The following is a 72,089-nucleotide window of genomic DNA, read 5'->3' as shown; positions in this document are numbered from 1 at the left end:
AGTGTTGGTAGCTTAGGTTCTGGATTTTTTTTTTTTATGCAGTGTCCTGCATATAGACCGTGACTGTTCCAGGATAATGAAGGCGAAGACAGTTTGATCTCTGTCCTGCAGTCATTTTTGAGACAGAGCTGCATTCTGGAAGCATCTGTTGAACCACTTTTATTCCAGGACTGGAGTATGTGAGCAATAAAACAAAATTACACTTGGAATATACTTGATTGCATTGCTGATTTTTCTTCCTCTGGGGCATCAGCCTAGCTGGCCTGAATATCTGCAACTAACAGCAAATGGGAAAACAGGACACACTTGTCAAGAAGAAGTGATCAACCCATCCAACAAACTAAAATATTTATCCCTTTACTCAAAATTAGTTTAAGAACCTTCATTAACTGAATCCAATCTGTTTGCAAAAACTCCTTTACAAAACCATTGTAAAAAAAATCATCCACTTCTAGGTATACCTGCCAGTTGCAGAGGATGCTACTATTTCAAATTAAATTTAAGGGGATCAAATTCTATGACAATAGGTCTGCAGACATTTGTATAACAGGAAGCAAGCTGAGCTCTCTTTCAGATGACATCTTACGAATTTGAAAGAGCAGCTACAAGACACTGTACAAAAATAAGCATGCTTCTAGACTCAGTATCTTTCTGAAGGTTATTCTTTTGCACTAAGGAGCCTGTAGGCTAATGTAGATTACACAGATTATGAGACAGATACTGTAACCAGACAAGGGAAGCTACTAACAATTTGCAAGAAGTATCAGGCAAATGGAGCAGGAGGTTGCAAGTACTGATTTATATGAATTTTCTTATTTCAAACTCTGGGTGTTATGGATAAATTTGCAAAAGTTTGTCATGGATCTGTTCACTGGAACAAATCTTACTCTGATTTTGTATTACGCTTCTGATACTTCTAAACAGCCTATACTGAGGCCATAATTGTCTGCACTTGACTATACTTCATGATATATGCTGAGGAATTACTGCAGAATAATATTTTAGCTTTAGCCCTTAAAATTACAAGTCAGTTGTTTCCAGTCAGGGGTCGTGTTGGCCTTTGGCACTAGCAGTGATTTTCCATTGTGCTATCCGACACTTCACAGTGGCAGGCATTAGGTACAATTGACTTTTGTCATAGGATCACTGTGATTCTTACAACACTAGAATAGATTCAAAATGTTTTTAGTGTATTGCTGCTGGTGTGGCAAGTTTGGGTGGACAGCACTAACAATCCTCACAGTGAAGAAAATTGGCTCCCGCTGACATTTCTCTTGGCAGACAGTGAGAAGAGTTTCTTATTGACTGTTTCTCCAGTCACACAGTTAGTCCATTCTTAAAGAAGAATGAAGTAAGAAAAGTCCTTTAAATTCAGCTTTTTGTTGCTTACAGAACCGCCCTGAGGTGCGATGCTGAGAACAAAGCGAGTTCCACATCTTCTGCAGGGTGCAATGCGGGGCTCAGCCTCCCCTGAGCTCACCCTGTGTAGCGGCTCACAGCAGGCAAGGGAGCACAGGGACAGCTGCCGCTCTCTGGACAGGAGTACATGACCATATGAGACATGGCGTGACCATGTTCATCAAGTCCAGATATTACTTTTAAGAGAAGAAAGTCCTGATATGTATCTTTAGCCAAGGGATAGCTATTGAGTAAGACAGTCTGCTTCACCCACTGAAAGTTGTAAAAGTCTTCTACTAAATGAAGGGGAGAGACTTTTGTCTTCTTTCATGCTACTGTTCCCTCCAACAGTGTCTCTGAGCTGCTCACAGGTATAGCTTGCTGCTCCAGCTGGTCTTCCCCGCTGTCTCCAGCTCTCCACATCTCCCACTGTCAAACAGTGACTTCCACCCAGGCACACTGGCCAAACTCACTGGAGTGACTCCTACTACTGGGCTCCTCCCAAGCTGCTACAGCTGGCACAAACATACTCACAGACAGCAGGCAGATGATCACTGAGTGATAGCTGTAGCTGATTAAGTTTTCATCACATCACCTCCCCATGTATTTCCTGCTGTTCCTCTGCTTGAGGTTAATGCTTCAGCAACAGAGCCACCTTACTCAGCGTGTGGCTCGGTGGGAGAGTTTACACCTGGCGTGTGTTTCTGCAGTGTAGATAAATACTCCCACATATCCCATAGCCTCACACCTGAGAAACCATTTTGTCTTCTCCCTATTGGGCTCGTGCTAGAGGAAGTGGGATTGGAAACTCCAGTCATCTGCTTTTGAGTTTACATCATTTTCTTTGAGGCCCTGGGGGCATTTAAGGAAGGGGGTTTCTATTTGTTGGCTTCCTCCAGAAGTGAATAATTACCCTATATAGTGCAGATTTGCTGCTGTCATACTCAGCTTTGGCAGGTTTGCCTCTGCAGCTGTTTTCCATTAAGGCAGAAAACACTGCTCAACTAAGCTCCCAACATGTAACTGACCTCCTAAGGCTCATCCGATGAGAAGCAGCAGTGTCATTTATCCGTAGGTGACAGAGAATTTTAGACTTCTTGTTCATAAGTTTACAAAGAAAACCCAGCCAATTCAGGCAGAGGAAAGATCGCAGAAGTGGATGCTTCTTGAACCCTTCTTTTATATGGGTCCACTGATTTCCATAAAATCCCATGACAAATTACAGTCTTGTTCCAAGTTTTGCTCCCATCACTGGTTTCCATGCCAATGGGGTTCTTATTAAAATTGAAGAGGAGAAGGTGGTTGTGAGGGGAAGGAGATAATATGGTGTATAAGAGCAGATTTTAGCCTGACTGGCTCCACTTGCAAACTTGCATACCTAATTTGTTCTGTTAATTGCATATTGGCAGTGTTGGCACACTGAAACGTCTTTCTCCGTGTGATCACACTGCACAAGCAATACCTGCAATCCAAATTACACGTGAAATCACATGCCCATAGCTTTAGATTTTTGTCATCAAGGATCTACATAGAATAGGGAAAATCTCTAATTATAGATGCTTCTTTGGCAGAAACTTTTCACTCTCTCTGCCTTGCACACAGGGAGCTCAATTGTCCACCAGGCCGCACAAATGAACCAGCAATTTGAAGCCAGTTAGACATGTAAATTGAGGTAGCCAGAGCCCTCCATATCTCAGAAATGAAGAAGAGGAGCCCCAGCATTTGACAAGGCCATTTCTGTACTTTGTGGTGAGCAGTGTCCCTGCATAAATTTACACTGACAGCAAGATATCTTGTGTCTTCTGACTAGGTCAAAGAAAATACTGTATATAAATGGAAATGTATTTCCTAAAGTAGAGGGGGAAAAAAACGAATAAATTCTCGTTCCTGGCATGATCCGACCATATAAATATGGCAGTAAATGATACAGCCATGTAGATATGGCATATAGATATAGCAGTAAGCCTTACAAAGCACTGCTTTATGCAGTGCTCCTTCAATGGAAACGCAGTTAAAATTTCTCCCGTCATCAGGCATGCCAGCAGCCCTGCCTCGCCTGTGCAAGCACCGGGCGCCACCTCCCCACTACCTTTCACAGTGTTCGCCAGTATCCAGCCACATCTACTCACTGTAATTAGGCTGGGTTAAATCAGAAGTCAATAACAGCTTCTGCCTTGAGCCTTTTCTTGACTACGTACGGCACTGTTTTCTTCAGACAGCTCCCCTCTAACAGCTGAATTTCGTGTTTCAAGCCCCCTGAAGGGGAGGGCTGTGAGGAGGGGGAAGGAGAGGCAGAGGCCAGTGGGCCTCGGCGCAGCAGCCATTTCCATGGTGACTGGGCATGCTGCCACTGCCTGGCCGGTGGGCTGGCAGGGTGGAAAGTGGGGTCCTGCCCACCCTCGGCAACTTTTTTCTGCAAATTGGTGTTGCAAGTGGAAAAAAAACCATCCTGGGGGGTTTCCCTGCTGCGTGCCAGGGAGGGCCTGGCCTGGCTGTGCAGCTTGCAGGCCCCCGGCAGCCGGGTGTAGCCTTTTTATCATTTGAGGGGGAAAAGGCAAACCAGAAGGAGGCCCGGAGTGACCAATTCCCTTTTTTTTTTCCTTCCCATAGTGACAGGGTAGGTCAAAGAGTCCACGTCAGCCCTTATTACAATGTAATACCAACGGAAAGCAGCTGCGTGAGCCTTTCAGTACCCTGCTGGCATGTGCCTTGCTGAAGCTGCCTTTGGGCGTCAGGAGCGACATGGAGGCAAATGGAGTATTTGCAGCCTCCTGGCACAGCGTGATCCCCTGCCCTGTACTCCCGAACAGCGCCTCACCTTGCAGCTGAAAACTGAGAGCGAGACAGGAACGATTTTAATTACATTTCAACACCGCGGGATAGCTATACGCTCCTGTGTTGTCTGGCTGTAGCCACCCAGATCCCTCTGGATTCGGAGTGTGTCTGATGTATGGTTTCCCCAGCAGCATATTAATAAAGTATCAAAGGCGGTGGTGATTGATCAACAAATGGAAACAACTCAAAACGAAGCACAAAATGCAAAGGACTGCTTAAGAAAACGTTGCCTGAGTAAAAAGCTAGCCAGTGACTCCTCAGACAGTGTTCTGTGTTTTATCTCCCATCAGAGGCCTTGCCAGGCCAGTCAGAAAAGTGGGAAGGAGTCAGCTAGTCCTTTTTTTGTAGAAGACCACACATCTGACATGCGTACCCATAATCAGGGGCTTTTCAAACCCTGAAAAGTTTGCCGCTACTTTCCTGAAGTGAACAAACGATGTTATATTTCTTTGCAGCGTGATCAAACAGCATATCCGAAATATGCATCTTCATTTGCATACGTTTCTAAGAAGGATGCTGGAGGCTTTTTGTAAAGATCTAAACTTAAAAATATTTCCTTTCAGTGTTTATGACAGGTAAATAAATCAACATGACAATATAAATGATCTCAAAGCTATTCCATCCTGCCAGATGTAATATTCTTAGGTGCCGTGGGATCCTCAAAGCTGTCGTTGGCACTTTTCCCTGCAGAGTTCACACAAGGTTCAGGATTCATTAAATCTGTGTAAACAGGAGGAAACTACTACTCTACTTAGAATAGAGGCGCCTCCGCTCCTGATTTTGGCGCTTCAGGTATCATCCTTATGAGTTTTCATGGCCTCGTAGCGAGACAAGCCCAGAAAGGTTCCGGTTCCTGGCACACCTACCCCAGCTATGCACGTCACGTAATTACTTAAGCTAATGCTTTCCAGCCAGAAAAGCGCAGAGGAAGCATTACGAAAATGTGGAACCCATTCCAAATTATACAGAATAAAATACCTACTTTGGCAGAGATTCTTTTTTTCTTTTAAGTGGCAAATGTGAAAATGCAACCAGTTCTTTTTTATCAAATGGTGAACACATACAGAGTTTGGCTGACATGTAGTACTTTGCTTCTTCTGCCCTCGCAGCTGTTTCCCAGATCCTTTTCTTTGCAGTAGTGTGATGCCACGGATGGAGTTAACCTCATGTACGTGGTGCCGGTATGCACAGCTCGTCAGCCTTGGCTCCCTTTAGTCTGTGGAAAGCAAAAGGTGCCTATTTCTCTCTGTTGATTGTTAAAGCAGACTAATATGACCATCTCAGATGCAGGCACCCATGCTTGCTAAAATCAAAAGCTGAGTTAGTTAGTCAATAGTCAAGTGAAGCACAGTGCAGCAGTTCCCAAGTTAGCGGTCCACACAGCCATAGCAAACTGCCTGCAAACCGACAGCAAGGCAATATGAAACAGTAAAATGTACAAACGAATACAACTACAGTGAAGTCACATGCAATGACAGTTGAGGGTCAGCAGTGACTACATGTTTTAAAAGTTTCTAGACTGCTATCCAGAAAGATTATATGGCAGTAATCATCAGTGTCATATTGCAATATTGAACATACTAGCAGGAAACTGTGAAAGAGAAAATGGCTTTGTGGGACAGTTGACTAGAATCCATTTCTGAGCATGTGTTTTTGCCTGTATTACACAGGGACCCAGAGCATTGCATCCTGCTACAACAGGCCATGCACCAGAGACTAATAAAGCTGTTTGATGGAAACCCAATGTCAAGAAAACCTGTAATCAGATATGACCTTAATACACTTTGGCTATTTAAGTTCTGTTTCCTGCACAGTGAATATTATAGAAGGCTATTCCCCTATTTCAAGCTCAGTTTCTTGACAGTGAGGACAGAGCTGGATATTGCACTGCAACACTGGACAATTACAAAATAACAGGAAGAAGTAGTTACTCAGCTGCATTATCTATGCTTTCATGCTTCTGTGATTTTTTACATAGTCAGAGGTAGATTAGACAAAGCTCCCAAAGATTACTGGTCTCATTTTGAGGTACTTAATGTTATTTTCTTGGAGGTGTGTAGTGATATTCAGCTATTCCCTGTTTTCTCTCTGACCCAGGTGTTGCCTAAACTTTTAAATTATATCCAATGTGTATGCTGCTTATCCTGATGTAGGCTGGAATGTCCAAGGGAATTTGCTAGACCCTGTCGAGTTCAGCCAGAGGGGTTCCTACTAATGTGAGTCCACCAGAAATCTGAAAGTGTAACTAACTCACGAGCTTATAAACACACCGTTTCTCCCTATGTCAGCCCTATGTCAAAGCACTCTACCTTTGACCCCTGTCCACTAAAGCAGGACATCACAGTAGCTCAGTTAAATGCAGCATAAACTCATTCCCTGTTCCCTCTCTGTCACTGGCTAATGCTGATTCCACTCTGTGCTTCTCTTCATGGGAGGAACATCTGCAGATATCAATAAAATATTGATTATAGTAGCTGTGAGAGTGAGGAAGGTATATTGCCTCCAGCCTTAAGTGACACAACTGAGACACAAGGTATGCAGGCACCAGGCATAAGTTCATTCCTTGAGGTGAGGAAAGAATCTAAATCTCTGGGCTTTTATTTCTATAACTTAGTACACCTATTGTTTTATTCACATTCTCACTGCAAGGTATCACCTAAAAATTGGAGTAGACTCATTGAGACTCTAAAGGAATGGTAGGTCCCCTCACCCTGTCAGTGCCATACATTGGGGTATCTGCTGTATCACACGAGGGAGAAGGTTGTGGGCAGCTCCTCTGCTCCTCCCTGCATCGCTGTTTCTGCACCCACATGTAGTCTGCAAGGCTGCTTTGGCTGTGAAGTGCAAAGTGCTGGCAGAATCAAAAGTTTGCCCTGTTTATAAGTAATGTGCCATTTACATAGAAAGTTCTGTGAGTAGGAATAAATTGAGTGGGATGGTATTTCTGTTTTCTGTTGCTGAGAGACTGAGAATTGCGGACATGTTCATCAGTAAGACAAAGGCCCTTAGTCATGCATCTGCTACTGAAGAGGCAACTCTGCTCTGCAGTTGTCATGACAACACTGGTTATATAAAGAGACATATCAGAAGAAAGATCATTTGCTCTGTGCCCTATATTTCAGTGTAGCAATACATCCTCTCTACAACAAATCTGTTTTGTTATAGACAAAGCTGATGTTTCTGGAAAGATAAGTAACGCTCCAGAAAGCTGCCTGCTGGAATGAAACAGTTTATGGTGCAAAAACACTTGCAAACAAATAAAACACCTCACATGAAGACTAATTCCATAATTTGGGGATCATTGGGACCAAGTTCCACTGAATGTGGAGGTGATTTAAAAGGTTCAAATAAATTTCCATTGCAAAGATACCATTTTTGTGAATAAAGACAACCCCTGGCTCAGTAACATCACAGGATTTAATGAAGTGCAGGGAAAGTGTTAGTCTCAAAATGCCTATAAAACTACACCACCTTAAAAGTTTCAGCACAATCATGCGTGGCCTGAAGTTGAGAAACACAGACCCTATCTACCGCTCAGCTAAAGACATAAAGAAAATCAGCCTGTGACTCTGCAACCTACTCACTTGGCTAAAAGCTAAAACGGGCAGGACACTTTCATGGCTGTGTCTGATCTTGTGTTATTATGTTAAATGGCATTTTTGAAGCAAAGAGGCCTGGGGAAAAAACAGTAAGCAACCCCACTGATTTGAGAAATCCCTCTTCTTCCTGGAATTATATTCTTCATTATTGAAGAAACCTTTGCCGTCCTTAGAGAGGCCAACAGCGATGCGATGTGAGGAACTGCAAATCTGTTAAGTCCCGCATGAACCAACAGAATTGCAAATGAATTTTGAGAATTACAGGTTCACGCAAAAAGGTGAAGCCTTACAGCTTTGAAAAATTCTTTTCAGGTGCGCACTGTTCTTCTGAAATTAATCTAGCCAAGTTGTGTAACAAAGAACATTTCACTAAATTTTCCATCAGAAACAATGCCTTTAACAATTGAATCTCTACAAGTTCTCTTGTCTCACTTGTAACTCAAAGGGAAGGTATCTGGGATTCCAGGGTGTTGTGAATGAAACTCTTATGCCCAGCTCCTACTACTGTTGATAGGAGTCATTTCACCCATCAGCAGAAATAGATTTCCCCTTCAAACCCCATTTTTTATGTAACAACTGAGTTGTTCTACCCAGGATCTTTGGCCGTATGAAGGACTCAGGCATCCTACTCCAGTCCTGAATTCTGAATTCCTGTCTCTTGCCCCATGTTACTACTCACTCCCTTGTGGTGCCTGCTGTCCCAGAAATCTCATGTCTGTGCCCTTTTCAGACCACAAGCACAGTGCCCTCTTAGTCCCTTTTTGTGGTTCTTTCCATGGTGACCACCTGGCATGCCCTTTCTCCACTATTTATTCCTGAAAGGCTGGCAGAACAGAAGGCAGAAGGCAGAGCAGGGTTCGATTCCTTGTGAAATGCTGAAATAGGATGGTAGTTGACAGAAAGAAAATGGAGGAGGAATAACTTGGTTTGGGACAGAAGTAAATACATGATTGCTTTTAACTTGATTGAATTAATTTAACTCTGAAAATGAGAAATCGCCAGCAGATTTCAGAAGGCAAATTATTAGAGACTCAGGAGAGCAAATTGCGTTTGAAGAGTGAACTTCATGAACTTACATCTCTGTCACGTATACTGTGCTCAGTAAACAAAGGGAGATTTTACTTCTAAAGCTTTAATGTACACAACAATAAGATCTCTGGGACATATTTAGAAGTTAATGGACTGAAGTGACTCCAGTGTTTTCTCTCTTTGTCTACCTGTAATAATTCTCCTTGTCATATCTAAGCACTTCACAGAAATGCAAGCCATTAACTGCACAACATTCCCGTGGAAGCAGGCAGGATTAGCTGCTCCCAATTTGATAGACCTAGAAAATTAAGCACAAAGAGTAAATGCCCCTTCCAAAGGCTCGTTTGCAATTCAAGTCCTCATAATGAATGAGAAATTAGGAAACTAAATACGGCCTGGACCTGAAAGTATCTTCCAGTGTTATACAAGAAGCCTTTAGCAGGCCCAGGAATCAATTTGGGGAATCTTAAGGACTGGCTGTGTTCTTAACCAAAATCTTTCCTTCCCTAAAGAAACCCCCACCTCCAAGGATTTCTTAGTAATTGCTCTTCTCCTTTTATAGTTTCTAACTCATATCACACCCTTCTCTGACAGCATTTCCCCCTTTCTGTCCCGCAGGCATGGAAATGGAGATAAAATAGCTTATGTTTCTGCTGCGGTGAGGGAGAAGGTTGTTGGAAGGAGATTTCCTGCCTATCACCTGTGTGAGGAGTCCTCTCTGCTTTGATAACCATGGGCTAAAATTTACAAAAGTCACGAAATCTTTAACCAAAGGTGAGGCTTGCCAGAAACATTTCACACAGCTCTCACCACAGGGTTTTTAACTGTTCTTCAGAGATAAACCCCAGACAAGTCTGTGGAGAGGTGTCAGTAACTAACTTCCCCTCTCATTTGCCTTCAGTATGACTCACTGTATTATCATAAATCGTGCCCTCAGCTTCACGTTATAAAGCATGCAGGAAAAGTATGTCTTAATCTAGCAAGAAATGTGGAGCTTAACAGCTTCATTCACCTATGTTTATCAATCTGGCATAGTTCTGCCGTTAGAATTAGTTAAAAATGGGAATGGAAGAATGGGATACAACAACTGTTTCATACTGAAGTTAATGTATTTTGTCTCTCTTGAACAAAAATAAGACCTAATTATAATACAGTTGAAAAATACTACAGCCATAAATGTGAACTTCATTTTCAAGATAGGCAAAGTTAGATATGGGGGGAAAAAAAAGCCCTTATCAGAATGTCCTAAAGACATGAAAAAAACCTCAGATCCTCTGGAAGGAAATTATATCCTGGATTCAAATGGGCTTTGTTCTCATTACCTTGAACCTTTCATCTTCCATTAGACTTCTGCAAAGTGAAAGAAGAGTTTGAATGAACCTTTTAAATCAAAGCGGTAACCTTTTACATCCACTTGGAATAGCTGTGAACACCTGCTAAATTACTGCAGACACTACTTTATTATTGCCACTAAGAAAATCAGAGCAGTTTGCTGCATACGCAAATCAATTCAGCAATTATATCAGGAAATGAAATCCTATTTTTTTCATAAATTTCCACACATATTAAAGCATCAATTTCATTGCTTTCTAGACATTTCCAGGAGACATAAAAATAAGAGAGAACTCAGGCAGGTAGCCCTTTTTCCATTGTTCTTGAAGTGAATTACAGCACAATTTAGTGAGTTAAACAATAAAAAAAAATCAGAAGTGCTGGAGTGCTGTGGAAGTCCTTGCAGGTCATATCTGAGCTAGTAGCCTTCATATGCACATCTCAGTTTGTGATTTACTTGCACACTGTACATTGCTAAATCTCTTTTAGATGACCAAGCCTTTACAGGGTGACCTTAAGTGCATATGCTGTCTCTAAGCCCCTTGCCTCGCAAATCCCCATGACTTTCCAGGATACAAGGGGCTATAGCAGCCATGACCATGTCAGCATCCAACCAGCTATACTGCCTACTGCCACTGCTACTGCTAGTGAGTGGATGAAACCTGCCTCAGGCTCTCCACACACGTGTGACAGCAGCACTACTCGTGCTCATGTGGTGACTCCTGAGATACAGAATAAAATTGCAGTCTGTCCTGCCCTTCCCTACGTACTATCCCTCACAGATGGGTGCCATCTGTAGATTTAATAAGCATATTATCTTTCATCATCCAGGCCATTAGTGAAAATATTAAATAGTACCAGATCCAAGACAGGCCAAGATAGGCCACTGCTGCTCTGCATTTAACACTGTACCACTGAGAATTACTCTGCAAGTAGAGTTTTGTACCTATGGAACAGAAGCTTCTTCCAAGCCATGGCTCCCTAGACTCCTTCTGAGAAGGTATATGATACCTGACACCTGCCTTCAGTCTACAGGTGCTACAGATGTCTCCAGATTTCATATCTGGCACACGGGATTTACTTGCCTTCTGTTGCTGTAGCAATGCATGTGTCCTGCCAGTGTCCTATCCCTGAATACAATTTACAAGCCCTGCCAGAGTGCCAGCCTGACCTTCCGTCCTCTTCCATGGATTGGCATTTCCTGAAATTCCAGAGTAGCTTTTTTTATATTTCTGAAATTTTCACTGTTTAATGTCCATTCAGTAATGGCCTTGGAAACTCACACTTTTCTAACTCCATATTCAGTGGATGTCTGTATTGCAGTCCCAGCTGTGTGTACATTAGGATTAGTCCACGGTGCAAAGACATGTCCAGGGCTCATCCGAATCCCATATCACGTGTCCATCCATCTTTGTTCTCCAACCCTCTCCTCCTTGCACCCACATTTCCGGGAAAAAGAAGTCCTGGCAAACAGGCCAGAAGAATGTTAAAATGAGCAATACCAGTTCCTTGACCTGGAAAATTAGAGGACTAGGATCCCATAGGGCTTCCTAGCAGATGAGTCTAGATGCAACCTAGGAGAATATACCATGGATTAAACCCTACTGTGCCAGTTATGCACAAACACAGAATAAAAAGACAATCTCTTCCCCAACTGTATCTGAAGAGTCTTCCATTGCTGTATTCTGTAACACACTGGTAGGAGAGAAAGCTTTACGTCTATAGCCTTCTTTTCTTGCTCTAATTAATTTACAGGTTTCGTGTCAATGTTTTTTTCAGCTATTGGAATTTTTTTCAACTCAGAGCTTGTAACTTGAGGCTTAGTGCCAAATATTTTTTGCTTTCTAAAAGCACATCATCTGTAAGAAAACTGACAGACATCCCTCAGGATGAAAACTGCCACAAGTGGTCCGATCTGTTCCAAACCTTTTCCTGCAAGTCATTTATTTCAGACAATTCACTTTTCATCTTTTATAAAGCAGAGGCAGGCTCTGCATTTAAGGGTCAGCCAAAATAGTGTTAAATGGGGTTTTCAGCATTTATTGCTGTGTAATGTAGCAGACAAATGACTCCACTAGTCTCTGTTGGAAGTGAATGCCCTTGAGATACTTATGCAGATGCGTGTAAGGACCCTAAAGACAATTGAACAGTGAAGCTGCATGGGCATCATGGGCCAACTACGGAAAGGAGGGCACTGAATAGATAAAAAGTATGGAAAGGGAATTAAACCTGAGCTTGAACAAGGAGAGTTTCTGTACTAATCAGAACAGATACTGAGCTAGCTGACAGAGAACTGGCTTTTTTTTTGTTGCTTGTTTGTTTGGTTTTTCCTGGAAGATTTGTGAATTGAAACTTCTTTGCTGTATGGAAGGAGGTTAGGTGCAGCTTCCACTAGGAAGGTCCCAGAGTCTGGGCTTGGGTCCCCACTCAGGTGGACAGGGCTGGACACACTGAGACCACCATGAGGGATCTCCAAGGTAGCACTGAATGATCCAGCTCTGCAGCTAGAAGCTGTATGAACCCATTAGATAGGGGCCACGGAAGTCCTCTTGCCATAGTATGCCTGGGAGCTGAGCTAGCACCTGTGTGTGGTGCTGTGCTGTGCGGATGTGCCCACTTAAACTAACTTGAATGTGGCACTCTGCTGCATGGCCAGGACTTTGTCTCATCCCAAAACAGGGAGGTCAAATGGATGTTTGAAAGCCCAGGTTCAAGGGCTTTTAAGTTATCTCTCAATTCCTCTGCCATATCTGCTCTAATTTTTAAAGATAATTTTGTGTACTCAGACCCAACAGAAGACTGGCCACAGCCTGAAGTTTAGGATGTTTATAAGAGACCTGGGACTCTCCCTAAACCCATGCCCCACTTGCTGTCACTATTATGGGCCTATATCCACATTTCTCACTAAAAATAAACATATTTGTTTTGCTCTGAGAAAACAGATGACATATTGAGAGGCAATTAGCAGATCTACACTTTTCAGTCAAATTACTTTCATTTCAGATATATGGAAAAAAGGCAATCAAAAATCATCTTCATGAAAAAGCTGTTTCTCTCTTGTCTGTCATATGATGCCATACTGAGATTATCCCCCAAGCAAAATGCCTCATGGCAGAATGGCAGAAAACTACTTGAAGATCTAAGCTGTTAACACGTATGCATGTGTTTTGCATTAAACTCGCCAGATATAGAGACAGCATCCAGCAGAGCAAAGTCCCAAACCTGAGTTATTAGTTTGATACTTGATACAAAATTAGTTCCATTGTTACAGTTTTCATATTTCCATATATTCATCTTACTAGCTGTCCAAAGAAAGATGATTCAAATGGTTCCCTAAAACTTGTTCTGTTTTTCTGAAACCCACATTCACACAGTGCAGCAGCACATAGTTTCTATACGCAGTCAAGTGCAGCACACTGATGCACAGCCATGAATGAAAACACCTGCTAAACCTGTATGATGGATAAAGCAATAAATACCTTTTTTGCAGTTCCCTGTACCTGAAGAGCTGGAGATGCACAACTTTCTAACAGGTTAGGCAGACTCAGTTTCAAGAATACTTTTTGTATCGATAACTACAAATGAATGCGAGCTTGTTAGCTTTCCTACGACAGAGGACTACTGCAGTAAGTCAGTAACAAGTTACCATAGTGACCCATTACACACAGGGAAAGTAAATTTCTCTGCACTTATTTTCGGACCTTTCTGTAAGGCTATATTGTCAACAAAACACCAGCCTTAAAACCAGCGTATGCTTCTCATTGTGCAATGGAGAAAGACTAGCATGTTTAGGACATACCACACCAAGACATCTCAGCGAGGCAATTGTATTTTGGTGTTTAACTGAGTGTGTTATTAGTACCAAGGAAGCTGTGGTCCACTTTCAGGGATTCAGCATCACAAATCCTGTACCTAAATGCTTGTAAAAACTTTGTTCTCGTCTCTCCTTCCTTCACCTCAGATCAAATAAAATCACAATATGTCACATTTTTCAAACACTGTTTTATTTGAGTAGGTTTTAGTATCAGTTAATAGGACTGCAGTCTTCCATCTCCCTTTACTGGGCTGAGTATTTCAGTCCATAGTGAGTTCCAGCATCCATGTAGCTTTCCTTCTCAATGCCAAAATCTTTCCCCTCCTTCACTGGGCTTTTTCTTTCTTCCCTCCACATTCATACCCAGGGCTGGCTGTGGCAAGAAAGTTAGGTAAGTGAGAACGAGAGGCACTTCTGGATGTCTTAACACTCGGCGTGCCTCTGTGCCCAGGCAGTCCCCACTCAGCACCGGCAGAGCAGACCCTTGTACTATCCCCTGAGAGACACTTGGTGTGCTGGGATGAAGCCAATGCTTCATCATTGCTAACACGCAGTGCGACTCAGTGATGTCCTCCCAGCTGCTCGCCCACATGCCCTTCTGCTCCCAGCATGGAGGGAGAGGCTGCATGGGCACCATGGCAGTCCTAGGGAAGGGGAGGGCTGGATCCTGGCTCGCTTCCCTCTTCTCTTTCCTGTGCAGCCTGGGGGGTCTCACATATGTTACTGGGGCTCCGTACCTACACTCCGCGCAAGCTGAGGGGACAAGGGCAAAGAGGAGCAGAGCTCAGCCGTGGATGCTCATCTCAAAGGTTCAAGTGCTCCCCGAACAGCTCAGGTGCATGATGTTTGGCACTGGGGCAAAATCAAACAGTTCATTTATCCCTCATCCCTGAGGCAGCAACATCCAGGTTTTCTGCTGGAAAAGTTTGAACCAGCCCCTTTTCAGTCTTCTTAATCCTTGCTGCTGCTCCCCAACAGGAGCTGCCAAATCCAGGCTGCTTTTATATCCTCCCCCTCATCTGGTTGCCGCTTAGATGCTGTCAGCCTGACACAACTGCAGTGTCATTCCCTTCATCGGGGAATATAAAAGAAATCAGGTAGTAGTGAGCCACTGCCCATGCTTCTTCCCATCTGCTTCTCAAAGAGCTAATTTACCTTGCAAAAAATAGTGAAGGAACTGAGAATCCAGCTCAAGGACTAACTGACTGACAAGAACATGTTTCCATTTAATGTTATGGAATTTCAGAAACATTTAAATTTCATGCTGTTTACATGTAAAGTGTACTCTAAGACTGAAACGACTTACAAATTCCACACAGTAGAAGCGAGAAGACAGTTATGGCATATTTCATACACACACAAAGATGTGGAGATTAAAGTAACCCGAGGGCAGTGATTATGCTCTTTCAAGCATATCTAACTGATCAGCTGAAATTCTTATCTGTAGCAAACACTGGTGCCAATCTGGATGTCTTGTTACAATGATATGTAATAACAGTGCCAGAGTAATGAAGGGCAGTTAACTTAGACACACCAAGCGAGTTGCTGATGTATGACTCATTATGTTGTGACTAGAGAAGCCTGTGAACATCTTGTATTAATTTTAGTAATTTAGAATTTGCCTTCATAAAAAAAAGAAATTTCTGAATACAGATACAGTCTAATGACCCTTTCACTAGTTTCTGGATTTGCTTAAAAGCCTTGTTCAGCTCCTCTATATTTCAAAGGCTACACATGTTCAATTGAATGTGAAGCTGACAGCAAGACCTTCAGAAGAAATGTTGGCTTTGATGTGTAAGTGAAACAAAATTCAACCCAGTGAAATTATTTCCCATTTACACCTGCTTTAATGTGCTCAGAATTAGGCCCGCTGTCCTTAAAAGTTAACATAAGAAAGTGAAAGAAGTCAGGGTCTGGAAAAAACCATTTTTCATTGGAAGGAATAAGGCTGTACGTTAAATTTAAGCTTCCCATCAATAACAGCTCCCTGATTGTGCATTTCTGTGTGCTTGCCTGGGTATGTGATGTATGTATAACCAGGCATCATTTGCCCTTAAATGAATGCAACAGGCTAAAATTAATAGTCATCAATAAGAATAATGTCTTACGTGCCACTCCTGGGGATTGAGTCGGGTTCAAGCTTGGTTTGATTTACACATCAGAAGACTGCACAGCACCTATGCTTCTGTTTATGTACCCTGTCACTCGATGAAACTCCCAGCTCCAAGTCAAATACTTACGAGTGGAACTTACCAAAACTGATGCCAAGGTTTGGGACAAGACTGTTTCCTTCCTCATCCTAATGAAGAACTTACGTCCATTCGTATTTATAACCTGAAAACTCTCATGTTATTAGACAACTACAACAGTCCAATCTCAGAAGACAGGAGGATATTCTTCAATTGCCTCAACACAGGCTCCAGTGCCATTTTATATGTCCAGTGATATCTCAGACATCCACATGGGACCAAATTTTACAAAGGAACTCTGGGACACCTGGACCTTCCTGGTGTACCACCTGGGAAGCATGTAGAATAACCCCAGGCATTTGATATAGCACCAGAAACTTATGTGGAGGCAACAGAATCTCATCCACAGAGTAATGATACAGTCATATTCCCTCTAGTTTTTCTTTCATAATGCAGCAGAAAGTTTATCCAGCATTTCTGAGCAATACAGGTAGAATTCCTCTTCTGCTAGAGGAGATTTAAACTCATTTCTCACATGCCTTAAGCATTAGGATACATCATGGTCTAAGCATGATGTATCTCTGAATTCCTCCAACCAAAGTTATTATATTTTATTTTATTGGGCCAAGGACAGATTGTTAGTGTATGCAATCATACATCCAGTGCAATATGTCTCAGTAGCACACACCTCATTGCAGTCAAGCCTTCCGTGTCTTCTTGTAGTCTGGCTTTCTGTTAGAGGAAGCTCTCTGTAACCTGCTCCTTCAAAAAAACACATTGGTTGAAGTGTGGCATTAGCGTATGGGACACCTGAAGAAGAAAAGAAATGTGAAGGCAATTTGCATTCTCTGATCTAACAGCAATTTAATATAAAATGCTTGAAATCCTCTGGAGAAGGAGAGTGGGGTAATGACGAATAGAATGGGTTGATAAAAGCCTCACTGCTGGGTTAACAAAATCAGATAGGTAGGTGACAGCACATGTTCAAACCCCTGAAGGAGAAGCTGGACAGGAACTCTTGTATATCAATGCAAGAGTGAATATCCTCATTTCTTGGCTGACAAATATCCTTTTGTGGAGTCTCACCATTTTGGTTTTGCCCTAAGACTGACTAGGAGCAAAAACACGTGTAAAACCATCAGTGAATGGTGATTTAGGAAGCTATTGCCTTATAGCCAAGATGGCAACAGTGAGAGTGATCTAAACATGTGCTAACATGTCATATGTGATGCACTACCAAGCACCCCGTGAATGCACTGAGCGATGTATCTGACCTGTCTTGGTTTCAGCTGGGACAGAGTTAATTTTCTTCTTAGTAGCTGGTACAGTGCTGGGTTTTGGATTTAGTGTGAGAATAATGTTGATAACACGCTGATGTTTTAGTTGTTGCTAAGTAGCACTTATCTTAAGTCAAGGATTTTTCAGTTTCCCACGCACTGCCAGCAAGCAGGTGTGCAAGAAGCTGGGAGGGAGCATAGCTGGGGCAGCTGACCCGAACTAGCCAAAGGGATATTCCATACCATGGAACATCAAACCCAGTATATAAACGGGGGGGAGTTGGCTGGGAGGGGCGAATCACTGCTCGGGCATCTGTCAGTGGGTGGTGAGCAATTGCATTGTGCATCACTTGTCTTTTCTTGGGTTTTGTTTCTCTTTTTTTTGTTATATTCCTTTTCATTACAGTTATTATTATTATTATGTTTTTATTATTATTAATTAGTATTATTTTTTTTTTTACTTTATTTATTAAACTGTTCTTATCTCAACCCACAAGTTCTGCCTTCTTTCCTGATTCTCCTCCCCATCCCACCGGGAGTGGGGAGGGGGAAGCGGCTGCAGTGCTTAATTGCTGGCTGGGATTAAACCACATCACCTCACATATGTTTACATGCTTATGGATTTGCGGTGATTTCAGCTTTCCAGGTCATGGCTGAATACAAGGCTGAGATTCTCAGTTTTGAGCTTAATAACTTGTCCTGGTTTCAGTCGGGACAGAGTTATCTCTCTTCTTAGTAGCTGGTACAGTGCTGGGTTTTGGATTTAGTGTGAGAATAATGTTGATAACATGCTGATGTTTTAGTTGTTGCTAAGTAGTGCTTATCTTAAGTTAAGGACTTTTCATTTTCCCATGCTCTGCCAGCAAGCAGGTGTGCAAGAAGCTGGGAGGGAGCAGAGCCGGGGCAGCTGACCTGAACTAGCCAAAGGGGTATTCCATACTGAACACAGAAGTGAGGCAGGTCTCTGCTACCTAAGTGATTTTACTTCTTGACCGGTGCAGAGATGTGTTTGTGCTTTGCCCCCATTTTCTGTCGTCTGATGCCACTGAACTACTGAAAAAAATGAAACCAAGCTCTAATTACCAGTAACCAGGTCTGATCAAATTATAAAGAGTCTTAGGGTTTATGTTCTATTCTGTTTTGCTACTTTTTGCGGATTATCTCCCTTTGCAATGTAAACATGTAAATTTTAAATTTCCTTTGGTTGATTTTTAAGGAAAACCATCACTTTAACAATGCGAAGACACAGCCATTTTACTGGGTTTACTCTGGTATATGACCATATGGAATAATGGGCTATGGATGCTGTCTACTGTTCCCAAATCCTAGGTAGCCTTCGCTTACACACAGACTGAAACAAGACCCTTTAGATGCTTAGGCAAAAGAAAATGTTAGAGAGTGAAGAATTCGGTCAGTCAGTGGGGTTATTTAGTGGGATATGTTCTTGGCCTTTGGTTTCAATTTAGTGAGAACTTTTTGTTCTGCATACATAGAGTCTCTTGATCAGTCAAAACCTGTTTCGTTACAAGAACTCTGAGGCAGTAATGTAACATAAATAAGTATGAGTTATAGAATAGCCTTTGGAAACCTAAATGTAATAAATCCCTTAAAGTACAATATGTATCTGAACATATGAAAAGTCTCCTTGAAATGCTTTGTTGGTCTGGGGCCAAGGGACTTGACCCAAAGGCCATTGAAGTCAACAAGACTCTTTCCAACAACCTCATTATAGCATTTTATCTCTAACTTTGTGTGAAAATAAAAAGTGTACTCTGGTCTTCAGTGATGGAACAACTGATCTGCAGTACCAGGAAAAAAATAGATATATATCTTACTTGTCTAAGCGGTTGCTGGCAAGCAGTCTTGGATAGGGCACTTGTCATCTTATTTTGCAATTAATTACTTACGGTCAGGGTTTATGTCACTGCGGTTTCAGCTCCATTCAAAGACATTTTTATGGACATCCAAGTAGTTGTTATACTTTTTCTTAGGAAAAGCAGCTGCATTTGCAGAGAATTCCTGAAGAGAGAGCTTTACAAAATATACCTGATGAATGTGAAAATAAATCTAAATCACCAGCTCATCTTCTGTTAGCAGAAGTGCTTGTACAGATCAGTATACTAAAAGCAAGTTCGAGCTTCCAGTATGACACCTGCTTTGAGAACTCAGATTGAAAGGAAAGATTATACTGTTTGTGTATACACATCACATCACATATAAATCACAAATCTATTCAAAGTAGCATGATTTAGACATATGTGAGGAGTATAATATGCATGTGGGTGTGGATAGAAGAGCATGTAATGAGAGGTTAGGAAGATCATCTTGCATTTTAGTAGTGTAAAACGTTTTGAAATTGTCACAGATGAATATTCCTTCTTAGATACTGTGCCGTATATACCCCAAAAGAGATCTCAAAACCTAAATGTGGTATGTTTATGTCAGCAGTTGTATGTATTCCTGTCATCTGTGCTACCACAGCACTTGCAAACCTCCCTCCAGTCTTGCACAGGATTTAAATAAGTTGTTAGGCACTGCTCAAACACACAACAGACTGGCCTCTTTCCCAAACTATGTATCTAATGTGTGGCCTATATTCATTCCATTTAAGTTAAGGCACAAAGGCCAATCTCCTTAGGCTTCCTCTATCCAGCTCAAAAAGATTAACACAATAGAAGACAAAGAATTGTAGTCACATACAAATACCCAAACTCCAGCCAGAGTTTCCAGCAAACCAACAACTCTATTATTATAGGATGAGCACCTAATGCTGTCAAGCAGGTACAGGCTTTTTCCTGAGCAAGTGGGCATGCTGCTAATAGGGCTACTGCCTGCCTAACGTGCCACTTCTGGGTTTTTTTCAGATGCACATCTTTTATTCATTTAAATGTGGAATGAAATGAATGCTGAAATTTCAATTTTTTTTTCATTAAATTAAGCTATTCCTTTTTGTCCAGGTCTAGAGAAAGGCAGGAAAAGGCTGATTTGAAAATCTAGTGCCCTTGAGAAAGGAGATGAATAGGCATTTTACTGGTTTGGACAGATAGGGAAAGGATGGATTTCAGGGGGTGGAAAGGAGGCGGGAGACGACAAATGACAGGGAAGTAAAAAACCTCTGCAGCATTTTTTTATGCCAACAAAGAGCAAAAGTAGCCAGTAGGGTTTTGCACAGCACAAATCTGCAAGAGATAAGGTCAGCAATAACACTGAGAGGCTCCAGAGGTTAAATATCAATACTTTTTTTTCCTCAGTTCTACCATAACTTGAGCACAGTCCTCAGAGAAAAATCCCTTTATTTGAGTTGTGAATGAGTTGGGTTTTTTTTTCTGAGGATTTGAGTACAGCATATGTGAAAGGTTTGAAACAATAGAAACCATGAGGTGAATTGCAAAAATGAAGAAACAAACAAAATCTTACTCTTCTCATGCCAAACAGCAAGACCTGTGGTTGTTACTGGTTTCCCAAGCAGTGGTGTGTTTGTGAGTGCACATCTTCTGCACTGTATGGAGTCTTATGGGTGTTAGTAACTCTTGCACAGGCATGAAGCCTGCCACCCATCTGCACAGCAGATGTAAAGCCCTGAAGTATTTTCTGGAAACCAAGTTTCTGATGGAGAGGCTATAACAACATCCAGAGTAAATTATAGCTGTAGTACTGAAACCGGTCTCCAAGCATCTTCCACTTTGAAACGTCAATGTAAAATGAACCTAAATTAAAAGCAAGATTTAGAAAAAGGATCCAAGAAAAGGATAAGTATTTAATGACACTTTGCATTTGGCGATGTAAACTGTTTCGCAGCTAAAGTACAGTGTCAAAGCACGGAGTAAATTACCACAGATGGCAATTTCCTAGATTAAAATATCATAATTACAGCAGTTTTGACCAAAATTTAGAGTCTTTTTCTTTAAAATGCAGCTTTAGATACCACTTAAGTAGACTAAAAGGCACCTGTTGCTCTCATTTCATTAGGTTAGGACAAGAGAGCCTGGAAGTGAAAACGAGAGGTAGCAAATCATACATTACAGATGAAATGGAGACAGCTAGAAGGGAAGAGGTAAGACATGAGGTCACTGATTTCTACATTCATAGTTTGGGCTTTGAAATGTTCTTTTACTGAATTTTCTGCCTACTCCACAGAACAGCACCTCACTTGCATGTGTCTTCTCCAAATATGTGTAACTGACAAAAAAAGAAACAAAGAAGTGCGAATCTCCAACACATGGAGGAGCATGACTTCATTGAACCACGGTGTGGCAGAGGAGGTTGCAGGGGAGCACTCTGCCCCTCAGAGCAAGGCTCTGCATCCATTCTGCCCCATGTACCTCTCTTGGGGGGCGACTCTTTTTAAATTCTTTTTAAAATTTTTTTCTTTCCATCCTAAGTCCCAGTTTCCATTTGAGTGGCTGGCAGCACAGTGACACTCATTATCCATGTGCTCAGTCGTGAGGCATTTGTGAGCAAACACCAGGCCTTTCCGCAGTTCCAGAGTGCATGTTTTTTCATCTGGCAGTTCATAGCAATTTATACCATAAATACACAAATTTGCTCTGCTCTCTATTCCCTCTTCTCTTTCCCAGAAGGTCTCCAGCCAGCTGGTGGGGAATAGAAAAAGCTACCTGTAACCAAGTGATATAAGAGAAGAGCCAAAGCAAAGATTTTGCAGATGCCCTGAAGGATGACACATGTTCATGCAAATATTACCTGTAGAGACACCAATAGCTGAAGAAGGATTACAGTAGAGAAAAAGAAAGATAATTTTCATTGTGCAACCAACTGTATGCTTGCCAATAGCACTCTCTCTGAGAGTAATACTGGGAGTCGGATCCAGTTATCTACACATGTGTTTGAGATGCCCTAGAATATTCCAGCTGAGCTACAGCTGCCCTTCTAGGGAAGCATGGATCTTCCATAGGTCCTGTGACAAACCTGCCAGCCTATGCAGGTGTCTCAGACACCTGAGGACATTTCATATGGCACCAGATCTTGCCTGGGAGCAGCTGGTTCACCCCTCTAGTCCTGCCAATCGGCACAACCCACCCTTAGGTAGACACCTGCACTGGCTCAGCTGAATGTCTCTCTTGACTCCTGTCACGGTCTGCACCAAGGAAGCAATCCAGCTGCTCAGTCATAGATATCCAATGCCACCAGAGATGGTCTAGGGTATCACAGGTAGGTAGGTATGATAGTAAGGGAGACTCATGTCCTTCTGGAGAGGCAGCAGGAGCTCAGGCAGAAATGGCCTACTGCGCAATCATCAGCTCTACACAACTATATTCGAATTGCTCTCAGTTTACTAAAATGGGAGCTTAGACGCAATACTCATGACCTACATTTAGCTGTCCTAAAGTCCAAGGCAAATTCTCCTACCCGCTGTGTCTTATAGCGCCTAGGTTTCTTTGTCACCTTCTTTTAGTAGCAGTCCTACTGTTTGACCAAGGAGGCTGAGTTACACAGAAAGGATTGATTGTCAATGGACCCTCTGTTCAGTCTGGCCTTTTGCCTTGCTCTGCCAAAGGGATACTGGGTCTGTGCCTTGTGGGGTGCAATTGGCCACCAGGACTACTAGTTTAGCCCCCAGTATCTTGGTTTTTGTTCCTGGCCTCAATTCAGAGAAAAATAATGGACTGTGGGCAGATAAAGTGTCCTGGTGGCAGCTCATATCTGTTCCCATTCTTCCTCCTGGCTTCCCCTTCCTCCATCCACCACTGTGTGTGACTAGTACAGTTGTCTTGTACAATCTGCAGAAACAAAGCGATTCACAGCTATGCCTTGGTGCAAATGTGAAGTGAATGTGTAGCTGCTTACACCCATCCATGTAAGCAGGACTCAGAGCTACCTGTCGAGGTTGCTGGGAGAGTGTATTTCTAGCTTTATTGCACTTCTGTAAGAGAGCACCCAGTATCAGATTTTATTTTTTTCCTGAAAGGTCACAGGATGCTTATTTCTAATTTGTCATAGAAAAGTGTGTTGAGGAAAAGGAACAGAAACTTGGGGACTGGAAAAAATTAAGATGTGGCCCATACATGTCTTACACTGTCTCATATAAAAAGGGGTCTTGTGGAAGGAGCTCAGGCTTTTCCCTTACGCACAAAAGAACAGATGAAATTAATCCGAAGAAGACATATTAGCAGTGAAGGAAAAAGTCCCTTTGCAAAACTGCAGCTGTGTATTTGTTTTTGCTTTTAGAAAACTATGACTTTATATTAAAATATTATTTTCTCTTCCCTAAAACAGTTTTACTAGAGGACACTTCGAGCAAATGATCAACCATGAGCACTGTAACATATATTTCACTAGATGTGGTGTGTTTGGCATAGTAGACTACCTCTCTTCTGGTAAATTAAGCAGAGCCCAGGAAGGTTCCTGGGATGTGTAACCCTCTACAGTAAAATTCTTGCACGGGTGCACTGCTGGCTCATGGTTGACCTGATCTCCACCAGGACCCCGGAGCCTTTTTCTGGAAAGCTGCACTGCAGCTTATCAGCCCCCAGCATGTACTGGTGCCTGGGGTATTTCTTGCCATTTGCCTTTGTTGAACTTCACGAAATTCCTCGCTGGCCAGTTCTCCAGCCTGTCGAGGTCCCTTTGAATGGCAGCACACCCATCTAGTGCAATGACCACTCTTCCTAATTTTGTATAATCTGCAGATTTTGTGAGATGCACTCTGTCCCTTCTTCCAGGTCATTAATGAAGTTGTTAAACAGTATTGGTCCCGGTGTTGACCCCTGGGAGGCACCAAGAGTGACTGGTCTTTGCTTGGACTTTGTGCTGCTGATCACAAACCTCTGAGCCCAGCAGTTCAGCCAGTTTTCAGTCCACCTCACTGTCGATGTCGCTAGGCTGTACTTCATTAGCTTGCATGCAAGGATGTTACGGGAAACAGTGTTGAAAGCCTCGCTAAAGTCAAGATAAACAACATCCACTGCTCTCCTCTCATCCACCAAGCTAGTCGATTTGTCATAGAATGCTATCATCAGGTTGCTCAGGAGTGATTTTGACTTCATAAATGCAAACTAGCTACTACCTTCTAGACCTTCATACTTTCAGAAATAGTTTCAAAATTTACCTACAGTCACAATTGTTGCAGCATGAAATGGTTCTGTATCTAGCAATGCTGCCTGAAAGAAGGGGATCAATCAAATAAGGGTCACAAACCCGTTTTGGTCAAGAGCACCACAACTACTATGGAGTTATGGGAGTTCAGGAACATGCCATTTATAGAGTCTTTGACTCAGCAAAGCCAATCCTCAACACTTGTGACAGCATTATATGTTTTCCGTTATAAAACAATCAAGTGGACCCTGAAAACTAGCTAGAAAACCTCACAGGAGTGGGTGCTTCTGTGTTTCCTTGTGCACCCTGGGATATACTAGCGATCAGAGTACTTTTAATCCAAAAGCTTGTCGAAGCCAATCCAAGCAGTGAGGTAGCAGTTAGCGCTCCGACAGCCAAGGCAACGCAGGAAGCAAACGCAAGAAATGCAGCAGCACTTGCTAGGCAGGCTTCTTGCTCCGCGTAGCAGTAGTCAAAGCATACCTGCCTCCCACGCCCTCCAGAGTGCTCTTTTATCTTCTGTAGTTGACTCTGAATAACTTTTAATTATATGGATACTCAGTTGCCTCATATAAAGTGTGGTGCAGACTGTAGGCAGGCAGACATGCCTTCAGCTTAAGAGGGTGTGATTTTCAATGTTTAAATGGGCATGAGTAAACAGTGTGAGCTGGGCCTTGAGTGATAACACAGAAACAAGGATGCACAGGCTTTCTTGCTATTGAGTTTATTTTTGATCAGAGGAACAGCACTGATGATTTAATCTATCATGTCAAAAGTCTTTAATGTCAATACAGAAAGAATAGTAATTTAAATCTGTCACCAACAACTGCCCATTTTCAGCTCTAGCCAATAGTGCAGCTCAGGAAAGAAGAATAAATGCAAGTTATATTGACATGAAAGGAGATGTCTTTTGCAAATTCGTGGTAACCACCTGTCTCTCACTAGAAATGACTAGTATTTGATTTCAGACACAAGTGTCCACCTTTCCAGTGACTAATGTAGATTTAATTTCATAACTTTCCTTAATAGCAAGTGGTTGTATTTTCCTTAGAGTGATAACACTATCGAGTTTATTCAATAACAGGAAAGACAAAATGGGCTGGCTTGGAAGAATTTCTAGGTCTAATTGGCTTGAGTTTTCTGACAGAAGAGTCTGTAGTAAACTGCCGCTTTCACGGGGTAAATGCTAAACTGTGTTGGCTAAGATATGTCTGTTCGGCAGTCAGCTCTGTGACTACAAGGGCTACAACCAGAGCTAATAATTAGCTAGATACAGTCAGCTAAAGCCATCAGTGCAGCTGCATAGACCCCAGCATGGTCTAACTGCCCAAGTGTTTGCTCAGGATGTGCTTAGTATTTACCAAATCACTGCAGCTCCCTGGCTACCACCACTCCAGGCAGCTAGCTTAAGCTAATGCAGATGTGTTCATCTGAGGTGCAGTCGCAGCAGGGGTGGGAGCACAGCCTGACATAGCCATTTGCCAGCCTCATGGTCAGCACGGGTTTAATGTTAGCACTCCATAAAGCAGTTGAATACAAGTTGTAAATGTTTGGTGGAACAGTAGAGACCTTTGGCTTGAGATGAAATGAACTTTCTTAACACAGAAATCACGCAAGAATTATTGCCAGGGTATGGTAGTGCTGGGAGCCACACAACCTACCTTCTGGTCTGGGTGCTGGGATGGTTTCTCCAAGACCTCCAGTTCCACATGTGCAAAGCAGGAATGGAATTTACTGCCACAAGCCAGCTTTTGTGTGATTTAATTCCCTTGAGAGCTGTGAGCCCTAGAGATGCCTTGTGAAAACATCACAGAAGTACGCAGAGTTTTGTTTACGTAGGGTATCTGAATGAAACGGTCAGGGAGACACTATCTGTTTCTAGTCTGAATGTGAAGAAGAAAGTGTATTACCCAACAGCAAATACTGACTTAGCAATAGGCAGCACTGTTGAAAATTTGTCAGAATATTCAGAATACATGAGTGTGACGGAACAAGTAGTATGTTACCCTAATTTGTAGAGAACTACATCATGGTAGAAAATCAGCCACTTACTGGTTATATGCTTACTTTAAGAACGCGTCTTTTAAATATGTTTTCTTGTAGTTACATCACCCAAAATAATATTCCTACAGAGAAGATCTGTAAGCAGCAGGGCTTACTTTCATGCCTTCTATACTTTCATGCTTCTGAACAAAGTTTAAGCAGTGTTTTTTCCAGAATTACCTCTACCCCAAGCAACAAAGGCAGGCATGCAGGGCATGTTCAGGACTACTAATTCTGGGTGCCAAAGTGAAGTGGTGCAACATTTACAAGGTATATATTTATATTTGGCAAAATATTTTAGACAACTTTTACATTAAGCATCTTTGTTACCCTACTGTCCTTCAAAGCAAATAGGGGTTTTTGCAGAGTAAGTTATAAACCCTACAGGCCAAAGACTGCTCAGAATTCGCCTAGATGCAGGCAATAAGAGATGTCAAGCTCAGGAATATGTTTTATCTCTTGCCTTTTGCAGCTGACTCAGGGATGTCCCTGTCATGTCAAAATCCTGACCTTGGAATCCTCTTGAGGGGAGAAACACCTTAATAATGAGTAACTGAGCACATATTAACCAGAGATATTTCATTTGGCAGAAATAGGAATAAAGACATTTCTCAGTTTGAATGTGTGTGAGTTCTCATCACACTTTGTGTTCTCAGTCTTGTCCCTTTTAGGCCCTTCTATTTTAAGATTGCTGAAAACGTGATTTTCACAGGGCTTTAAGGTATGTCCTCAGTCTGCAGCGGGCATCTTTAATCTAACTCTAAAGGTAGAGAGTGCAAGCTGGGCTAGACAAGTACTGAAAACGGAAAAAGAAAAGGAGCACAGTACGTAAAGTTTTAAGCCTTGATCTAGGAACACCGTCTAACCTTCATGGACACCCAGTTCTGTACTCATGGGGTAAATTGCTCCAGCCTTACTGAAATTTGGAACAAGTTTCATACAGTGATTCATGAATTATTTATAGGTCAAACTTACTTTATGATGACAACAGACTCTCAACAAAAGTAGTTTCAACTTTCATTGTACGTATATCACAGAACTCTTCAGAGGTGCTCATACTGCCCCTGTGAAAAGCTTTTCTGAGCCCCATAGTAGCCTATCACTAATACAGTCCTGGAGATGGAATGAAAAATGCACATATCAATACTGCGTGCACGTAAAGGTTATTGGCTATAAGAAGTACATCAGTTTCTCTAGGACTGACATGTGCTTCATTTTTTATATGCAAGATATGCTGCTACAGCGTTATGTACACTAAAACCTGCAAACATTGCCAGGTCTTTACAGGTAATACATAGAGTAAAGTGAGCACACATACACAAGGTGGTGCTGCTGGGCTAACACAGTGAAAGTCCTAATATTTCACTGCACAGACCATTTTGTGAGAGAAAAATGTCACCCATGAAAAGCTTTCTTTTTTGATTTTCCACTTTCTGAACACTCCACCCTCCACGTTTCAGCTGGCCAGGAAATAGCAGTCTTGTTTCACAGAGATGGTGCAAGTCTGACTTTTGTCTTTTTTTGGCTCTTTAGTATTTTTCACACTATTTTCAATTGTGTCCTACAGACCTTTTTCACTAGACCACAAATACCACACAGGTCTGTCAGCAGAATCTTAGTCAGAATGACCTAAGGTAAAATTTTCAAAGTGCTTACATGAATGTCCCAGGAGGCATCCCAAAGGTCCAAATAATATTTTTTTAAGTAAAAGTGAGGTGTAAATTCCTAAGCCATCTAGGCACCTTTGCAAATTTTATTCAGAACCTCTAATTTAACTCCTTGGAATCAAAACGGGAGACACCTTAAACCACTTCTTCTATTGAGGGTGAAATTCACACCTGTGTTTTTAATAAGCACTTCCACAATACACACTGAGATTTAAATACAATAAAAGATTGAACAAGTAGTAAATTTATTTGTTACAAAATATTAGTACTAGTAAATAAGGAAATGTAAGGTCTGACAATCCAAACATTTATGGAAATAATGTGTATGTGGACATATTCCTAATTAATCAGTTCCATTAAGTAATATCAGTTGACGCCAGCTGAATTACTTGCTATAAATTTTCAGATGCTAAAGGTTGAGTTCTGTACGTTTATGCTGATACGAGCTGGATAATTCTGGAATTTCTTAAGGCTCACACCAGTAATACAGAGAAGATAGCCAAATTAGTTTTTTAGCCATTAAAAATGGAACAAAAGCAAGAATTAGAATAGCAATGAACATGTGCAGAATGGCTCATTACCTGGAAGAGAGTTCTTAGCAAAATTTTAAGTACAGAGGGAATCTTGAAATATTGATTATGTCCTCTAAAGTATAGGTTTCCTATATGATGTCCTCTGCACTGACTATACTGGCTCTATTGCCAAGTAGTCAGTCTGCCCAGAGAAACCTTTAGGGTCTCTTAAGGATAGTTAGTTTTTAGATAATCACTAAGTAATTAAAGTTCGCTGTGTTTTGCCTAACCATCAAATGGGTACAAGTTATTTATTGTTCTTTGAAGACAAGGAGGTTGCTGTACTTACAGAATGATTGTATACACTGGCAAAACTAAACAGGCATGCCTTTGCTAGAGAACAAGCTCTATGTTGCCTGTGATCAACTTGACACAACTTGTTTGAAAATTTTATCACAAGGGCTCTCTTCCTTAATTAGCACAGTGTGGCTGGGCAGGATACTTACTGTGATTGTGAAGAGAACCGAGGCCTCTCCTGTTTCTAAAGATTTTAACATGAGAGGTCAATTTGTGATCTCAGTAGTGGTGGCATAAAAATCTGCAGTAACTCTTTAATGTCACCAGGATTTATTAGTTAAACCACTGTTCTTATTCCTAACTCACTTTGTTGATGATGAGATCAAAATCTGGTTCCTAGCAACTGTATCTTGAACTTTGGTTGATTGATTTGTTTTCTTCAAAATATATTTCCCTCCTTCCCTGTTTCCCCCCAAAACCAGACTTTCCCTGTGACAATTCCTTTCTTCATTTATACTGGCAAGGTATCTTTCTTCACTCAGTCAAGTTGAATGCTACAAGCTCTCCACACGTATAAACTCCCACATACAGACAATGTGTAATAAAAACAAACTAGTATAGTGCCTGGTGAAGCAGTATGTAGTATAATAAGAAAGATAAAAAATCCTGCCGCTTTTTTTAAGCAGCAGTCACTCTTGCTTTGTGGACTACATTGATACTTTACAGAGATATTCCACAGTAACTTACTCGCTTCTCTGAATAGTGTCTGCTTTTTTATTTGTTGTGCTTTGACACTGTGTGGTTTTTTTTACGGTGTGCTGAGAGCTAAATTGCCTGTTGATTCTCATTCTGAAATATTGGCACCTCCTTTTTATTTTTGAAGCAAAGAAATAGTAATAATAAAAACCCCTCTTTTATTCCCCCCAGCCCGTGTATTTTTTCTCTGCCAGTGGGCCTTTTTCTACAATTCGTACTGTAAATTTCCATTGTAAATCCAAACATGTACTGTAGATGGAGCTTTAAGTTTTTTCCAGGAAGAATTCCATTCACATAAGCCATAGAGATGCCCCAGTGATAAGCGAAGGGGGGAAGACTCACACAAGACAGGTCAGGGAGTGGGATGACACCAGGTGCATTTGTGATTTGGATTTGTTCTCTTTGCATTTGTCTCCAACAGAGTAGCACATAGAAAACACGGACTCAGGAAAATCTTGTCTCTAGCCTCTCTGTAATCCTCAGAAAAGAATGAAAGATTGATTGGAACCCCTCCTTAGAGCAGGGAAGCAAAGCGTATCCCATAAAAAGGAGAGACAACTTTTTAGCTGGTTTGTTGAAAGGAACAGTGCAGCCATCACTAAGCAGAAGAATTATAACGTAATAAGTGAAAAAGATTCCTGCAAGCCACAGTCTATGTGAAAACAAAAGGTCAATGGCAAATTCTAATTAGCATAACATTTTTAATGGGATTAATCCTAGCCATGTGTAACAGCAGCAGATGCAGGCTTACAAAAGGAAAACTGAAGTGGGCAAGAGATTAATTATGTAGGTAGACATCACAGGGCCACTTTTAGCAATATCCAGGAAAAAAATGCTGTGAAAAAGTAAAATTTCCATATTCATTTAAAAGTATACTTTTCCAGTTACTCCCCATTCAGTTAGAGAAAAGGTTTCTAAACATGTTCACATCAGCTTTGCTGAAAAGCCAGAGAACCAGGAGCTGCTGTGTTCTGGGAGAGTAACGGTGATCCGAGCTAGCACAGCCTGTTTTCTCTGTCCGCATTCCTCTTCCCTCTCTACCCCATACACACACACGTACCCATCTCCACTTTCCCTGTAGCTAGCAGGCCTACCCTTTAACATGTAGGAAATAAGTACACCTTGAGACAAAGGGAAGTGGATTTGATCTAGAGAGGTGATTTCATGTCAAGCAGCACTACTGCTGACCTGATACTGTGGGCAGTGCAGGATAGAGACCCAGAGCAGCCCAGTGAGCAAGGAGGGCTGCATGATGCTCATCTTTAAGATGTGGCTGAAAATACTTTGAAACACCAGTATTCTCTAGTGTGGAGGTACAGAGATGAAGACAGTAAGCCCTGACTCAAAATGTCTCCCAAAGCAAATGAAAACTGAGTAAGACTTTGCTCTGCTTTTTGAAAAGAGCAGTGCTTGCCTTTTACAAATGATCTGTGAGGTAAGGTGTCCTTCCATACACCAGAAAAACTGGATTCAGTTTCGTCCTCACCCTCAGGCAGTTCACATCCGTATCTCTTATCTGCAAAGGAGGAGGAAGCCAGAGACTATTTTGGGGTGAGTGTATACTCGCTCTCTCCTGTTGTACCACCCTGCTGATCACCTGGGTCAGTCAGAGAGAGGAAGAACATGTCTGTACCGTAGTGGTGCAGGGACTGACTGAAGCCCCTCCAGTCACAGCTCCATGAATTGCCCATGAATTTTTATTAGCTAAAACACTGCACCAGCCCAGAGACCAGAAGCCAGTGCTCCTCCATAGCCTCGCTGAAGAGAAGGGCACTGGAAGACATTTGTGTTCATGCAGCTGGGCTCTTACAGCCCATTTCTCCAGTAAGACACCTGCACTTGCCCTCTGCTTTTACAGCAGCAGCCCTGGCACCCCTGTCAGGAGACCTGACTTTTACTCCCAACTCATGCTGAGGTGATCCAAACTTATACCCAAACCTCTGTAGGGAATGCTGTAGTCACCTGGAGTATATAAATTTAGCTTACATCTATCTACATTATTAATAGACATTTTAATAAATTGCTGTAGCCAGCTGGAGTAAGTCCATCAGGTGAACAGGCTGTCTAAAACAATAGCTCATCCCCACCTACTGCCTTCTGTTGGGGTGCATGTATCTATCTATTTATGTCTGTAACATGCTGGTAACATTAATTAACCCTCCATAAACTATTTATAGGTGTTCCTTTTATATAAAAGTGTCATCTGAAATGCAAACACAGGTTTATCGCCCTCCACCGCACTCCTGGCTTGCAACAGCCCATGCCTCAAAGTTTAGATTGACAGCTTTTAAGCTGAGGACAGTCCTTTTAAGCACATCAGGGCATGAACCCCCACTTTCTTTCAAGATTATTCAAGCCACTCAGAGGTAGGTTTTCAAACCAGTTCCATGGGGCTCAGCATCAAAGTGATGGTTTCTGTGTGCAATAGGTACATTCATTAAGTGCGTCAGTGAATAATGAAGTTACGATGTCGGCAAGAGCACTGTGTTAGGAAAAGGATCTGTATAATTACAGCCAGTGCTTTATTCTAAATGCACTTTTGTCTGGAAAACCTCTACTCTTCTCAGATTGTGTAATGTCATTAGTAGTACCTACTGCATCTTTAACCACAATTATCTCTACTTTTTTTAACTCCCACTCTTCAGAAGCAGAAAAAAACCCCACAAATTAGATGCATCACACTTTGTGAAATGTGGCCTCTATCTTGTTGTTACCTGTAGACTCTATGATGAAAACGGATCTTTTCCTCAGAGTCCAAATGAGATGCAGGATCAACTTATTTCTATCTATTAGATGTGAACATTGTATAGTATCTTACCAATGATCCACTGTAAATCATCCTCGTCTTCTGAAATCCTCTTTATTCAGATTACTGGACAAACATGACAGAAAATAGAAGGAAGTAATTCTGAAATCCTTCTTTGATCTACTTTCAAAACCAATTTGCAGTAAGTTAGCTCTAAATTGATTTCAGGAGTTAATCATCAAATAGACAAATAACTTCAATCAATACTATATTAGAAAAACTTCCCAATCTAACAGCTAAAAAGATTAAGAGTTCAGAAACACTTTCATTTCTTTAATGTATGACATTATGAATCATAAATCATAATTATAAATAAAGTATAAATCCTAATTTCCCACTATAAATAGGAAACTTTTATAACAAGATTTTTAAGACAGAGTTTGCACAGCATTGAGTATACACCAGAAGACTGCCAGTTCCCCTTAAAAATGCTGCTTCTGGTTCTGCTTTCTGTTTTTCTCCTGCAGTGCTAATTAGAATAAGTCAACTTTTCCTCTTGATGACACACATAGTCAGCCTGTTATATAGCATTACCTGGTCAGTTGTCCGAAAGGGTGCAAATGTAATGACACCAGCTACCATCAGATCGTTTTGTACCAATTTTGCGAGTGCTTGATATATGTTTAGATTATGTTTGTTTGTATGAACAGTCTTAGTGACCCTGTGGTGTTTTAATATACCAGTACCATCTGCAACTGCAACGTTATTAAAAAAAAAAAAAAAAGCAGCTCACATCATGAAGAGTTATCTTAACAACAGATTGTGCACTAGAGTAATGCGACATTATGTTAAGATAATGAGATGTCAGAGACTCCATCCAGCTACCTTAGCATTGCACCAGTGAACTCAGAGCTTTAAGCACCAGTCAAGCTTTCAGCGTGCCTCTGTGAGACTGTTTCTTTGGCTCAGTTTTAAATAAGATAAGGGGTTTTTCATCTACCTGTGGTCTGTGTTTTGTTATCTGCCTAGCTGATAGGCCAGAACTGCTCTGTTTAAAGTCTAGAGAGTTGCTGCCTGCAAGGGGATGGTCTACCAAAATGAGAAAGTCTTGCATTGTCATGACATCATGCAGAATGATATACAGCAGATTATGCAATAAGAGGTGAAGTAGAAAGAAATCGTATGTTAGTATCACACCCCAAGTGCAGACTGGACTGTTGTGCCACATGTCCATGTGGTTCTTAATAAGAAAACCAAGAAGCAGCTCCATCATGGCTACACCTATTTCATACTTTTTTATGTTGATATAGTGTGTTCACAGCAATCCCTTATGCTTGGTCTACCAGAGCACTTGCACGGGGCAGTACTCAGCACTGCGGTGCCTGGCACTGCCTATTTCAGTACCTCAGGGAGCCCTCAGCCCTGCACTTCGTGTCTAGAGTTCACGGCCAAACCACGGGTATATCTGGTGTCCTATGAGTAGGATTTGTCTTAGCTAGCATCTAACGGAATGAATGAGAAAACTGGCTGAAACAAGAAAATTTGCAGGGAGGGATGTGGCTCCCCAGGGCTCAGAGCCTAACTATGGGGACTTGTGGCTTTGCAAGCCAACAGGTATCTGCACATTATGCAGCCCCTGTTCACAAAACACAGCTGAAAGACATGAAGATGTCACAACAATAATTCAAGATGTGAGGGATGCAGCAGGATGTCTAGAAGATAACGAGCAGGATCAGCACCTCACCCTCATCCATAAGCAAGCCTAGGCTGCCATGGCCGTGACTTCACTAATGGATAAAATTGTCCAAAACCTGGCATGGCACAGCTCCTGAGGTCACAGCTACACTCTCCAACCTTTCCAAAGACAGGGGTGCTACATCCAGACTGCTCATGGAAAAAGTCCTTGGAACACTGACTCCCTGGCCCTGTTTATTTTGTCAGTATAGCTCCAATCCAAGTGGCCAGGTATTCAGGATGAGCTAGTCCAAAACTTACCCTGTTAATGCTAATCCGCTGCTGTGGAAATGGTTAGCTGTTGTATGGGTCAGAGAGAAGAAACGTGCAGATCCTGAAGCCCGGCTGCCAGAAGACTCTCATGGGAGACCTGGTTTACAGTCTCTCTCTCCTTTAAAGGTTAAATGATTAAGACATGAACATTAAATGTGACTATTGCATACTAAATATTTATCTTAGCCAGGGCTGGACCCCAGATCTTACCTTTCCTAGGCGGGCACTCTGACTACTCTCACTTTATGTCTTCTTAATAAAACAGAAGAGACAGGACATGGGCAATTCCATGCATTAAACATGCAAGCTCTAAATAGGGCTGCTGAATACATACACAGTACTTTTGAGGCACCTGTGAGTCTCAGATGGGGGAATGAAAGTTTAAGTAAGTCACATAAATAAATAAGAGAGTGAGCATTAATAGAATTTACTACTACTGCAGTTTGTGTAATAGAGTGGTTAATGAACAGTCTTGTGCCACAGTGAAGGTGAATGTATTGGCATGACCTCTAAAACATAGCCTCAGTGTTTCAAGGGATTAATGTATACTATTTATGAGTTCTTTCTCTGTGTCACGTGTTCCTTTCACATCCTTATCATTGCCAAGACGTAAGCAAAATACACTCACTTTCCAGTAAGAATGTTAATTCTTGCCAATATCTTTTTGCATGCTCAAAAAGCACCCATCTATGCCCAAATAACTTATTCCGGATTAAGAAAAAGCAACAAAACATCAAAGGCAAGAGTCAAGTCTCCAAGAGAGAGCACTGTTTGTTTTCTCTACGTGCTAATGATTTAGTGCAGCCAAATGGTGAAATGATGGCTCGCTCAAATGGTTTCAGACCCAGAAAATGTAAAAGTGCAGAAAACAGAAAACTGAGCGTTTCTTAGTTTCTTAGCACACACACATATGGCACATTTGCCAATCTCTAAATTTTATTGCAGTGATTTACGGAACAAGAAGTATGTCTTTTTTATAGTTCCCTATCTTTAATATAGATCTCTACTAGAACAGCTTTTCCCAAAGGTAGCTTGCCAGTGGGGCGTACTGAGCTTGGATAATCTTTTATGGCTATCTGCTTCTTACTACATATGCAGTATGGTGTCAAAGCTTACGATGGGATTTGATTTGTAAGATAACGCCTCGCTGATGAGCAGTAACACCTTAGCTGCAGTGCAAGCAAGTCACAGGGCTGTGGGTGACTTGCTGCACAACTGAGAAAGGATTTCCAAATAAAACCTGCCACCTCGCTGCTCAGTGGGAAGGGGAGTCTCTGCTTCTTTTTTGAAAGGGAGAAAACATCTTGTCCCACATTTTTCTGGAGAAAGAGTGGGCATCCTCTCTACTTACCTCCCTAACAGGGAAGTCAGGCTGTGGTGCCTGGGCTGGGATGTGGAGCAGGCGAAGAATTTCTTTGTCCTCATGTGTCTTGCTGCGGTCTGGGTTTCCTAAGAAAAACTGGTCAGGCAATGCACTCATACCTTCTACGTGGGATTCCATACCTGCATGAAACCGTGTTTCATGACCCGATAATGGAAAAAGGCTGCAAAATCTACTCTTCCAGGGTACTGAATAGGATGAGCCTGGCTGACAGGACTGGTTTTAGTCTCCTTTCTGTGGCTGTTCATTCCCTTCACAGTTTGGGGGACCAGAGATCGAGGGGCTGATCAGAACGTCATGGAAAACAAGGAAATTTGTATCTCTCACTCTGGTGTATGCTGTGGGCCTTGAATACTTTTAAGCTGTAGTTCACAAGCTTTCTGCTCTTGTGTTGCAGGCACCATTTCTCAGTAAACATTCGGCTGAACTTTTTGAGCCTCTGAGCGTTCAATAACTGCTTTGTTGGAAGCTTCCTTTCCTTATCTTTAAACACGGAGTGAGGCCTCCAGTTATTAAAAGAGGAGTACCTCATTGCAAGAACATAAATGACAGCTGCATCACTGACAACAGTGTTTCCAACACACCACTCCTGCCACACCTTCCATCTGATGGCCATTGTCTGGCTGATAATGTTAATGGGGTCATCCTCATGTTAATAACACCATGCTGCCTAACACTGGCACGTTCTTGTATGTTTATTCAGACTACAATTTGGGAAACTACTCTTTTTGATTTGACTTTTATAAACAAAGTGCTTGGGAAGTCCTCCAAACAAACATTTGTCATTTCATCCACCATTCTAGGGACATGTTCATCTCTGTTAAATTATAATATGATTGTTAAATCACAATTGCTTATTCCTCAATGCCAATTTACATACCCTCTTATGCTGCCTTTACCTTGAAAAAGAATCAGTAGCAATCTTCACCACTTCTTACTCTGTGAAGTGGATTTCATTGAAAGAGCTACTCCTACCTGTGGAAGTATTGTATTTCATGGCATGCATCTAATCTCCGTTTCTTGACAGGAAAGTTCATACTACACAGAAATCTGTGAGATTTATATTCTTATGCTCAACTTATTCAGCTGAGTGGATGTTCTAGCACATTTCGAATAGGAGCTGTAGGATATAATGCAACAATAATATGCTGGTTTGCAGATAGTAGGCATCTTACAAGGTCCCTAATTGCTTCTGTTTTAGCCTCTTTGGAAAATTGCAGATATTACCATTCTTTATGGGCTTTCTGTTGTGACTAAAAATGAAGAAAAGGGATAAGATAAGTTTTCTAATAGAACCCAGTAAATGTAATTTTGGGTACATCGTTACCAAGGGAATTAAGTACATTTAAGTACATAAGTACATTTTTCTTTTCTAATGTGCTTTCTACCACACATTCAATACATCTGAGAAGATCCAGACAAGATCCACAGAGAGATTTATGCCCTAATCTCCATTACTTTAACCAGGGATTGGAAAATGAAATAGGAATCCACTACTTCTGTATATTTATGGGTCTGACTTATAGACCTGGGTATTTGGGGAGAAGTGTGTCAAGGCAAAGGGAAAAACCATGTCCTATGGTGTAGAATTAGACACATGAGAACCCATTCACATGGGTTTTCTTCCTTTCAGATTTCTCCAACATCAAAGGCCAAAGCCGTTCCCGTTCTCAGTCACCTCCCACAAGCCCATTTCCTACACGTGCTCTTATTTGTTACCACAGAAAGGGCAGTGCCAGTAATTTAGGCATTATGAGGACTGCCACACACAGGAAATGTGGGTAATGGCCATTACCTTGATAGCAGTGACAGTCAGGGCTGTCAATGACCTGTCGCTCGTAACAGCACTGCTGGATTTGAGGCTGTTCTTAGAAATAGCACTTTGGGTAGACTTTACCTTGCAAAGCCACGTTATGGACCTTCCTTGATTAGCTGATGCCATTCAAAAGACAATTTCAGATACCTGTTCCTCAGGCATAGTTGATATTGGGACATTGATACACTGATTACATGCAAATTCTAAGCATGAAAAAGATTTCAGATGTCATTTTTGAGTGACATTCATCTACTGTGGTATCCATGAGCAATCAGCTAGGTTTATACAGCACTCTTCTCCTGAAATTCTCTGTGAATCAGTGTGCTTATTCAGCCTGAATAATTAGAAACATCAACCTTTGTCCAGTCTATGTCAGGTGAACTCAAAATAGCACTTAAAAACACATTTCCTTAATTAAAATATTTCCTAATTAAACCCTAAATATTTGCAGGTCTTATCAGACTCCAATATAAATATTAATGAGGTGTAGCTTGTGAATGCACAGAATTTCAGAAAGCAGTTGTGACTTTCAAATTACCCAGTGCACTATCTGGCATGCAGTATTGATGTATTCATTTGCAGACACCCCTCCTGGGTTTGCAAAGTTATTTCTGCCACTGATAAACCTTTAGAGGCTTAGACTGTATGAGCTCTGCAGCTTATGTTATATACATCTTCCATCTTCTTGCTCAGCCTCACCTTAAGCCCATTACTTCAATGCAAGGTTACTGCTCTGTCTCAGGATTACTTTTCATGACCTATTCAAAGTAAAATGCAAAATCCTGAAGCCAAAAATTTCCTAGCAGCATTTGACTTACTTAAAATTAAAAACACTCAAACACATAAAATCTTGAAGTTCTCTGAATTCATTAACTTGCCAAGTTCTTAAGGCACATTATATCAGTCACCTGTTTTCCTACTGTGTCAAAGATGACAGAGGGAAATAAAATCTATAACATGGAAAGCACGTTATAGACAAAAGACTTTGGTTGATGAGAAAGCCCTTCTGCCTGAATTCTCTGTTTTGGTTTTTTTTTTCCCAAGACTTGTAGAGAGAAGAGGGGAGACTGCAGTCACAATCTAGTAGATGCTGTCACCTCATCTGATATTTTTTCCACTGTCTGAAGGAAATAAAAAATAATAAAAAAATACAAACCTGATTTTGTGTAATAGTGATCCTATTTGTATAAGTTTTTGATTCCAGAGGTAACCCTTTAAAGTACTATGCAGTTCACACTGGCACTCCGTGGTGTGGTGTTAGCTCATGTTCTTTGGTCATGAGGCAATTCTGTTCCCATGAAATTCCACATTACTACATGCACATATTCAGACATTGAGTATCATGTGCCACTGAAAACATGCTTTGTACTTTTCTCAGGTGCAGAACTGGGTAAGTTCAACCTACATATACAGGCTTAACAATGTCCACCATGCACAAATGGAGCTGCACTGTGACATTTGGCACCCCATGGCAGACACCCCACTCCCCCTCTCAACTCCACCATTTCAGATGTGCCCCCTCTCTGCACTGCTTTCTGGGATCCCCTCCCCATATTGCTTCCTTAACCTTGCACCCCCTTCCTGTGGGGAAGCCCTGCTGAGGCTCCCTGCCCTCCCAGAGAAATGAATAAATAAATCTCTCAAAAGGTCAGTTTGTTCTTATCCTTAGCCTGAAGAGACCAAAAATTATAAATTCTAGTTAAGTCATCCTAGCAGTCCATTGACTGGGGATTTCTTTGGGATGACAGATCACAGCAAGGTACCTACAGTTTGATCTTTGGACATTTTGTCAAAAAAAAAAAAGCATACAAATGGAGAGAAGTAAATGGAAATTGTTGAGATGAACATTACAATTAAGTATGAAAATGTCCAGTACTCTGCTTTATTCACTTTGTTTAATACCCTTCCAATAAAAGATGTAAATCTGTTTTAGAGAACAGGATGAAGCCAGTTATCCTGTATGGCATATGCTGGCCACAGTCAACTGTTCAACACTGTGAGAGCAAAAATGACTTTTCAAGCAACTTAACCTGCCATGTCTACAACCTCCAACCTGTAGCAGTATGACAGTGGTATGGAAATTATCTAAAAAAATAAACCACCTAAAAAGTCTACCTTAAAATTCTGGGGCTCTAAAATTCTTACCAAGTTATAAAATATAAATATCAGATATAGAAGAAATTTGTTTGAAAATAATCTTTCCACAGAATCTTGGCACAGACACCAAAAATCTCAGAAGGATGTGAGAAGGTATGAATATTGGCCTCAGGCTCACAAACCACGTGCTTGTCACACATACATTTGAGCTGCAGTAACACTTGTTCACTTTCCATGCCCAAAGCCAATGCGTGGTTACTTGGTCTAGTTTAGCCTCCAGTGAAAGGTTTAGCCTCCAATTACTGTACATTTTCCCTGAGATGTGCACAGGGAGGCATGCAGTGTTTCAATGCATGTGCAGTAACTTAGACCTGGAAGCTGGAAAATACACAGATTTTTTCCTGGCGGTGGTGTATCACCAGGTGAAGATCTCACGGCTCCCAGCAGCGGCTGATTGCAAAAGGCTCTTGCAAGTCAGAGGCGATTGTGACAAATATGTCACTGAGAGGGCATCCTGAGAAACTATACCTGCCAAGTCAAAAAGCGTTTGCCTGTACAAAAATTCCCTCAGTGCTATCTTAGACGCTCACACAAGGTGTATCTGTGCCTGTACAGCTTTATTGGAAGGAGATCTTATCTTCTTCTCTTTTGTATCTTGAAAAGCAGGACTGATCATCGCTGCTTGAATAAACACACGGAAAATTGTAAGGAGAGATTCACAGGATCATTTATGTTGGGAGGGACTCTGAAGGCTGTGTAGTCCAACCCTCTGTTCATAATGGGCAAACTTAGATCAGGTTGCTGAGGGGCTTGTCCAGTCAAGTTTTGACAGTCTCTGCGGGTGGAGATCCCCGCAAACTATCCGGGCAACCTGTTCCAGTGTCTGACAACCCTTGTGGTACAAAATGCTTCTTCCTGCCGAATCAGAATTCCCCTTGCTCCAACTTGTGCTCATTGCCTCTCGTCCCACCAACACCCACCTCCAAGCAAAGTCTAGCTCAGTCTTGTCTATAACCTCCCATTAGATGGTTGAAGACAGCAGTAAGACCTTCCCACAGCCCTTCCCCTTCTCTTATTAAGACTGAACAAACCCAGCTTTCTCAGCTGCTTTGATAATCACAGATTCCTACTGGCCTAAAAACAGAAACCTGCACTGAAATAACTTGGCTGCAATCAGTAGCTGGGCACAGTAACACACTGTTCCCCACAGCAGCTGTAGTTTCTGCTCAGCACCGCCTTCCTTTAAGCAAGATGTCACTGCAGTCAATGGATGTGTCTCCAGAGGATGGAAAGTGGAAATAATTCAGCCGAGCAAAAAACAAGCAACAAACAAGATAAAAAGCAGGTATAAATAAAAAAGAAATATCCAGCTGTCATTGGACATAGTCCAATTCCAGCTGAGGTCTCTATCAGGTCAATGCTTCAGGCCCAAGTCTGCCCAAGTGGTTACAGCTTAGATGTATATGTCTTGCAGTGAAGCGGGGGGGTGGAATAAAAGCATAGCTGGGATTTGCCTGAGAAGGAAGCCTCCCATACCAGGTGCATCCATAGCCCAGCTGTGAACGGTTTATCAATGCATTCGCTGCTGCACAGAGAAAAGTGATAAATCAGAGCACCAGCAAACACAGGGATACCTTTAGCTTTCCTGTTCAAACCCATACACACACTTGTCAGATTTTCTGCCCTATTTTCTTCCCCAGGCACAGCAAGGGCAAAGAGTTGAGGCAGTCAGAAATCCAGTAATGATTTCTTGGTACTCAGGCTGGGTTTATGTTTGTACCTGTGGACACAGATGATGGCTGCTCTGTGCCTCAGCTCTACCTGGAGTCTGAAGCTGCTGGAGAAGGAAAATGAGGAGTTGGCACAGCAGCCAGTTAAACCGGCACCTGCTCACCTCAAAAAGCCCAGGCAGGGGAAATGCAGTCATCTCCCATTTCTTTTGCATCACTAGTAGTTGCTGCCTTTAATGTAGAGAAAGCTATGTCTGTCAGGGTGTCAATACCATTCTCCATGGGCTTATACAGCTGGCAAAGGAGGGCTTTGCCTCCTTATGTGGCTGGAAGAAGGAGCCTGCAACATGTATTTGACATTCAGTATCAGAAACAGCTATTTTAATAGTGATAGCAATACGAATCTTGTAATACTAATAACCAAGCAAGTTAACTCAGTGCTAAAAGCTCTCAAGTGATGTGCAGAGGGAGCATCATGAAAATCCTTCACCGTCCCGGACGCCCGTCCATGGTCCATGTCTGGCAGCAGTCCATTGCTCCCAGGCTGTCCGTCTCAGCCCCAGCAGCGCTGGTCGCCTCTGCCCCACGGCCAGGAGCCTGCAGGCTCTGCTGCTCGCCCAGGGGCTGGGCAGGCATGAGGGCCCCACGCAACCATCGGCAAGGAGACCAGCTGGCTGGGAGCCAGGCCACTTCCACTTTAAATTTTAGCAAGCGTTTCACCAGTTGCTTTATCTTGAAGATTTGTCTACAGGGCCTTAATCTGAAATGGGGGGCGCTGATTTCAGGCTTTTTTCAACTTCTAGCTAGCCTTTATTCAGGACTGAATTCCTATCAAGCAATGAATAACAGAGTGAGACGACGTGTTTTGCTGACATTTTCATGAGTGAATTCCATATAGCCAGCAACAGAGTATCTGAAGACCTTAAATGTTAATGCATCCTCCAGATCTTCAAATCTGATTTTCCCCTAAAATCTGCATCACCTCCTTAATCAAACATGTAACCTTTTAGTGTCCTATTTTAAACTAGATACTATAATAAATACTAGATTTAAAGAGTATAAAATGAGCAGAAAGCCCCAAGACAGTAATTCCCTTACATGGGAGAGTATGAAATTACCTTAAACAGCAAAGATCTCTCATTACTGCACTGCTGTGCTGCAGCATGCATCTAGATTTTATGCCACAAGGAACAGTAAAATGACCTGAGTGTATTATCATCAAGACAGAATTATCATCAAATTAATATGGTGGGTTAATACAGCCAGAAATGGACCTGTGTCCCATCCAAGTGCAGGAACACCAGGATCTCTTTTCCAGGCTAATATTCCATGCCAAATGAACGTGCAGTCCTGGTCAGTGCAGGAGCTGGACTCACCCTTTGGCAGTTCTCAGATGCATCTTTTTGTGACCAGTGGCGCTGATCTCTGAATGGCTGGGCAAAATAATCCTGAAAGTCATCCTCTGTATTGTTTTTTTCCCCCTCTTTCAGGCTATAAAGCAATTTAGGGAGAACTTTTCCAAAGCGCTCTAATAGCGATTTTCTGTGAGGGCTATCTAGCAAAGGGCTAAGTTTTTAAGTAGGCACCCAACAAGATTTTCAAAAGTGCCTATGCTCCAAACTCTCCAAGATGTCCATGGAAGTTAGGCATCCAAGGTCCTGAGCATTTGGAAAGTGATACTTTGGTTTCACTCAACTTGTAAACACTTTAAATACTTTAAAACATATTCTTTTAAACATATTTTCCGCCATACCCCAACTCCAATCTCTAGCCTCCAAATGGCTCCCGGGCACTCCTTGGCACAAGGTATTTGGAAATTTAGTTTTTCTAATTAGGTTCCAAAAGGGCAGCAGATGTAATCCACTTTTCAGTCACACCTTTAGCTAATCCATCCCTTCTCTTCTGCAATTTTTCATTACATTGCTGGCTTGAATTTCTGTATGTGAAATCTTGGCTTCGTTGTACTCAAAGACTTTTTTTGACTTGCAGACATCAGGATTTCAGTCAGTGTATCTATTTGACACTTGACCCATTCTCAGCTGGGCTTCCCAGGTGCTATCAATGTTTTCAGCTACTGCTCCATGATCATCAGATTGGAAGAGAAGTAGGACTAAGAGGTGTATAAATCTCCACAGTCACATTGCTTTGAAGAATCACAAGCATACAACCCACACCTGAGCATTACCTGTTTGAAATGGGAAAGCTGACAGTTGGAGCTGGATCGCTAGGAATGTCTTGCCTGTATTTCATGCCTGGCTTTCATTCAAACAGCTGCTTTGCTAGCATTTGCAATAAAGCATTATTATTTATATAGCCCAAGTGTTTAAGAACACTGATCATGGAGGAGGACTCTACTGTGATAAATGCTATACAAATAAAGATAGGAAAGAGCTTAGATCTGGCCCAAGGACTTTGTAATGTGGGACAAGTGATAATATAGAACTGTAGATGGTCTGGAGAATACTAAGATAAAATAAGTCAATATTGGTCAGCATATCAGACAGTGACACTAGCACACTGGTAGTCTAAAATCCATCAAGCATTTCTGTATAGTTCAGGACACAACAGAGAATTAAGGAGGGATTTCTAGGAGAACATGGTGTGGCTTGGTACAGAGAGAGCATCCCACATCTGGAGAGTTGTGTAAGTAAAAGGAAAATGTCTTGTTTGAAAATATAATAATAACTGAATTATAGAAGCTCAGGTATTGAAATCAGCTTCTTAATTCTCAGTGAGAGATGATACAGAAGTGAGGTAGGCCAGAAGAGACCTTGAACTTGTGGACAAAAATTCTGTTCTCTATGTCTGAGGAAAAGCTGCAGGAACTGGGGCATGGCCCCCTGTGCAGGAGCTGCAGTTTGGTTCTGGCCCTTGCCCAGGTCCTGCCTAAGCCTGGCAGCCCCAACCCCATGCCTAACCTCACGTCCCGACCCCCAGCCCAATGCCACAGGCCCACCTCAGTCCTCTGCACCCTGGCAGATACAAATGGTTGGGCAACAAGGTCAAAATGGGGGGTAAAATTATTTTTGCAACAGCATTTCTGTGTGCATACAGACAGAGCAAGGCTGGGGGTGCAAGAGCGAGCGGAGTGTATTGCAGGTGCTGAGAAAGGAGAGCAGCATTAGCCATGTGGATGGGCAGCAGCAGCCAGATTCAGATATGTTCTGCAACAAGAGCCCACCATGCTGAAATAAAGCTGGGAGTGAGAGTCTAGGGTGAGATTTGGCTTGGAGCAGTTAGCAAGTAACAGGAGTATCTGCTGTTCATATATAAAAGCTGAGAAAAGGAATTGTGGAGGAGGACTTAGGAGGAAGGGGACAGATGTTGGTTTTAACCATGTTGAGCAAGAGCTAATAATTGAACCTCCAAAGGATCAGAGGAACTTCCAAAGGATCAGAGAGACAAACACTGGAGATGTTATTCGGGCATGTGAAGGTGAGTCTAAAGTTGAGGGCTAGCGATCAGACTACCAGTAAGCTACAAAACATGATTTATATCCAGGAAAAGTTCTTGAAAAATTAGTTCTATCTCTTCACTAGAAATTCAATAATTCCATTATTCCCTGGAAGTAAATTATCTTGCTGGAATTAATTTTCTGTATTGACTGTTCTTTCTTTCTGAGAACAGAAATACATGTATTTAAGCAGTTTTTATTCCAAGGAAAATGCATCACCTACATCAAAATGAGGTTCTATACTCAAGTGTCCTGCTGTTACCAATTTCCATCTCAACAGTTGCTCATCTGATCCTCATCTTTTTATTTTCCCAAATTCAGTGAGCAGAGAGGATCAAACATCTTGTGTTTAATCAATAGAATATTGCTCACTAGAAGAAAGTCAGATTATACCTTGTTTATTACACTTTGCTTCAAATGAAGAGTGTATTTTAGTATCCTTAGCCTCAGTAGGTACACACTGCTGCTGACTTACTTTCCTCTGAGTTAGTAGAATTGTAAAATCATAGAACAGACCAGGCTGGAAGGGACTTCGACAGATCATCTGATCCAACCTTTCATGGGAAAGGAAGCCTAGATCATATTATCTAGCGCCCTGTCCAATTGCATCTTGAAAACCTCCAGGGATGGGGACTCTACCACGTCCCTGGGGAGGTTGTTCCAGTTAATGATTGTTCTCACTGTAAAATATTTCTTTCTTATATCGAGGTGAAACCTCCCCCTGTGCAACTTGTACCTGTTGCCCCTTTTCTCCATGTGGCTCCTTGTGTAGAGAGAGCCTCCATCCTCTATGTAGCTGCCTTTAAGTACTACAGTGGAATACTGTAGCCGTACTTTATAGGAAAGCAAAGAAAATAAAACTCTGCTTCTTATATTCATCCATTTTGCAAAGAAGCAAGCTGTGGCTTCTACTTTCCTCTTTCTTTTTAAGAATTTTAATATGTTTCACCTAGGTGTTTTATACTTAACAAATTTACTAAGAAAAAAATGTTTTGAAAAATCACTGTATGACTCTTGAGAGTATTTTGCTTCACATTCTCAAGTGGGTGAACAGACATTTGAGATGTGTATTGGTCCTATTGAGCAAGTGTTTTACCTGGATCCATGCAGTTGCCTCAGAAGTAGCCACAGGCATATTCTTTGAAATATTTCTTTCATATTTCTTGGTAATACCTTACTCCAGATTTTTAATTGTTAGTGTCTGCCAGCAGACAATCTTCTTGAAATTTCATTGTTAGCATACAAAAGATATGTGAAATTGTCATCCCATCCTGCTCTCTTTACCTCTCAAAACACAAAGTAAATAATAGATATTTTACAAGTAACTATTCACAGACAGGGAGATGCCAAAATCTATCATCTCAGCTAACAAGCAAGGTCAAAGGGTAAGTCTTCCATAAGTATTTCACCACTTGAGCCAAAATCTATCATCTCAGCTAACAAGCAAGGTCAAAGGGTAAGTCTTCCATAAGTATTTCACCACTTGAGCATTGCGGTCACCAAAAGGCATTGCTGAAGGTGAATGCCAGGTCTCATGATGCACGTTCCCATCCAGTCACCCACAGAACAGCTGATTGAGCCCATTTCAGCTGCATGTTCATGCTTTACTTCTGTGCATGCTGATCACAAAGTAAATATGTGATGAGTAACAGGGAGGCTGTCTGCTGCCACTGCTCAACTGGGCTGATTATTATGGAGAAGTGCTGGATACTGCTGATGCCGACAGGCTAAGACAAACAAGAAGCCTATCATTCAGCTGAATCAAGTCTGCTCTGCAGATGGCCATATATATTTTTGCAACTTATCAGAAAGATCAGAGATCATTTGCAAACTAGTATAGCTCTGGGAATGGCAAACACATGATGAGCATATGGGTGGTTATACAGGTTAAGTGGGTATTTAAGGCCCATCATTCTGCATTAAATCATCAAACACTCAGTGAAATCATTTAGAATATATGTAACCGTTTCACTGAATGTATGTGTGGGTGTGCATAAATAAAACATAAAGTTACAGAAAGATTAATTTCGGAAGGAACCTCTCGACGTCAACAAGTCCAGCCACCTGCTTAGAGCAGGGCCAACTTCAAAGTTATGTCAGGCTGCTCAGGGCCTTGTCCAAGTGAGGTATGCAAATCTTCAGGGATGGAGATGACACAACCCCTCTGTGTAAGCTGTTCCAGTGCTAAGCCATTGTAAACACTTTTCTCCTTATACCGAAGTGAGGTTTTCTCTTGCTGCAACCTGTGACTGTTATCTCTTGACCATGCACCACCATCTTTCCCCTTCAAGAGGCAGAAGACTGCAACCAGTTCCCCACCTCAGCCTGCTCTTTTCCAAGCTACACAAACCCCTTTCCCCCAGCCTATTCTCACACACATCGCTTGCTCCAGTTCCCAACCAGCCTGCTGCGGGACTCCATCCAGTTTGACGACGCACAAATATTGCAAAGAAAGGCAGTGTAACATGGACACCTCCAGTTCCTGCTGCTGGAAAATGAAGCCTCCCTTGTTGTTTGTGGCCAACAGTGTGGTTGTGTTAACACCTTTTTCTTTGCCCAACTGGCTGGATAAAGGGAACTTGGGCAGTAGGTGAGGCACTGGTTTGTGGCTAGAATGGTCGGAGGTCTACAGCGATGAGCTGGCATGTGGCACCCATGGTGTTCGTGTTCAGTCTGCAGCCATCACGGGACCCCTGTGAAAAGCACGTCCCTCGTCCCCGAAGGGCGTCCTAATCAGAGTGTGTCCTAAGCACGACATCCAGCCTGCTGCGGATTTCACAGAGTCTATCATTTACTCAACACAACAGGTGGCTGATTTGAGACAGCCTAGAGTCTATCATCTGATGAGACATAACATCCCATTTCAGCTAAAGCTAAATCTGGTGCTGTTAATACCAAACAGATTAATTCAGTTTAATTATATTCTGAATTTCTTACCTCCTCAAGGGAGTGTAAAGTGAATCCAATTATGTTTCCTATATGGGCCAGCTGTTGTGACACAGGGTAACTCCTGGTCCAGGCATTTATTTAGGATTTGTAGTTTTCTGAGGCGGGGAAAAACTATCAACTGATGATAGAAGAACATACAGAAAGCTGTAATATTATGAACATATTTCAGGTCTTTGTACAAACCAGAGAGGGATTTTTTTTCCTCTGCTAATCTGAATTTAAGCATTGAAGCAGACTGATGACAATATGTATCCATCTGCCAGACCTATTCTCAAAATAAACTCCCTCCACACAAAGCTAACACAGGAATTAACCCACAGCGAGATTCAGCTCTGACCTTTGGTATATCATGGATATAGAAAAGCTTAAAAATTTCCTGACATGTCATCTTTGGCTATTTTTCAAGGCTTGCTGTGCTTCTCTGCAACTCCTGGCAAATATGCCCCCTTTCTGTATCCTGAGAGTGAACTGGGTGATAATTGCCATTCAGCTGGAGAAGGTGATGCTTTATGGGCCAGTCCAGTCTCTATACTTAGCACCCACCTCACAGATGGCACCCATCCCGTCCTGTCTTCGGATCAGATAAAGCATGTCCTGGAAGTTGCGGCAGAGCACAGAGGAAGGAGCCCAGAGTAACTAGGGTAGACAGAGGGGAGTGGATCAGCTACCTACACCCAGGCATCTAGTTCAGGCACTCTAGGGCATCTGAGACATCTCTGCTAGTCTAGCAGATATGGCACAGGACCTACAGGGTGCCTGTGATCTCCTGGAGCAGCAGCCAGAGGCCAGTCAGGAGATGCTACAGCATCTCAGGTGGCATCAGACACCTTTGTGTAGGCAGCTGAATCTCATCCTGGGTGGCACACAACTCACAGACGGCAGCATTTACACAGGTGTCACATGTGAGCGGGTACCAACAGCAGTACAAACAGGCACCCAACACCTGCTCAGGTGTGCCCAGATTGAGCCCTGGGTGTCCGACATTCAGGCGGCTGAAGGCAGGCAAGGGGAACCTCATGCTCTGTTAGTGCTGACCATTCCAGGTAGACGTCAGGCCTGACCCAGCATCTCACCGACCACCTACAGCCCCTTCCAGGAGGCAAGCAGCCACTGCCTCCTGCACCGGGGCCTGGAAGAGTGCGTTACCCAGAAGTCGGTGTTTGCGTCTCTGTGCCAGTGGACATTTGTCAGAGATGCCAGGAAAGCTCAGGCTTGTGCAAAATGAATCTCAGTTGAAAGCCAGAGAGAAGAAAAACAGTCGTTGCCGCTGGTGTGGATTTTCTGTGACTCCTGATCCTCATAGATAGCTTCAAAATCTGACGCCACTTGAACGTGTCTGCTCTGTTTCCAATATTGAATTGACAGTTCTTGACCTTCTTTAATCCTTTAAGTTTAACTTTATTTACACTTCATTTAAATTTAATGGCTTCAGGCAACCATGGGCAGTCATGCCTTACTCTCTTTACAGTTTTTGTTATGTGCAAGGACTCTCTGTCTCCCACTGTCACCAGCCTTCCAGTCCCAAAGGCTCCTCAGAAGGATCACGAGTTTCGACTTCAGTCAGAGCCACTCATTGTAGCTACAGTCTGGAAAAACACAAAGGAGCTCCAACCAATTTAGCTTGCACTGATCTGCGTTTGTTTTTTTAATGGACTCTCAAGCTTGACTACTCATCCTTCTCATTGACTACACATGAATAATACATCTCACTTGAATTAGGTGAGATGAATTCCCTGCTGCACTCAGTCATCATCTACCTGCTTCATGCCTGTGGAATACAAAACATGCCCATCTATTTTTAACAGTTAAAGACCAGGAATGATAAATATATTCATGTAGAGACTCGTGATTCATTTGCCATGATTGCCTATATTAATGGGAGGGGGGCTGCCACTACTAAATAAAGTATTGTTGGGTGAGAGGGAAGTCAATGCCAAAACCATCTTGTATCAATAGCACATGAAATACTGCTGCTAGGCCTTTAATCCTTCAGCATGTAAGAGCTGGTGTGTGGAGTCTCCAGCCTGAGCCTTCCTGGGATGGCAGAGCCTTCAGCAGCATCAGGGGCCAGCTCCTGGGAGGGAATCCCTTGTGCCACTCCCCAGGCATATCTGATTTGGGCTATTCTGAGTATTCCATATTGTATACCACATGGTATATGTGTTTATATATGCTGTATTGGTACATATTGGTATATTCAGCCAGTGTGTGTGGATCCACATATTTCCATGGCAGAGACAGGATATTGAAGGGAGCGCAAGAGGAATACTAGAAATCAATCCCCTCTGACAGACAGAAAAGGGTGATGTAGTACTTCTGTCCTTTCAGGGATACACTGGGAGGTGTGATGGAAATCCAGAAATCACCTATCCTTTCAGTTCCTCTGCAGCTTTCAGTTTGTCTTTGTTACAGATCAACAAGGGTGCTTTCACAACAAGTAGGCCCTTGCTTTTCTAAGTCTTCTGCACTTTTCCATTACTTTTCTGGATTGCTAGCATTAGGTTCATACTATGTTTCATTTGCCAGTAGATGGGACGGAGACAGTAAAAGTATTGTAAAATACTCTGATTTATCCCAGGGGACACTGTTCCAGTGCAGCAACTACAAAAAAAAAGCAGCAAAGCTGCCATCACAGGGCCTCCTCGCAAACCCTGCCATAAGTTGGGGTTAGAGCCTCCGGCATGTTAGAGAAAAGGTACAACAGCTCACAGGACCCTAGGGATTGCCAAAATAACACCAAAAGAAAGGCTATAGTCCTCAAAGGGTAGGTCACAAATCTGGCTACGAGCTCTCTCTTTTTGCCCGTATTCATGAACTGCAAGTTCTGTGCTGGGCATCTCAGAGGAAAACAAAAATATCATAGATAAAGGATTACGATGATGGAGGAGGAATAAACAAGAGGAACAGATGAATTCTTGAGCAAAATGTTTCCTACCAGGGTGCGATGAAACCCTGCAGTGGGCACAAACACCTGTATGGCATCCAGCTCTCCCAGGTCTGGAGAGGACTTTCTACTCAAATAACAGCAAAGGAGAGGAAAACCGTGATTGTTTCATTAAAAGCAGGAAGATGTCTTCGTTGTAAATAGTTTCCAGTTCACAGCACTGCTTCAAACAGCAGGGCCAGCTGTGTGAGAGCCCACGTGCTGGGCTGCACTGCCCTGGGAGCGCAGCAGGCGTGGGTGCGATGGCAGAGGCAAGGTGAGCCATGCCATTCCTCAGACCGGTGTGCCTGACAGCAGTGCTCTCCTGGCACCATACAGCTGCTCCTGACAATATTAATTTATACCAGTACCCCATTTCCTAGCCAGCGTCCCTGCCTCACTAACAGGGTCCCCTCACCAAAAGGCAGTAATGGGGAAGAGAGTGGTTGCATGCAAGGAGGGAAGGTTTGCCAAGCAGAACATCAGAGACATTTTCGAGATGGCTGTGCTGCTAGCAGATCCACAAGTTGAAGGCCTAAGCACCTTAATACTATTGCAAAGCAAACATTTCCAGGTTATCAATAAATGAGGAGGTGAAACCTGTAAGTATATTGACCTAGATCCCCTGTGGGCGGCCACTTTGGCTTTCTGCTCCCCTCTTCACCTCTGTCCTGTTGACTCTCAGGTGCCCACCGAGTCAAACAGACAGTGGACAGTTTGCAGGGGGTCCTTTCTATCCACCATTTGTGCCAACCTATCTCCACCTTCTCAAAAGATACTTCACGTTGGAAATCGCAGAGGTCATCAGAGGCATTTGTGCGAATTTTATGGATATCATTATTCATTCACTCCAAGCTTGGAGTCCCTTTTCTGTAGCTAAATGCAAGTGATTACTATTTTCACAGGCTCTGCCAGTTATCTAGCAGCAGAGAGGTCTTTCATCTTCGAGGATCTCATTTTGTTGTATGATCAAAGGTATTTCAACTTCAAATTAGGAACATTCATTCCTAACACTCTCTAACTCAAGTAATGTAGGTTCAGGAGAGCTTTTCCAGGGAAAATAAATTGACTGGTTTATGTACTGTGTTGCCACACAACAGGATTCACCCAATGTTAACATGCATTTAAAAGCTCTGAATCTATCTATCTATCTGATCTATCTGAATCTAGTTTTATAAATAAAATAATGGTGTTTGCTGTTATGCTTGCAGGCAATTTTCTTAGTATTGCTGGTGGTATGTGTGTGGTGCTGGGAAGTTCTGGCTCTACAAAAGCCTAAATTTCAGCATAAATTAATATGATTTCTGTGAAAACAGCTAATGAGATCTGACAAAACAAAACCAAAATGCACAGGGAAAGACAGACGACAGGAGAAAGTATGTCTGAAATAAACTTCAGTGCGACATAGTCATACTCACTCAGACTTTCAGCAGAGTAAATTTGTGCAACGTTGTTTGTTCCAATGGCTAAACTGCTGTACTGGGCGTAGCTGACGCAAAACTAGTCTAGCTATCTGTACACTGTACTGCAGTGTGCAAGACAGATGGATCCAAAGGAAGAGATTCACTTGGATAAAATTTAATTGAATTTATGGAGACCCTAGCTGAAAAGTATTCATAGGATAAAAGACTGAAAAACAAAACTTAGAGTTTGTGAGAAAGAGATGAGTGGTACAAAGCCTATTTTTCTGATGCTATGGAAGATTAAGTATGCAACCTATAGAAATTAGGCGTTTGGGTTAGAAGGGGAAGAGTTTGTCACTGGTGTGGAATTCCCCAAGGCGCACCCAGGTCCCTCACCTGGCCTCAGTTAGGTCGCAAATCACCCCAGTTTCACATTTGTCTGAAGCCATTGTCCAAAGATTGCTGAATTTTCCTGCTGTGTGCTATTCAAGCAAAATACTTCACTTTGGACAAGATGTTAACAGGTAGGTTAACTCTGTCATCTGGAGCTCACTGAGTCTGTTGGTCCTTATTGGAGTTGTTCTTCACGTAAGGCATGATTTTGCTCTGGAGATTAAACTATGAACCACTGAGTTTAAAAACACTCATCATTAAATAATCATTAATTTCTTTGTCTAGGTGAGGCTTTGAGGAGAAAAAGAAACACTACAGAAAGGAGAAATAAATTCCCAGTGCTAGCCAGTAGCTTACTCGGAGCTCAGCAATGAAGCCTGAGTCTTTCCCTTGTACTGTCATTAGACCACCCAGTCTCTATACCCTCATGTGTATGCATACGCAATATTAAATATTGTCATAAAAAGATGGGCAAGGAGCATATATGATTTCTGTCCTCTTTTGAGAGAACATATCATAAGTGATAAAATGTACTTTTGATTATTGCAAGCACTTATTAGGCCTATGGAAAAAAAAAAGAAGAGAGAAGTCTTTTTGAGGCCTCTTTGAAATTGCAGATATTCTCCTCATTTCCTCAGTTCTTCTTGCAGAATAGTAATGTGTCAGTTCCTAGCTCTGGCTGTCATGAGAACAGAATAATAAAGGATCTTTCTTGCTTTTAAATCAGCAGATAATTATTTTGGCAGTGTGCTACATGTTATGGTGCAAGCAATGAATATTTCTAAAGCTATCCAGTGTTTTAGGGGAAGAAGAGGAAAACCACTGGTGTCTGTTTGGTGCTGCAACATCACCTGTCTGGAAGAGTCACACGAAGAAAGCTGAGTATTTACCCTAGTGAATGGGGACAGGAGTTCAGGTCGCCCGAGTCCTAGTCCAGGATGTGCCATAGAGTCACTCCTCGCCCCCATCTGCCCTTTGCCTCCCACAGTCTCTCTTCTGTTCACCTCCAGTGGGAATTTCCTCTGGGTAGGAACCAACTCTAACATGTCAGTACAATGTTCAGCAAAATAAACCTTTCAGTCCCAAGAACCCAGAGCTGTTGTCATATTACAAAAGCACAACATCACATCTCAATGCTGAGGCCCATCTCCATGCCTGCAGCCACCTGCCCTGACAGCCCTCAGGACCAGGGATGTGCAGAGGGATGCCTGGTTCATTGCACCCTTCTGCAGCCCTCTGACAGGCACAAACTTGGGCTGGTGGATCTGTTTGCTTTTCTCCTTCTGTACAGGAACCAGTAAGCCTCTATGCCCAGGAACCTATTATCATAGAAGATTTTAGTATTTGGTCATCAGTGCTGGAGGACTGAGGAGCTCCTGTTCCCACACAGCTTAGTGATCTCTGATTTGGACACAGCAGAAATGCAGGCGCTGCTTTCACCAGTTCAGCAAACGCCACGTGCAGCCAGAAACCTTTGTACTGGAGGACATCCTTTACCTCTGGCATGCTAGAAGCTCAGTACTAGACTCAGTTAAGCAGTCTTAAAATCCCCTGTCAGTGATAGGAATTTGGAGCAGCTGGATATGCTGTTTAATTGAAGTTATCCAGGGAAGCAGTACACCTCTATGGGTGCATCTTTCTCCTTAAGAAGTCGAGGAACCAAACATTGTTAATGGATACCTCAGCATTTTTTATAAACATGGTTTGAGAATAGTCAGCCCAATTTATGACATTTCCACAGCTGCCTTATTAGGAGGCTGTGGATCCATATCTGCATTCATCTTGAAGTAAAGACGCCTTTATCTCCATCCCTCCTTAGCCTCAGGAGTAACGCCACTAGAGTCAATTGAATTGCAACTGTGTAAAGCCAGCATAAGCAAAACCAAGCGCAGAATGCAAAACAGCGTGACTCACTAGCTGAGGGAGCAGACGGATGTGCCAGGTGTAAAAACTAATAAGGGACGAAGTACGATGCAGAGATACCCAAACCAGCTTGGGTGGCGGGAGCAGCTGACTCAAGCAGAACAAACTGGCCAGAAAGGAGCCCTGTGCTACACTGGCTGGGCTGTTTCTGGTACTCAGTGACCTTGCTTGGAGCAGGCTGGGGGATCCCTGCACGAGCCGCTGCCATGGATAGACCACAACAGGAAAGTGTAAAGGGAAGTGAAGTAAGCTTCTCTCCAAGCTGGGATTCAGGACTTGGCTATTTTTCAGTTTTATAAATGTAACCAGAATGAACGATAAGACAAAGCACATCCCAGTCTTTAGGGCATCTGTTTTAAAGCATCTGCCAGAGTTTCTTTTGACCTAGAAAGTGAAAAAGAATAAAATAGGACTAACAATCCCCACTGTACAAGACCATCGTTAGGTTGAAAGTATCTATGTTCTCAGGCACGCAGATGAGGATAATAATATACGAAGTAAGAGAAATAGGGAGAGAACATAGCTTCTCATATCTTTGGCGTGGTTTAACCCCAGCCAGCAACCAAGCACCACGCAGCCTTTCCCCCCCCTCCCAGTGGAGTGAGGAGGAGGAAAGGAAAAAAAAAGTAAAACTCGTGGGTTGAGATAAGAACAGTTTAATAACTAAAGTAAAATATAATACTAACAATAGTAATAATGAAATATAATAATAATAGTAATGAAAAGGAATATAACAAAAAAAGGAGGGGGGGGGGGGGAACAGTGATGCACAATGCAATTGCTCACCACCCACTGACCGATGCCAGAGCCGCGATCCGCACCTCCCGGCCAACTCCCCCCTGTTTATATACTGGGCATGACGTTCCATGGTATGGAATACCCCTTTGGCTAGTTCAGGTCAGCTGCCCCGGCTCTGCTCCCTCCCAGCTTCTTGCACACCTGCTTGCTGGCAGAGCATGGGAAACTGAAAAGTCCTTGACTTAAGATAAGCGCTACTTAGCAACAACTAAAACATCAGCATGTTATCAACATCATTCTCACACTAAATCCAAAACCCAGCACTGTACCAGCTACTAAGAAGAGATTTAACTCTGTCCCAGCCAAAACCAGGACAATCTTTCACTATAGGAAGCTCTGACATTTTCCACTACATTTTTAATTATCTGTTTTTCAAATATTTATGTTTATCTTTAATGCCAGATCTGGATTTTGGAACAGCTCATTTTCAGAGGAGTCTGAAATTACCTCATAAAATAAATAGTGATGTAATATAAGTTCCTGAATCTCCCTGAAAGTTTTTATAATTTCAAGGAAAAAAAAACATGTTTTCTTGAAAAATGTAAGATTTGTTTGCTTTTGGAAGGCAAAAATCCTCTCTGCTTATTAAGGGACCTTGTAGAAACACTTCAACAGTGCACGTGCTCCTGTGATGGATTATGCCGTGACACGAGGGCGTTATCAGTTCCATGGCATTCTGATAATGGATTAGTACTCTAAGTCACTGGTGCTTAAGTGCAGATTTTCCTTTATGAAAATGAAGGTGTGATATATTGCTCCAAAATATGTTACCAGGAAGGATGTGTTAGTTACAATTGAAAGTATGGGAGGAAGAAAGTCTCTCGTGCCATGCTAATATTTTCTTATATATGTTTAAAGCAAGTTCCTATTTTTAGCAAGCCTCCGGAAGCTGCCAGTTTCCCTGAAGATATAATAATCATATAACAGATCCAGGTCAGGGAAGAAAACATGTTATTGCTCTTAGCTGGCATTGTTCATATATTTTACAGCAAAGGAAGGAGTTAAAATAAAGGACCATTGCATGCCCATATATGAAAAAGAATCCATTGATTTACATACAATCAGTTCACAATCAGTACACCCAGACTGTGTGTTTAACAGAAAACACAGTGGGCAACGAGAGAAAATGACTGCCATGACTGTCTTTGTGGTTGTCCACGCTGAAGGGCTGCCTTTCACAGGTGAGGTGGATGCTTTTTGCTTGTGCTGAAGTGCTGGGATGTGACGGCTTCAGCAGCATCGCCTTATCCTGCCACTGGCTTCTGGCCTATGCCAGCAAACCCCTGCTCTGTGCTGTTCACTTGCTGTACTGGAGACTTTTAGTTTCAGAGCCTTTCAACTCTAGGCAGACTTCAGCAGCTAAGTTTTCTGCCGGGTTCATTTGCATTAAATGCTAAAATCCACCAGCCGTTATATGGTAAAAAGGTTAGTGGGATAGTGCAACTAACTTTGTTGAACTAAGTGTTTCCATAGGAGGCTTCCCCCTGAAGAGTTAGCACAGCAAAAATATCAAGGAGACCGATCAGCTGCCCAGAGTGTTGTTTTAATGGCTGGGACACAAAATGAGTAGCTGGGAAATTGTTATCTCATCCTGAAATAACCTGTATTGGACTACATGCTGATCTCACGCTGCTGAGGAATAACCTGAGGAATAGCACAGGAACTAGACTCAGACCTATTTTCTCAAAAAGATAAAAATACACCTCTGTAAGATTCAAGTCTGACCCTCTCAAACTGGAGGTGATTTTGAAGGCACACCTTTCCTGAGGCTGAGGAAACAGCTAGTGTCTTTTGTTAGGAAGAGCTAACATAGAAGATGCTATGACTGCACGTGCATGTGCAGTGGCAGCCTGGCCGGTGGTTGGCACATGACTTTTTTACCAGAGGGAGGAGAGGAGAATAATTTCATCACTAGCCCTGTTTAGCACCAAATCATAACTGGTCACTGGTATGTCGAGAGACTATGAAGCAGCTGTGGATTCAGAGTCCAGTTTAGCCAACGCTTACGGTTGGAGGCAAATTCCAAATCTGCAGCCAGCTGAGGTCTCTTTGTTATTGGACAAAAGATGCGGCACGGTGCATCTATACAGATGGCCAAAGTGTAGGCAGAAAAATGGACTCTACCATGGACAACACACGGTCGCTCAAGTAAACCAGCACTGTGCTCCTGAAAGCTTTAGCAGTAGACAGCTAGTGTGCCTTGATCCCTGGGCTACAACAGGCATTAGACATAAGCTGATGGAAACAGGAGGTTTCCTTCTGGCTGAATTAAGAAGAAATTAAGTACTTTTTCCCTTATGGAGTCTGAACTGAAGAACAGTACTGCAGCCACAAGGGTCTGAGCACAAAGTGTCTCGGGGAGAAGGGCAGGAACTTCTTCAAACACCAACTGCAAAGGCAGGGGTTGGGAACTGCGTGGATGAGGCTGTGTGCAGGGAAGCAGAGGGGTCACCAAGAGAGGATGGGCAAAGCACTGGGAGAGGACCCAAAGGGGACAACACGACGGAGCTCTTCCAGGCACTGGCTGCAGCAGCTGGCTCAGACCTGAGGAGCAAGGAAACTGTCCCTGCCTAGTTCTGTCATACTCAGGGGAAAGGGTGTTTTTGGCTAAATAATATACCTGACTGCTGTTACCTTCCCAAGAGAATCAGCTGGGACACACATACTGAATAAACAACGAAAGTTATTAAGCTACAGCATCACAAAACTTGGTAAAGTTTGTGCATTTTAGCAACCCTTACAATACTAGCTTTTGTGTTTTCTAGACATGCCTTTGATGCCACGGCTTCTGAAACTACCTAAACACTGGCTGCCATGACAGACATACTTAGGCTGTTATGCAGCTTGACAAAAAGTCATGGTGTCAGATTTTAGTTTGTATAAATTGACATCTTTCTATTAAAATTAATGGAGCTGCACAGCTTTGCACCAGTTGAAGATGTAGCCCGTTAGTTTCAGTTTCTAAACAGAAAGAACAGTGCTCTGGTACAAAAAATGTCAGCCATGGGCTTTTTACTTATTGCTTTCTAGTATTTTAGAATGATATGGTAAGGAAAAAGTGTTTTACAGAATAACCAACATTATTTCTGTACTATAGCATTAAACATTAATACAGTACTGGACAATGTAATTTTTTCTGTAGTAATCAAAATAGGTGTCTAAGTCTTAAGGAAGAAAAATACATTAAAGAAGACATGCAAGTCCAATTGTACAATGAAGTCCTTCTGTTTGCCATAACAGTTACATTTTTAAACTTATCTATGGGCAGAGATCCTTTTTAACAGTGCAAGGAGCTTATCAGAGAAACCATAGGGACTCTTTCTCAGTGAGTTTCTTGTTGAAGAGTTATATTTTCAGAACCATGTTTTTTTCAAACTCTGTTGGTAACTTCCTAAGGATACTGACACTTTGCAGAAAGAATTTGCTTTGGTGTTGCACGAAAGAGAAATATGGTCCACAAAGAAGAACACTATTTTATAGTGTGCAGCTCAGCAACACCATACTTGTCCATACCTTACTGACTGTATCCAAAACCTTCTTTTTAAAAACTTGCTATGTTCCTCACGCATGTGTTCCCCCTATATCAAGAATCAAGTTCTGAAACAGTGCTCCAATAAGGCAAAAAAAGGTTTACAAACCCTGAGCACTACTTATGGGCCTTATGAATAAGATCGTGAAATACTGCAAAAAAATGTACATATTTTGTATTTCATGGATTTGTGTGTGGAAAGTTTAGCTGACAAAGAATTAAGCTAAAATACTAGACACAAGGCAATTTTGTTCCCCAAGATACAAAAATATATTGGATATGAGAGCCTATATGTCATAGGTCTTTCTACCGTACTTGTTCAAGATTATTTTTCTATATAAATTTTAGGATGGTGTGTTAAATAGTTGATATCCGCCTACCACCTTTCTACCCTATTTCAAAGTCATCTGATATGATGCCCTAGAAGAACACCCGATCGTACCTATATTTCACAGGAGATAACCTGGCAGGGTGGTATAAATTAGAACCAAGACCCCTTTGAAATGCCAGTGCACTGTTCTTTTTATGCAGATCAGTGGAAGAGTCTAATTAATTTGGCAGAATTCTTGGGTCCTCGATTACAACAGCTGCTCTGCTGTGGAATGATCCAGCACAACCATCTGTCTTTCACCATGCAAAGCAAGTGGCTGAGGGAAGATTTAATATTTTTCGACAGCGAAGGATAGAAATGAACACAATGTCAAATTTAAAGCCATGTTTTTCAGACCGTCAAGGTTAACTACTGGAGTTAGGCATAGACCAGCATATTGGATTGGGGAGAGGTGGTTTGTGCCAGAACATTATTAGAGAGGGACGCACAGCAAATGCACTCTATTGGAGCTCACAAGGTTCATTACAATTTTTGTCTCGACTAGCTAATCAGCATCAATCCCAATATTATGCCTGAGGCATTCCTTTTTGAGGCTCTCTCAAGCAAAGTATAGTCTTGCTATCCTAAATGTGGTCTTCACTGTGAAATTTGCCAATGGCTCAATATCAATGAAAACAATGGAAAAAAATCTTCCTTCTCCCCATCATGACAGCCATGCCAGTAAACCCCCCAGTGTATATCTAATTATGCTGACAGAAGAGTTCTTCTGTCAGCTTAAATAACCTTGTTCTGAGAGACAGCTTTACCTCTACCAGTTTAGGGTATTCCTCCTGTGGCTGCCAAGGTTGCATTACCCAGCAGAGCTGCACATCCAAGGGAGAGGACATGCCTGAGAGACAAGCCTGCACTGTTTATAGCTGTGTCCTTCTAGAGCAGGCTTCACTTTGGCTCCCTCATCTCCAGGCATGAGTGGTCAGATGTTGCAGTGTCAGTGCACGCAGTTTAATAGCCCATGTCAGAATGAACAAGTGTGCTTAGTCCTTCTTTTAGAGGCCCAAATCCTGGTTTTCAGGGGCTATCAAGATCTAACCTTTCCAGTGGGAAAGTGTTGTTTGCACTCTGGCTGGAACATTTCCATTGTAAAATTACTGGTGCAAAATACCTCTCTGACTGAGGTGAAAACTTTTGCAATCTGTAGGGCTAACTTTCAAGTGGATCCATTCATTTCAGTGATAAAAAATGTTGACTGTTCAAAGGGCAGCTGCATCACAGACAGGCGTTCTGCAATTATTTCATGACTTGCAGCTCCAGTCTGGCACTGGATAGCATATATAAAATGCCTTAGGCATATGGAAACTGCATCTCATTCTGCCTGTCCACTAAAGGTGAATAGTGGCTTTAGCAATAGTGCCTAACATTAATAATGGTGTCTTCTTACCATGTAAGACTGGTGACAGCCAACTGTCAAGATGCTGTGCTATGATGCCAAAACAAGAGGTAAAGTTGGGTTTAAGGTGAGGGAAAGCAATCCGGCATTGCTCACTGGTGTATCAGTCCCTACCATAAGGTACTGATATAGAAGGATGGCCTGTGGCTTGTTTTGTCCATAGATTCAGTATTGCAACAAGTTCCACAGGAACATAGGTCCTGTATCCTCCTTTGATCTTCCTACTTTCACATTCAATTTGCAGTAGTGGAAAGTTTTGTCTACATGTAGTTCGTTGGTCTTTTTCCATGCATCACATTGTCTTTCCTCTTCTCGTTTCAAAGTTGTGCCTATCTGTATTTTACTCTCTTATGCTGTGAGATTTCTTTGGGTTTGTTGTGGTTGATGGAGGTTTTCTTTATTTGTTTGGCTTTTTAAGAGTGCTAGCAGCTTTCCTCTATGGCTGCAGGGGAAGCAACAAGAGAAGATGAAGGCGGCAGCCTGCCATGGTGTGTTCACCGAAAGCCATTCAGTTTTTTCCTATTCAGACCCCCACTTTCTTGCATGTTGGCTCTAAAACAGTAGTTTTAGCAGCCAGTTGCTGCTGCTTAGACTAAAGAAGGAGACGTTAGCTGGCATATACTGCACCTTCCTAATCACATTATAGACATCATCCAAAGCCCATTGAACTCAGCTCCTACTAACTTCACTGGTCTTTAGGGCACACGGCAAGGTTTTCACACCCAACAGCAAGAGATGGTGTACATATGCCCCCTACATACTCAGCCTCACCTTTCCCCTCCCCTTCCCAAAATGAGGGAGACCCTGCAGGCCTTGTTGCTTGTTAAAGTGCTGGGTTAACATTCTGCAGAAATTTCTTTGGCTTGAAAGGCAGCTAGAGTAAATATGTTAGTGGGAACACGCTCCTTTTATTCCCTCCCTCCCTAATGCCTCTGTAAAGCTGTGATTTGCACAGACTTTAATTAGAAAAGAGGAATTTTGCATGCTTTCCAGCTGGGCTTTCTTGGATTTAATTGTCATTTTAGCTTTTATTTTTATTGATTTTGTAGCAAAACAAATTGGTATAATCCTCCAAGCCAAAATAGATATAATCCTCCAAGCCAGCAGGGAATGTACTAATGGAAAGAGAGTTATGATAAAAATAACCCGCTTCACCCTAGCAAATATCTCCATCATTCAACGGAAGCTACCTGCTGTCGTGAAGACCCTTATTTCCACAGCACTATTTTGATTTCTTGAGTTTCATAGTTTTCTAAAACTGATTGAATGACACATTTTATTTATTCATTTATTTATTAATTAATTAAAAAGGTAATAACACTGGTTTCAGTCCAGACTCCAGGGTCATTGTTGACAGCCACAGACTTCAGCAAGAACTGGGCTTAGCTGTTTTCTTCATTCTCAGTTATTAAAAATCCCCCTTCTCCCAGATGATCACTGGTCTTGAACATCAAGCTACATCTGTGGAAGAGGCTGATGTCTGCATCAGTGGCCCATCTGGCAAGAATGAATGGGCTTCATTAAGGAACATCATCTGACAGGTGACATGCCAAAGCCATGACACATAGATTACTTGTGCCCGATGTCAATTCTTTACACTGCCAGTTCAAATACGTATCCTCCTCAGGATGGGGGTGATGCACATTGACACCTGGCATATGGCAACAAAGCTTCTGCAGTCCCAAGGAAGGAAAGGTGAAAACACATATGTCAGCTATGATGGAGGTAGATCAAAACTATTGGGAGAAGACATTGTAGCACTGACAAAAAGGAAATAAAACTGTTTTTCTAGTGTGGATGAGAGGCATAGCTTTAGGCACAGTGGGTAAGATCTTGCTCAACAAAATTTCCCCCTGCAGTGAGGCTTAGGCAGAATTTAGGCATCTAGGCCCCAGGCAGCTTTCCAAACCATCCAAAATGCACTTCTTTAACCACTGTGTTTGCATCATGGGTGTACACACACACACACACACATACACACAAAGTCATCCATCTATCTGTCTTGCAGCACTGGGTGCCTGATGGCCTAAGTTCATGTGAAGAGTGTCCACTGCCCCAACAGCCCAAAGCCTGTAGACTGATCTTCTGGGTGTGGATCTGAGTCTGCTTTGGTTAAGGATGACCTTGGTCATAGTATCACAAGCCTGGACAAACCCTGCAGTCACTAGGGTATTATGCAAGAGATCATTGCTAACACAGATTTACTCTCAGGTAGTCACTTATTCCCCTTTCACCTGTTCTGGATCCTGAGGACCTGGCTCTCACAGATGGTGACCTGGGCATACATACATACTTACATATAGATATGAAAGGCTTCAGTGTCACTAGAGAGATACCAGCTCTCCCAACTGATGGTAGGCGTCTGGATCACCTACATAAGGATACATCCTAAATTCTAGGTATTGTACTACCTGTTGCTGCTACCAAGTCAGGAACTGATGAGACCTGAATTTGCAGTTAGAAGGGCCAATGTTTTCTTTATAGTTCCACAGAACTAGTAAGAACCAAAGGCCCATGCTATTAGTACTACCATTGGTTAGGGCTTGGACATCACAGGTGGAGGAGTTCAGCTCATGCTTAGAGCTTGAAAGTCATAACGTTGGAAATGGTGAATAGCTTCTGGCCTGTGGCCAGGGCTAGAGCAGTTCAGGGGCTCTGCACCATTGTTACACCCAAAGTGAAGATTAGGGATAGGATGAGGATGATGGCCAGAAAAAGGCGAAAATGTAATATTGATGCTGGACCCCGTATGGCCTGCAGGCCTACTACAAGAGCTGCTGCCAGCAGTGTAAATGATGCATTCAGCCTTAGGAAGGGGTTGGAGTTAAGGCAGTGACAGGTATCAAAATTAGGATTTAAGCTACCGTGAACTGATGACATAAGTTTGTTGACCAATCATCAAAAGCTTAGTATGGTTGGAAGGGATTATTTCCAAGAACAACAAATTACTTACATTTAGATATCTGGTGGAGAAGTCACACCTAACGCTGGAGTCAGATATAGTGTTTGAATTAGAGCTTAGATTAGTTTAGCATTAGGGGCGACAGGGCCAGAAAACTTTTTGATAGATTTTGCAAGGCCTGCAGAGTTAAGGTGATGGCAGGCAGTGACAAATACAAGAGACTTTTTGTTCATTCCAAGATGTGCTATGCTTAAAACTGGAGCTGGGGCTACATCAGCATCACCACTGAGCTTCTGGGCAGTAAACGTCTGAAGAAGGAGGCTTGTTGGCAGGTCATGCCAATGTGATTGAATGACTTAGATGTTTAGAGATGGCTGTCACTGGTCTCTAATACTAAAGGTAGATTTTGATTTGGGACTAGATTAGGTTCCGGGCTACAGAAGATTAAAAGCTAGGTTTACAGCTGGATTAGCATGGGAAATGGAAGGTTAGCAAAGCTAGGATGACGTTTGGTGAGGGTAAATTAAACGGTGTTAACAGGAGTCACTGGAGTGTTAAAGATCAGGTCAGAGAATGCATTTAAGAGCACATGTAGCGGTAAAAGGGCTGAGGAGCTAGATTCATCACTGGGTTTTCCAGTGACAGATGAAAGGAGGTTTGTGTTAGGTTAGTTTAATGAAAGGTCAGGCTCATATATTTACACTTAAAGTTGGGACTAGAGGGAGAATTTTTAATGTCAAAGGCAAAAGATGCAGGGTTATTTCTGGACTCTACGTTGTCCATCAGAATGTCTGGTTGTGATGAAATTTTATGATATAATGTTACTTTCATTTTTTGCAACGATTGCTAGACTTCGATGTTAGAGGAAAGGTTAGATTTAGCTTTAAAAGCAAAGGTTTAGGACAGCAGAAATTGAAGGATACAGTTTATAGCTTGCTCCCAGGAGAAGTGATGGAGTGTAGTAAGATTCTTTCGGAGTGAATGACTTCATAGGAAGTCATTGCAGGATGTTGTTAGGTTTTGGGAGAGTAGGGGTCAAGGAGCAAGATTTACTATTGTTACCTGGCATGACAGACATTGGCAGGGAAAAATGGCATCAGCTTAGCACTGATGATAGTCACCAGAGTGTTAAGGATAGGTTTGGCTTAGGGTAAAGACTTGCCAGAAGAAAGGTTGCTCTCAGTAGATGAATTGGGAAACGCTCCCGGTCCCATGCGGCCAGAATGAGGGCCAGAGTTTGCAAGGAGCAAAGGGCAGGCAGACCAAAGACTCTGAGCTATAGTGCTAAGGCATGGGTTAAAGCAGGGCTTAGGGCATGGGAAAGCAGGAAGCAAAGATCCTGCATTGCTGCCTGAACTAGTAAAAGGGAGAATGGCATGTGTTATGATTTTCACTGTGTCAAAGGAGTATTATGCTAATATTGATTAGAGCTGGTTAGACTGAGAATATTTTACTGATGAGTTTTATTGCTGCATTTGACACATCACATGGCAAGGAGGAAGAATATAGTTAGAAGTTAGGTGTCCCTCAGGGGTCCATATTGGGCCCAGTACTGTTTAATATCTTCATCAATGACATAGACAGTGGGATCGAGTGCACCCTCAGCAAGTTTGCAGACAACACCAAGCTGAGTGGTGTAGTTGACATGCCTGAGGGATGAGATGCCATCCAGAGGAACCTGGACAAGCTTGAGAAGTGGGCCCATGTGAACCTCATGAGATTCAACAAGGCCAAGTGCAAGGTCCTGCACCTGGGTCGGGGTAACGCCCTGGTATCAATACAGACTCAGGGATGAAGGGATTGAGAGCAGTCCTGCCAAGAAGGACTTGGGGGTATTGGTGGATGAAAAGCTGGACATGAGCCGGCAATGTGCACTCGCAGCCCAGAAAGCCAACCGTATCCTGGGCTGCATCAAAAGAAATGTGGCCAGCAGGTCGAGGGAGGTGATTCTGCCCCTCTACTCCGCTCTGGTGAGACCCCACCTGGAGTTACTGCATCCAGCTCTGGGGTCCTCAGCACAGGAAAGACATGGACCTGATGGAGCAGGTCCAGAGGAGGGCCACAAAAATGATCAGAGGGATGGAACACCTCCTCTGAAGAAAGGCTGAGAGCTGAGGTTGTTCAGCCTGGAAAAGAGAAGGCTCTGGGGAGACCTCATTGTGGCCTTTCAATACTTAAAGGGGGCTTATAAGAAAGATGGGGACAAACTTTTTAGCAGGGCCTGTTGCGATAGGACAAAAGGTAATGGTTTTAAACTAAAAGAAGGTAGATTTAGACTAGATATAAGGAGGAAATTTTTTACAATGAGGGTGGTGAAACACTGGAAGAGGTTGCCTGGAGAGGTGGTAGATGCCCCATCCCTGGAAACATTTAAGGTCAGGCTGAACAGGGCTCTGAGCAACCTGATCTAGTTGAAGATGTCCCTGCTCATTGCAGGGGGGTTGGACTAGATGACCTTTTAAGGTCCCTTCCGACCCAAACTATTCTATGATTCTGTGGTTCTAAGTAGTTCGGAAATCAAGGTTTATGGATAATTTTGTGGTTATTAAGGATCATGTGTTTATGATGTTAGCCTAGGATTCAGTTCTGGGGCCAAATTATCTGAAGAGGCAGGTTCATTGCCTGATCCTGCAAGGCTAGGCAGGGCAAAAAGGCTGATGGATATTTGGGACTTTTTTATTGTCTTTGACTATTATGGACAAGCTTAGGGCTAGGGCATAGTCAGAGGTACAGTTGGACTCACAGTTAACAGAAAGGGGGTAAAGAGTTAGGTTTCCATCCACGATGCAGCAAACACCATGGGGCAAAGCTGGGTGCTAAACGTTGATGACAGTGAGACAAATAAACATCCAGAGTCTGAGAGAGGCCACTGGACTGTGATATGAAGGCCACTGGGATAAAATGAGGACTAATTGCAGCAGGATCAAGTGGTGTAGGAATAATTCTTCAGCTGTTGGAGTCATTAGACTATGGTTTTAAAGTTTTAATATTTGGAAAAAGGTTAGGATTCAGTTTTATTGGGGCATTTGTTGGGGTTAGGAATGGGCTCATTACAACTGAGGTTGAAAAGCAAGGTGATTTAGTGTGTGTGCCTCAGCCTACACAAAGGCTATAATCCCAAATAACACCTCCCCTAAGTCGAACTGTGGGACCCTGTTAACTAACCTACTTGATCCCTTCCACCTCCTATCCTAACTCTGACTGAAGTCTAAAGACTCATTAGATCTTTACCCACTGTCCTGGTTTCAGCTGGGATAGAGTTAATTTTCTTCTTAGTAGCTGGCACAGTGCTGTTTTGGATTTAGTGTAAGAATAACGTTGGTAACACACTGATGTTTTAGTTGTTGCTAAGTAGCACTTATCCTAAGCTAAGGATTTTTCAGTTTCCCATGCTCTGCCAGCAAGCAGATGTGCAAGAAGCTGGGAGGGAGCATAGTTGGGGCAGCTGACCTGAACTAGCCAAAGGGGTATTCCATACCATAGAACTTCATGCCCAGTATATAATCAGGAGGGAGTTGGCCGGGAGGCGCGGATCACTGCTTGGGCATCGGTCAGCGGGTAGTGAGCAATGACATTGTGCATCACTTGTCTTTTCTTGGGTGTTATTTCTTTTTTTTTTTTTGTTATATGCCTTTTCATTACAATTATTATTATTATATTAGTAGTAGTAGTAGTAGTTAGTAGTGTATTTTATTTTACTTTAGTTATTGAACTGCTCTTATCTCAACCCACAAGTTTTACTTTTTTTTTCCCTCCTCCCCATCCTGCTGGGAGGGGGGAGGGGGAAGCGGCTGCATGGTGCTTAGCTGTTGGCTGGGGTTAAACCATGACACCCACAGTGTTCAGAGACTTATGGTAAGCCTTAAAGTGTTGAGGCTTTTGAAAAGGTCTTAGACCAACAAGTCTGAGAGGTTTTTTGGGGGTTTTTTTTTGGTTGAATTCTGGAAGGCTGGTTGAGCTATGATGGCAGCTTTTTTTTTTCAATAGTGTTTCAAAGATACTGGGCATGAAGCCTTCAATGATTTATGGCTATGTTTCTCATTTCAGTCCATGGAGATTATAGCACTGCTTTTTTATGAGATCATTTGAAACTAGTACTGCTGTTACCAGGCATGGGAAATATGTCTTGATTTTTGTGGGATTTAGGTCAGTATTCAGGATAAAAGGACTTGAAGAACAATTTCCGTGGTGACTCCTCAAATTTTGGGTACATAACAAATGGAATACTGTTGGGCTTGAGTTTGCTAGGTAAAACCAAACAGTAATGTTGCAAGATTAGAAAATGGGGAAACAAGGTTAAATAACATGGTACTTAGCCAGATTAGGGTCGATAGCTGAAGGCTGTGGTTAAGGGCATATTTTGAAAAAGTATACACAGAAAAGCAATTTTGATTGTTCAAAGTTGTTCAGCCCATTAGGGCAGGCCAGGGGGTTAGTTTCATACGGCTCATAACAGAAGCACTATTTTAGGATAAGGCAGATTTCAGATTCATATTTAGACGTGGTTTTGTTTAAACAGGATACATCAATATTTTTTGTGGCATTATCCGCTCCCCTAGGCTAAGGTGAAGGGCTAGTTGTGGCAAGCATGAACAACGTTTTGGTAACTTGGTATTGACTGTAACCTGTGGGTTTGCAGTTAGGTTTTGATTTGAAGCTTCATTTGAGATATGCTACTAACCCTTGATGGCGTCATGTCACATACTGCCCTGGTGATCTTGAAGGATAATCTCTTGAACACTACCCCTAACCCTAACATTAACTAGAGTCCAGTGGAACTGCAGGCCTGGGTTGTTACAGCGATACAATTTACTCTTCAGATTTCTCTTCCCCTTATAGCTCATTCCCTCACCTCCTGCAAAGTCTAAAAATTAGGCTAGCTCTTATACCTCATTGTCCTAAACTTAGTCCTAATCCCAAAGATGACTCAGTCACAAGATCCCTACAGATCCCCATCTGCTGCAAAGTCACCCATCAGCCATTCTTCCCTTCCGGCACGAAACTTCATTCTGGCTTTACAGGACTTGCTGAACCCATTAGTTGTATGGTATTGTTACCATCAGTACTAAACCCAATCCTAAACCTAAACCTAACCCATCTCACATACACAATAGATCCATGTGTGCTGCACTGGGCACATTAGGATTTCATATCAAAGCTAGACTTTGACATGCACTCATTATTCCCTCTTTTTCTCCTTTCCCATCTGTGGTAATATGTGGGATAGACAGTCAAAAACAGATTGTGGCCAAACCCTGAACATAGATGCACAGGGATCCAGGATGTCCAGATCTGTAACAAAAAAAGTTCAGAAATAGCCTCAGAGTCTTCCACCTTTCGTATAAATTAGAAGCCAGGAAAAGTCCTGGCCCCTATTTAAGCTCCAGTGATTTTTCAGTGTCTAGTTCTCTTGGAAACCATACTTTCTTTCTGCCCTATAAGAAAAGATTGGACGTTGGGCAGACACAGAGTCCAGCCTGTGAGGAACAACTCAGTAGCCACATGGATGCAAATGTGATATACAGTGCAGAAGCCCCAGCATCCCACATTAGCTCCAGGTAATATAGTGAAGGGCAGGATGGGGAGAAGAAAGGTGAAGGATGAGGAGAAGCAGAAACCTTCTGAATCTCATTGGTTCATTGACATTTGGATGTTTGAGCTCAGTTCTGTGTTGTGCTCATATCCAAAAATATGAGGTGAAGCCAGTGGGCATTTCCACAGTGCAATGGCTCAAACAAGGCTGGTCACATTATTTTGGAAACATTATTCTGGAAACATTATTCTTTCTCCCGTGAGGGAAAGTGGAGAGAAGCTTTGAAAGAGAAGCTACATAAACCTTGCTGCACATCTTGCTCAGATGTACTATTCCAGTCAGTGATAGATGGCTGCAATTTACAGCATGGTCCTTGCTGTACATGAGTTAATTCATATTTGGGAAGTGCAAAGGATGAAAAGAGAAAAAATGATGTTAAATCATGTTAAAGATGAGAGGATTTTAGATGAGGGTTTGTGCAAAGCCTAGGTTAGTTTCCCTAAAATAGGCAGCCTTTCCAAAGAGAATACGTGAAAACTTTCTGTCCATCCCTTTTCGGTGACAGTTGAGTCTTGAACCCCACCAAAGGTCTGTTGGCTTCTTTGTATTATACCACTTCGAAAATCCTTACTTCCTTATTCTGCATGTATAACCAACACCAAAACTTTCATTTCCATACTCCTTCCCCAACATATAATTTGCACTGCAAAGATCTATCTATAGTCAGTCCCTTAAGACCAAAGCAGGAGTGGATTTGGGGATCCTGCTGTAAGCATCCTGTTAGTTAATGCCTAAGAAAGCTCTTTGACTTTCAACTGAAGGAGAACCAGTTCAAGGATGTAAATGAAGTTGTGGTGGGTTTGTGCTGCTGCTATTATCTAGCCTAGATGCTTGTTTCCCAGGTGAATAAGAAGTTGAATTATTGTTCACATGGCCTAATGACAGCTGGGAAACAGGCCTAGGGCCTGTATGGTTTAATAAAACAAGATTTCAATTTTCATCTTTCTTACCTAATTTTTGGGACAAATGACTGCTGCATAGCTAATGTGGAGAATATTCAAGAAAAAGCTGCTTAAGTACTCTCACTCTGGACTGATATACAATTTTTAAAAGCCCAGAGGGAGTCCCTGTGGATTGGAGACCGAGTGGATGGCACTGGCTGGAGTGCATGGTACTCTTGGGGTACTGAAAGAATACGTATGGTACCAAAAGGGGCTGCTTTTCTGTGTACTGTGTCTTTCAAACGAAAACTATCGCTGCACGCTGCAAATGTAATACACAATAGATAGCACTTCTTACTCTAGTTCACATGCAGAAGGGTTCCAGGTGGATATTTTCTTTCCCTAGAGATGCTTTGCATTTTCTCTTTGCTTGCTAACTTTGAAACAAAAGCTGTATTTTGTTCTGCACATCTAAAATGGGAGACAATATTGCTTGCGAAACTAAGAGTCAGAGGAAATCTCTCTGGAGGACAAGACATCCTCCTCCTCCCTTGTTGTACAGGGTGTATGTCCTTTCCGTAGCAGACTCTGTGTGCTCATGCATATGGATGGTAAGGGGTGCTGCTGTACTGGCTGCTGTTAAAGTGATAAACTATACATACACACAGTTCACGTGTACCTGGTTCATGAAAGTGTGTGCCTTCCTCAGGGAACCCAGGAGGCACAAGCCGTACACCCCTCACACACCAACATCTCTCTGCTACCTAAGACAAAAGCACTTTATAGACAAATTGTAGTGCCTTTTTCTACTGGTGGTTTTAAACTGTTGCACACCACCTCAGCTACTGTGTGGTGGGAAGCCAAATAAATCATTATACAATTAATGTAAGTCTGACACTCATGGGAGAAACTGTGTAATTAATTGTGACTAATGCAACTGTTACACTACAGAGGAGAAATTAGGAATGTTTTGCCACTTATTGTAAAGAATTACCAGAAGGCAGCTTATTACCATACTAACTACTGTCATTTAGTCATCAAGTCACAAACTGTCTGCAGTCTGGTTTAGACATTTTCCACTTTAATGCACCAATCCCACTATGCAGATGCCAAATACTGTTTTGAAATTTGATGAATTCTTTTAAAACTCCACAGATGACTTTATCATTGAGGACTCAGTCCAACATAGTTCTCTCGAGACAATAAATTAATTTAATGACATTTCTATGACTAGGAGAACTGACCGGAGTTATTAACCATTTTATAATAGGGACACATTCAGAAATGGGAACATTTCCTGTGCATGAGCAGGCATTACTCACACCCCAGCTTTTCTGGACTTACTGTTACATGGATACTTAGGTGAAGACGTGGATATTTAAACACGTCCCCAGAACCTTTCACTCAAATGTATTACTTTAGCTAACCTTCAAATGAATTTTATTGTTATGTATACTAATGATAGCATGGCTTAAGATGATAGTAACTGATGAGAAATGGTACATCTCTGTAGTAAGTGATGAGTAAATGTGAGGTCAACCCACCAGCTCTCCAAAACAGCTGAGGGGCAAAAAAAAAAAAGAGGGAGGGAAACGAGGAGGCCAGCGCATGCCAATATGCACAGCTGGAGGTGAGAGCTCCGAAGCATTGCTGTGTGCCCCCCTGCACTCCTCTGGGGACATCCTGGTCTGCTCCAGCTACTGGAAAAGCTTCTGTTGGTTGGTAACATTTATTTGTTGCTCCCCTGGCTATGCTGCTTCTCTCACTGAAGGGCCTAACAATATTCAAACATCTCCTGATATAGGGAATATTAGAGAAGGCAGAAGCCTGTAAATGAACAAAGCCTTACAAGACAAGAGCAGTGGGACTCAGTCCTAATGTTTCCACTTAATCACCACGGTATCTTATTGTACCTAGTTATTACAGGGTGTCAATGGATGTCTGCCACGGAGAACTCTAGTTATGCAAGCATGAGCATGCTATTA

The sequence above is a fragment of the Gymnogyps californianus genome, chromosome 1 (genome assembly GCF_018139145.2).
Source record: "Gymnogyps californianus isolate 813 chromosome 1, ASM1813914v2, whole genome shotgun sequence".
In the NCBI taxonomy this organism is placed as follows: domain Eukaryota; kingdom Metazoa; phylum Chordata; class Aves; order Accipitriformes; family Cathartidae; genus Gymnogyps; species Gymnogyps californianus.
Note: the sequence above shows the minus strand (reverse complement) of the source record.